General features: G+C 40.4%; 3 protein-coding genes across 5 annotated transcripts in view; 1 reads left to right on the top strand and 2 right to left on the bottom strand.

Annotated features, from left to right (window-relative positions):
* Positions 1-925, bottom strand: part of ZCCHC24 (zinc finger CCHC-type containing 24) — a 108,048-nt gene extending 107,123 nt beyond the window's left edge. Inside the window, exon 1 of the mRNA XM_084210907.1 lies at positions 392-925. Within this exon, the coding sequence (XP_084067033.1) occupies positions 392-631 (240 nt within the window). The 5' untranslated portion in view covers positions 632-925. The remainder of the gene's footprint in view (positions 1-391) is intronic.
* A 35,946-nt stretch (positions 926-36,871) lies between these two features.
* ANXA11 (annexin A11) lies at positions 36,872-57,434 on the top strand. 3 transcript variants are annotated; one of them, XM_084210325.1, is made up of 15 exons: positions 36,872-36,947; positions 45,644-45,704; positions 46,801-46,913; positions 48,040-48,414; positions 48,967-49,054; positions 49,410-49,504; positions 49,944-50,057; positions 50,276-50,366; positions 50,481-50,560; positions 50,738-50,794; positions 51,691-51,784; positions 52,485-52,580; positions 54,953-55,011; positions 55,554-55,676; positions 56,696-57,434. In XM_084210325.1, the coding sequence occupies exons 2-15, from the start codon at positions 45,653-45,655 to the stop codon at positions 56,753-56,755; spliced, it is 1,497 nt and encodes a 498-aa protein (XP_084066451.1). In that variant the 5' UTR covers positions 36,872-36,947; positions 45,644-45,652; the 3' UTR covers positions 56,756-57,434. The 3 variants fall into 3 exon arrangements, with proteins under 3 accessions (XP_084066451.1, XP_084066452.1, XP_084066453.1); XM_084210326.1 differs by lacking the exon at positions 36,872-36,947 and adding an exon at positions 44,234-44,335; XM_084210327.1 differs by lacking the exon at positions 36,872-36,947 and adding an exon at positions 44,633-44,782.
* A 933-nt stretch (positions 57,435-58,367) lies between these two features.
* On the bottom strand, positions 58,368-68,938 carry PLAC9 (placenta associated 9). Its single transcript, XM_084210149.1, has 4 exons — positions 68,835-68,938; positions 60,862-60,959; positions 59,779-59,899; positions 58,368-58,556 (listed from the first exon to the last, which is right to left on the bottom strand). The coding sequence occupies exons 1-4, from the start codon at positions 68,890-68,892 to the stop codon at positions 58,546-58,548; spliced, it is 288 nt and encodes a 95-aa protein (XP_084066275.1). The 5' UTR covers positions 68,893-68,938; the 3' UTR covers positions 58,368-58,545.
* Between the last annotated feature and the right edge of the window lie 2,130 nt (positions 68,939-71,068).

Genomic DNA, 71,068 nt, shown 5'->3' with positions numbered 1-71,068 from the left:
CTTTTTGCGTGTCCTGCCCCCCGTCCCTCCGGCTGCGCACGGGAAATCCGTGTAACCATTGACCAGACTGTCAACACGGGCGCCCCGCGCCGCTGGCGGGCGGCGGCGGCGGCCGCGCCAATGCCGCGGCGGCGGCGGCGCCTCGCCCCGGCCCGCTAGCGGGACGGGCAGCGAGGGAGCGCCGGGCGGGAAGAGGCCGGCCGGGCAGGAGGACAAGGAGCCTGCGCGGGTGGCCGAGCCGCCCCGGCGTGCGGGGCGGGGAGCGGGGCTGGCCCGCTTCGGGCGGGCTCGGTGCCGGCCCGGGGAAGGGGGCAGGAGGCTGCCGAGGCATCATGGCGGTTGTGGCCCGGGGGGGCCGGGGGCTCCGCGCCGGGCGGCGCGGCGGACTCACCTCGCTCCGCTGGAGCTGGAAGAAGCTGTTGAGATAGCTGGAGCTGAGTGAGGAGCCCAGCTCCGGGGTGCTCTTGGTGTAGCCGAGGTCGGGGTGCTGGGACGAGGAGGGCTCGGGTCTGAAGGCATCGAAGGCGCTGGCCTGGTGCGTGTCTTGCAGCGAGAGATAGACCCAGTTGAGGAGCTGGGCGGGCTGGTACACGGGCGCGGCGCTGGTGTCGATGGTTGACAACAAGCTCATCTTTCCCCCCGGCTCCGCCGGCGCGGCTGGCCCCGCGGTGCCGGTCCCCCTCCCCGCGCTCCGGCAGTGCCGCTCTCCCGTCCCTGCCCGGGGCGCTTCCTCCTGGCCGCCCGGAGGAGAGGACGGGCCGGGGGCTCGCTGCCGCGCCCCGCGCCGCTCTCGCTCCCCTAAGGCCGGCGGCGCCCGCGCAGCCCCAGCGCTCCGCGCAGCACGGGCATCGCTGCCGCCGCCCGCGGGCTCCGCAGGAAACTTTGTGCGCGCTCCGTCCCGCCCGCCCGGCCGGTGCCTGCCCCGCTATCTGTCTTTATTCCCACTCTCGCAGGCAGCGGCGGGGAGGGGCTGCCGGCGCTCCGGCGGCGGCGCCGCGCCCCCATAGGCCTCCCGGCCACCGCGGGGGTGCAGGGGCGTCCCGGCGCCGCTCCGCCCCCGCCCTGCCCGCCCGAGCGCGGCCGGAGGAGCGTGTGCGGCCGCGGTGTCCGCTCCGCCGGCCGCGGGTGTCCGCGGACCGCTGGCCCCTCGCCCGCCGGGATCTGACCGGCTCCCTCCCTCGCTCCCCGGCCTTCCTTTTCCTCCTTCCTGAAGATTTTTGCGCCAAACGCGCGCAAAGTCCTCCCGAGGGCTCCTCGCTGGGCCCTTTTGGGCTTGTTTTTAACTCGACAACTTTCGCTCGGCTCTTGTCAGCCCGCCCTCTCTTTTTATTCTCGTTTCTCTTTCTTGCTGGTGCTGAGAGTTCATTGCAATCTGAAGTTCCTTCTCGTTAAATCTCTGTCAGAGCTCCAGGTTTGCGAAGCCCTGCGCTGCCTCTGAGGCTGTGCCAAGCCGTGCAGTTCGGGTTTTCCAAATAAGGCAGGCGAGCGGCGCGATGTTCCCTTTGAAATCCATCTAGGTAGCCCGGCGTGGGCTCTTGGGGAGCCTGGCTGTGGTGGGATACCCGGGAGTTAAAGCTGAGTAGGCCTTTTAAGGAGTCGGTAGCACAAAAGAGGATGATGAATGATTCCTGCTTTAGGAAGGAGCCTGAGTGGGTAAGCTGGTAATTACAGTTCATAAACTCTTCCCTGCTGCCCTCCCTGCGATGAGTGGAAAAGGGCAGCTATTTCTTACTTTGGTACAAACACCGTAGTAATCAAACTAGGAGTTTTCAAAGGAGCTCCCAGGAGGTAACTTAAAAACTTCATCATGACTCCTTGTGCCCTTTGCCGAGTGACAAAAGGGTAAAAATTAATGTGTCTTCCCAATATGGTTTTGGGGGAAAAAAAGCCTTCTTTACTTAGATAACAGGAAAAAAAAATCTGACCTTTGAAACATCAAAGTTGGCATCTTGGTTTGCTGCAATAAGCCATATGTCTCTGCCAAGATAGAAGAAAAGTCACTCTTCTGTAAAGGCCTGGTTACAAGAACAGAAAATGAGGGTCAGTGTACACACAGTAAAAAATGCTGTTCAATTGTCAGCTGCAAACACCAAAGATGGATGCATTCAACTCTTGAGAGTTGCTAGTTAGGGCAGCAGAGCTATCTGCTTGCAGGAATTTAAATGCAGGTGAAGATCGACTTTCCAGAACTGCAAGGTCAAGCTTAGAACAGCTGAATCAAACGGAATTCCTTTAGTGAGGCTACTTTTTTTGGTTTTTTGGGTTTTTAAAAAATTTTTTTAGTGACAAAGTCCTTGCAGCACAAATGCAGTTCACTCTTTTGTACACTCTCTCGGTTTAGAAGCCCTTTGTGGCACATTTAAATATGTGTGCAGGAGCATGGGAAGGAACAATCTTTTACCAGTGTAAAGGGTCTTTATACTCTGTCTACAACAGAGATCATAACAGAAGAATTCAATCAAATTGCATCCCATACTCAAACAGTTGCATAGTGTTTTAAAGAAGGAAAAGGTGGATAAGGCTTCGTGACTTAAATTGTGGAGGATGATTTTCCTGATTTGCTGGTAAATGAAGAAAAACCCCAAGAAACAGATATCACATCTGAGAAACTTGCCTTTCTGGCAGATGGTATTTAAAAAGTCAGGATATGGTAGAAAGTCTAGAAGGGGGAACTAGCCTGAAGCTGCTTGTTTTGTTGTTGTGGAGTTGTTTGGATTTTTTCTTTTTGTAGGCATGCTAATTCCTTCCTTAAAGACAATTTCTATTCTTATCACTTCCCTCTTTTACTTGCTAAGTTAAATACATGTATTTGTATTTGGCAGCTCCACTGTGCACTCTGTTTAGTAAGATGCTGTGAAGGAAATAGGAATTCTGAACAGGCAGAAAAGATAGCACAACAGGGGTTTTGTAGCAATAGAAGTCAAAAGCAGAGGTCAAAATAGAGTAGTCAAGGTGATGCAATGTTTTGAATGAAGAGGTTTTGGTATATTTCAATACTTGTTCTCCCTAAATTGAATATAGCTCTTGTTGTAGGTGGTTGGATTGCTTTAGTTAGACAACACAGTAGGGATTGCTGCGGGGCAGGGGAAGGTGGAGTTAGGTGCCTTTACTGCAGCAGCTGCATTCATGAATGCAGCAACCCCTTATGATGTGAGGAGCACCGTGTGCTCCACCAGATGCATTTGAACACTAGGAGCTTTTGGCTGTCATTGCCCCTTGGCAGTAGCCCTGGTGGCTTCTAGTAACCATGCAGAGGAATGAGTAAATTGAATAGGTGCTTTGTTTGGCATATCAGGAAAGGGAAAGGCTGCAAATGCATGCATTATGAGGAGCTTAGCTGAAAAGCACCCACTCTTTGAGGTTCAGTTGTCATCCTGGTCTCCTGTGCAATTTCTTCTGGAACAGTTTCAGGCAGTTCCTTCTAATTTCTGTATTTAATACTGCTCTTAGCTTAGCAAAATGCTGGTGCCACACTTGTTTCAGTCCGCTTAGGTTCAAGATAGCAATTTTTTCATTGGAAGTCCACTCTTCACCTCTGGGAAGCGTAGATGAGTGAGGAGAAGATGGATACAAATGGTCTGTTTAGCAGAGATATGACAGTACAGAAAAAGGTGCTAAGGTCAATTGCATCTATTCTTCTCAGAAGTACTTGAGACAAAAGTGCCCAATAAGGTAGTGAGATGGCTTTGAAATATCTTCCAGACATGCACAATGTCTTCCTACTGATAATTTTGGGCTGGAGTATAAGTGACATTAACTATGGATTTTACATCAGCCTTATGTTGCCAAAACATCTGTGAATCCTCTTGGTTTTGTTCGAGTACTGCTAATGAAGTAAAAAACAACTGTAACTTTAACATCAAACTTTGAATAAATGGAATAGCTTTAGTGACTTGGGAAATAGAAGCCTTGAAACAAGTCAAAGGCAAACACAGGGACAGGATTCAGCTGCTTCAGTCCTATTGTTTAAGTGATCATGTATTTATCCAAAATCTCCTTTTAACTGCTCACTCAGCCTGTCCCCTTAGTGATCTGGACATCTTGTGGCTGTACCCTTCCTACAACACCTTTGCAAGAGTGAGGAACATAATTTTCCACTTCTGGCCAGGACTTGTTTCATAATCTAATGCATTTTTGTTCTTGCTTGCAATGTTCGTACCTTTGGATGATGTCAGCCTTTAAACTATCTATGTAATTTAAATTTTTTTTTAAAGAAAATTTTTATGCTCCTCCATATTTTAAAAATGAATGTACCCTACTACAAATATCCGGGATTCTTGTGCTTTTAAATTTGTCTTGGTATGAATTGCTGTCTTCTTAGTCATCTTCTAGATTAGATGGGGCTCCAGTAGGAAAACAGAATGAATACCCAAAACTGCCAGTAAGACTAGAGAACATGGGTAACTTGAGCCCACTGTATTCTCCAGTTTCTGTAATCAGGATATACATAATGCAATAGGCTGTTCATCTGCAGTGTAGCTGAAATATTCCAAACAAATGTTTTTCATCTGCTGCAGCAGAGATTCTTATCTTATTATGAAATAATTTTGCTATGCGGTTGAACTGTACGAGCACTCTTCAAATAATGAGAAGGCAATTCAGCAGAGTTGTAAACTGTGAAAGCACATCTGCATGGGGCATTTGTGAGTTATGGATGTTAGAACCACTTTTGTTTGCTGGGTAGGTACAACAGTTCCACTGCCAGCAATGAAACGTAGCATAAACCAAAGTTAGTCAGAGTGAGCCTGGGAAATGCTTGTGCTTGGGTATGGAACTCCATGGATTTTTGCACCCATCCAAAGGATCAGCTGCAACCCAGTGCTTAAGTACAAAAGTAAAAATTCCTGTTTTCTTCCTCCTATAGACATAGAAAATCCTGGAAATATATAGGTATAAAGGTCTAGTTCATCCATATGTAGAATGTTAGTAAATATATACCATATGCAGTAATGATTTGCTGTGGATAGTGTGTGAAGCACAATTCCTGCAAGGCTGTCTCAAGCCACCAAGTAGGTAATTGGTGTAACAGATCCTCTTGGAGCACACAGATTCTGCACCTGGCCAGTTTGCGGTTTCAAGTCCTGGGCCTTGCTTGCTCTCTGTTAAGATGTCAATGCATTGCTGAGTAATTGCATGAAATAAGCCCTGGATCTGAGTAGCTGTGTGAGAAATAGTGGTTTGATTTTTCTGTATTGTTTTATAAAGCTTCCTGTACCTTCTTCAGCTGCAGCACAGTCAGCGGAATTGTTCCATTATTTCAGTTTTGAAAGGCAGTATCTCCTTGTTTCTAGTACTGATCTAAAAGTTCAGCATCCGTGTCCAAAACAGTAGCTGAGGTATCTTGTTCCTTCTCCTTAGCCCATCCTAACCCCTTTCACTTGCTTGACCCAGGAATCCAAGAGAGGGAGTCCAAGGAAAAGAGCAGAGCAGATAAGAAGGGCAGCAGCAGTTAGGGAGAAGTGGGTGCAGGGGAGCCCATCTGCCTTACCTGGGATTGTCTGCATTGGAACAGCTGCTGATGGCTGCTTCTGCAACCAGAGAAATGGCAGGCAAGTGGGGAGGCCCAGGGATTTTGTGTCACCTGGGGATCCCTCTAATCTGCCTTAAGCTCTAGGAGACTCCTTACAGAGGGTTAAATGGCCTCAGTGCTTTGTAACTGGTTCCCAGCTGAAGAATAAGGTGCTATTTATGGAGCCCCTTAAAGACCTTGGTGTTAAAGAATGCAATAAAAATCCTCAAGCAACTACCCAAGGAGGGAAAGGAGGATTCTTTACTTGATCCTTTTGAAAATGCACGGAGGGTTTCATTTGCATTTTTCTGTGTGTCCCTTTACTGCACATAGTATCTCTGCCCATCTACTTCTCTCACCAATTCCATGGTACTGCAAGCTCCAGGAGACAGAGATAGTGCCTAATTGTTTGCCACTTCTCTGCTTTTCCCTAGGAGTTCCAGCAGATCTTTTTCTTCCACCCTGCTTGCTGTGGTAGAACAAGGCTTTAAGTTAGAGCAACTGCAGGAGACAAAAAAAGAGTGCCAGAGATAAAGGTACATGTAATGGTGATGAGTGGATGGTGCAGGCCATAGTGGTAAATAGGAGATGAAAATGACAAGAAGGAACTGTTGGGACCTGCAAACAGAGTGGCTGTGGTGGGATTGGAAGCTGGGATTGTATCTACAATTATCTTTTGATTAATGGAGTGTTTGACTGCTTTTTGGGATTGTCCTGAAGTCAGATCGGGTCTGGAAGCAGTATTTTATTCATGGTATGGCAATCTGCTGGCACCCCAGCCATCACCGAGCATACTGCTATGTGTCAGTGCTGCACTCTAATTTCTTCTTAATGCTTTCTTTAAATACCCAGGATTGTTGGTGGGTTTGCTTTTTCTGTTTTATCCCCCCTTTCTGTTAGTCTGGATAACAGAATGATTTATTTGTTTATGAGTGTAAATATTTATCCATGCCGAGCTGCCATGTTCATTCAAGAGCAGGCTAGAATTAGTTGCCAATCTTAATTGGCACTAACCCTGCTTCAGGGAAGTTTGTTTCCTAGGTACTTTGAGTCAGCACAATATTTATATCAGACTTGAAAACTCTCCAAGCAAGTTTCAGGCAATTCTTCAAATAAAAGGAATGAACTGCAGATGACTGAAGACACAAGGGTATTTTTTCTGAAACTTGGACCTCTGTCTCACACAAGGGCTCAGTCCTTGCCTCAGTCAGCACACCTCACACACCTACAGAGTTTGCCAGGGCCATCTGCTTTTGAGCTGGCTGGTGCAGGCAGTGGAATGGCAGTAAGTACTGATGCTTTCACAGCTCTGTGCAGGAAGAGGCTGCTCCCTGCTACCATCCCACCAAGGGCCTTGCTGACTTCTAAGTCACCAGCTTTTACAACACATATATGCTGTACAGGTTTTGGATTAGATTTGCTACATCAGTCCTGCTATATGGTTTTATGAGAGCAGTGATATTGGAGCAAACAAATGGCCTAAATTCTAGTTAAAAAAAATCCTTTCCATATATATACATCTGTAAATCCTAGATAAAAGTCACAGTGATATTGCATAAGTTAGCAGTGCTAATGGAACACTAGAACTACTTCAAAACATTAAAAGCTGTCCTCTTCCTTTTTAATCCAGGGGTTTTTTTTCACCTCAATTAATACAACTGACAGACATCATTCTCTCTCACATGTATGTCTTGTTTAGTAGAAGCACTACATTCCAGTCACTCACCAAGAAAAAGGAAATATTCACAAGGAAGAAAGTAGTCTTTTAAAGCCTGTGTAAAAACAATTCTTGGTATAAAACTGCTTGTCCCTACTCAAGTCCCTACTCATATTAGCCCAGTTTAATTCAGCTGAAGGCAAAATAGGAATTTCTATCAAGACATTTCCTTTGTTTCTTCAATGCAATCCTGAATAAGAAAAATGAAGTTATAGTGAAGATTACAGTAAATAAATGAACCAGAAGGGTATAGGCACACATGCCTTGGGGAAAAGTATACCACTCTTCTTGGTGTAAAACTGGAATATTTTGAATTCTTACGGTAATTTTTTCTTGCCTGCTAACCTGAAACTTTATTTTTACTCTCTGTGTCGGCCTAAACACTACTGCAGACCCTTACAATGAACCTCTTAAGTCAAGACTGGTGCCAGCCCGTGAGTACTGACCTGACCCTGTCCAATGCAGTGAGACAAGTAACTTCTTCTCCTATAAAGGGCTGAACAAGCCTACCAGTGTCTCTATCTGAAACACAGCTGTTAATTTGGAAGTGTTAACATGTACCACCTGGTCCTGTGAGGATGGGATTAGCCAAGGGTATCATTAACACTAATAACTTGTTGAATGAAAAACAAAAATGAAAGCTGAGGAAGTCTGCAAGGGTGTAATTGCTCCAAAATTAACTTTCCAATATTTCTACCTTATGGAATGTCATATTTGCTCAGAAATGTAGACAGACAAGGAAAAGATAATATGTTTACTGATGAACAAGTGAAAAAAGCATAGTGTTTCTTTTCCCACCTTCAATATTGATTGCCCCACTTGTCTCAGCCCAAGCTGCAGGCCAGGGCCAGCCACAGAGCGTGTATGTCACTGTGTAGCCACAGAAACACATTGTCCAGCTGATGTGTGTCCACCTCACTGTTTGTGCCACACATACCTGTCACTGAGTGAAAAACATTCATCCCAATCAGCACTGTCAGAGATATTCCTTAAAAATGTCAGAAGTGAATTGCTAGGTAAATGAGGACATGAAGGAAGGGGTGGATGTCCTAGTGTAATCTTAGTTCTCACCTTACAAACCATAGCAAAAGGGAAATATAAAAGGGAAGTATAGAAAATCATAGTTTAAATTTTTTTTTGATGCTTTCTCCTATGCTAGTTGCCTTTCATGCCTCCAGGTGAAACATCTTTCAGGAAAGGGGCCTCAGCTCACTCGCACAAACACCATTGCTTTCAAAGGTACTCTGTGTTCCTGCCATTGCCAAATTTCAGCTTTGCTAATGGCACAGTTATGTATTTCATTCACAAAAAAAAAAATTTCCCATCTCTGAATATTTTAATTAAAAAATGCTACAATAAAATTATAGTCAACAAGAATGTATCCAGTTCTCTGGGACACTACTTGAGCAAACTGAGCTGGTTTTGTTACATTGTTTCTGAGTTAGTGAAATTTCTACTTTAAAAAAACTGTTAATTGATAATATTTTCACAGAAGAACCTAAATTAAAATCATACATATTGAGTCTGTGGGTCCCCAAGCCAGCTATATTTTGCAAAAAACAAAAAAAAAAGTTGGAATTTTAGATAGTAATTATATATCTCTTATACATATGTGGAATATGCAGTTTGTTTGCTACCACTTCTAGTGGTACAGATTAAATTATTGAACATATGAAATTGTTGAACCATTTTTCTGACAGTCTGGCTTGGTTTTGCTTAGTTGCTGATGTCCTTTGAATCAAGGACATGACAGTGAGTAGGAATTCAGCTGCTAGTCTGTGTTCATCTTTGCTGTCTTAGGTTCAGAGGAAAGGAGAACTAATTTTAAAAACCCTTCAAATGTTAGAAATGGGTTATTATCTACCATTTTAAGAATGAGAACACTGTCATGTACAGATTACTTCCAAAGGAACAGATGCAAACTGGTTTTTATGGTCTGAAAGTTGGGGTGCAGTGTATTGCCCCTTCTTAATGAGAACCAGAGGGGTCCAGAGCACAACTGAAGGCTCTGCAGAAAAAAGTTCATGCTCTGCTTTACCACTGGTGTAATGTTATATGTGCTTGTCATTTTGCCCCTGGTGTAAGCACATGTGTTTTGACTGTATCTATATCAAAACAGCAAAGTGGGGATGACAAATAGTAACATCCCCAATGAGGCACAGCACAAGAAAGGATCACGGTTTTCAGCTGTTTCTTTCTAGGTTATGAATGACTTGCATGAAGATGTTGGTATCCTGCATCTGTTTCCCTATTTTGCCAGACATTTTGAGGTGAGATAAGAGGATTCATGCAGCTAGGAAAAAAACCCCACAACCACTTATCTGTATTGTGGTTTTTATTGTGTTAGCAGAAAAATATCAGGCATCCCTTGGCAAACTGAGTGTCAGCAAAATGTTTCACTTGTCTTAAGCTCACCTAAATTTAGTAGAGAATTCAACAAAATATTAGAAATAAAATCCTTTATTTCTTTTAAAACTTTTCTCTTGATGAACTGAAAATATGACTGCGCTGCAATTATTGCCAAAATTATGATTCTCTTTAAAAAGTCTTTTGAGAAGAACTGACAGTGACAACTAATATCCCCAGTAAAATGTTGTGGTTTGGCTTTGATTTGTGGTTAACTGTGGCTGGGGTGTCAGCTGGAGTAGCAATTTGCAGAAGTACTTCCAAAATCATAATTAATTTTCAGCTGTAGTTGGACAGTTTGAATGGGGTTCAGATTAAGTTCTATTCTCTGTTTTAAAATACCTTTATCTTCTACTGTTTGTACACTTCAAATATTCTCTTTTTCCTTCCACCATCATAGCTATGTGATTGTAATTCTTTCATAAAGATTGGCTCTAGAAGACCAATAAATAAATAGTTCATGGCATACCCCATAAAGATCTGCTTTCTGGATGGCTTGATGGCTGTATGGTAGCAGGAGACTTGGGTTACATTGGGACATTTTTAAATTAACAGTCACACTTTAAAATGAATAATTGGTTTTCCTCATAATAGCAACCAGTCTGCAAGGACTAATTCCAGTGAGTTACCAGAGATAGAGCTTAATCTCCTTGGGTTCTGTAACGCATTTTTAATCGGACTACTATGGCTCTGTGGTACTTGCATATTCCATTCAAAGCTTGAAAATCACTCAGTTAGAACTCAGTAGAAATTGAAAGAGTCATATATCCTGCCTCAGTGTCTTAAATTTTTGGCTTCTAGTAATTCTCAAAGTTTGGGGGAAAAGCCTTATTCTTTTCAATCTGCTTCTCTAATCATTCACATTTCCTTATTGAGATATTCTTTATCACTGAATTCTCTGTTCCTTTTCTTGGCCTGTAATAGTTTGGATGCTTATTGTTTTAAATGTCTGTTTGGAGAAGTAACAGTCCAGCCCAAGGGGTGGACAGCAAATAGGATTATATGTGTGTTAGTGATTTAGTTCTTTTTAAAAGGATCAATGGATCTGGTATCCCTATCCTACACATTTTTGTGGTTCTTTCTCCCTAAGGCTAGATGATAGTCTTGCCATATAGACCAGCAGTAAGAGCACATGCTATGGATGCTCTGAGATGTGAATAAAAACAAGCGAGAACAGCCCCAACAATATTTAAGATAGGAATGCTCCTGGTCTGGATTAAAACATTGGCATATTGTTCTCTAGGTGAGCCTACCTGAGATCAGAACATGAACTCCACTATTCCTCTGGCTTTCCTCCTTGCCCTTAAGAGAAGATGAAGTGTATTTGTGTTACTTCTGTGCCGGTCCTGGGGCTAAATGCAAATTCCTGCCTTCCCCCTTCCCATCCATTCAGGATGTATTATAGTAGTTCTCCCCCTTGTGTGGGTTTTTGTTGTTGTTGCTGCTGGGTTTCTTTGTCTTGGAGGTTTGTTTGTTTCTGAGGGTTTTGTTTGGGTTTTTTGTTGTTGATTTCCTCACCCAGTTATATAGCTTTTTATGCTTTCTCTTCTGTGGAGGCATGAAAGACAGCTCCCAACCAAGCATTTTTGTTAGCAAGGGTTTCAAAATGGTAAGATGACCCCCTCTGTGTTTTTGAAGAGCACAGAATATTACATGAAAACTTGCCATACTGGCATTTCTGGAATCACAAAATGTTTTCATGCTGTGATACCTTGAATTGTTTGTCTTTACTTGTACTATTTTTATGTTTCTTTCATTATGGAGGCTATTTGTCCTTTCTGTGAGGCTGAGTGGCCCAATTCAGTACTGATGTTTACTTATTTGCTTGGAATGGAATCAAAAGTATGTATTATTAGTCACAGGACACTAAACACCCATTAAGTCAGGATTTTATCAGTGGAGTGAGACAAGTTTCAGCCATCAAGGGAAAAAGAAAATGGCCTTGTATAATTATTTTCATGTTCTAAAATAATATTTTTCTTCAGTCACCTTCAACTCAATGGTACTCTTGAATTGCTAAGTCCTTTATCAATATTGAATAAGGGTTAGTGTATCCATTTGCTAGGTGTTATTAAAAAGCTCTGTAGGTATATAAACTTGGACCAAGGACCTGATTTGAATGTGGATAAATGTGAAACCTTAGTAGGAAGAGACAGCCAAAGCTCTGACCTCTAATTTCTAACTCCAATCACTAACCCACATAGCAGGGACTTGATGAGTGTGCTTTAACAGTGGGTATTCTTGAAATACATCCCCTTCCTTGAAAAAATGGTCTACACGTGGGATGCAAAGTCTCATCCTGCCTTTACCTCTAAAATGAGAAAAAAATTCAGTTAAAAAAAATCATAGCCAGTCTGCTTCCAGAATTTTTGTCCCACTGAATTCTAGTCCTCTTTAAAGGGCTGACTAGAATCTGGACACATAAAGAATATTTGTCTTTCATTTCATTTTAACCTTTGAACTAATTTTCTGCCTTTTCTAATGAGCTGACTTGACGACTAAAGCTGCTGGCATCCCCCAGGACCCGAGAGCAAGGAGGTCGTCTGAACCCTTGGCTTTAGGCTGCTTTGCCACATGAATTTCAGGGCAATGGTTTCCACTGTTTATTGGGACTGGGATTAAGAGTGGCTGTGTTTTGAGTGACAGAAGCTACTGGGGAGCTCTAAAAGCCTCCATTTAACTTACTCCTTTCTTTTCACAGCACTCAGACAGTGTTGTAAAGCTGCACCACTGTTAAGGCAAACACCCTCACCGCAAAGAAGTGAATTTAAAGCGCCCGTCTGCCTTTGGCTCCTCGGCGTTCGGGCTGGGAAAGGCTGTAAGCGTCAGCCCCACCCACTGCCTGTGGAATACTTGTGGGGAACAAATATAAGGTTTTTCTTGTTCTTCCCATGATCGATTATGTCTGTTACAGACACTTCACTGCACAATGTCAGCTAATTCTGATATCCCTTCAGGCTCAACAGATCGCCAAGAGAAGGCAGTGAAACCAAACCTTCAGCGATGGCTTTGGATCCCTGCAGCAGCCAGGGTTTGTTTGGCCACCTGTGTGTTTGTGGCTTTTAAGTGCCTGCCCAGACCCTGAAGTTTCAAGCCTAAGCTAAGAATTTATTATGAGCTTTGCACTATAAACATTTTTTTTTCATGTTTTTTTCTTCTATTACTGTTCAACTTCTGCTCATGCAGCAATATAGGTACAGACTAAACTGGGATATTGGTGGTTTTGGACGACATGGTTAGAATTAATACAAACCAAAACCCAACAAAAATCCCCTAGCCTGCAGTGAAAAAACCACTTTTACTGTACCTTAAGTGCAATATCTCCAGCTCCCTTTTTTTCCACTGGCTGGTTGTGACAGATTCCCAGAACTAATAAGCCACCCTCTTGTAAGAGGAGGAAGGCTCTGCATCTGCCATAATCACTCCTAGCATCCTGGCTCTATGGGGAATGCTCCCACATCCTGGGAGGAGTCCAGCATCTGCTCTGCAAACCACAGTACATAATTTTGAATGTTAGAAATACTTTCTCAGAGATTTACTTTCTCAAAAATACCTGTATAAGTGTTCATGACTTAACAGTTCCTACTGGCATATCAAACAAAGTTATTTCGTTTTGACTTTACACTTGATGCCCATTAACATTTTTCTTGAAAAATCGTATTTTAAAATCATTTATTTAATAGTACTAGGCTCTGCCTTCTTGTGTAATAAAATTTAAAGTATTGGTAATGTATTTCAATATAAGGCAACACAGAGTATACTTTTACTCTTGATCCCCCTTATTCCTCTAATTCTCTTTAAAAAAAGAGTTCCTTTGCCTATTTATTCAGAGCAGCCTCATTTCCTGACTCTCTTCTGCTTTCCAATCTCTAATAAATGTATCAATAATACAATTAATAGAGATTGGGTTGTTCCAGTATTATTTTTTCTTCCTCTATTGAAGAATAAATTTATATGATTTCTTCCCTTGCAGGAAGAGACATGGATGTCCCTGGTTACATGCATGTGTGCTCACATCTATTTATTTTCCTTGTTATTAGTTGTGAGACAGCTCTTCACAATGTGAAAAAAAGCACATAAAACCATATTATTGACTATTCTGTTAACTTATTTGTGTAGTCAAATTGTTGAAGGAGGGAAGAGATTTTCTTTAAAGGAACCACACTGCTTTGACTGAGCAGCTATTGCTTTTTATCTCAATGGTAGACTATGCTGTCTCCAATAATTTTTCACTAGTTTCCCAGTAAAATTTTTATGATTATTAAAAAGTATTTATTTATTATAGACTGTGGTTAGCTAGTACTTCTCAAGTATTGTACACTGTAAGGCTTTGAGTTGATTTAAGCTATAGCAGACTTCCCACCTCTAGCTTTTTTTATTTTTTTTTCCCCCCACACAGAGGGAGCACAAAGAAAGAAGAGTTTAATGTGGACTAAGTATTTCAATCACCCAGTGATAAAAAATGATTTTAGTTACTCTAAATTTAACAAAATGAACCATATAGGATGCCAGCATTTATCTCATGAAGCTTCATGAATAAAATTACAATTTAAAAATTTTAAGCAGCTACTAAATTTTAATGTGCATTGTTAGCATAGTTTTGTAGTTCTTTAAACTGTTATTTGCTTTTTTAAAAATCCTACAGAGTACCTTCTGCTTTGAAGAACTAGGTTTTGAAATACCTGAATTTGCTGCCTTCTAGCTGAGGCTGTACCTGGCTTAAGAATAAAGCAATAACCACACAGACTTTTTCCAGCAGCAGGTATTTTAATTATCAATTTATTTGTTGTCAGGTTTTAAAAGTAGCTATTGGAATGGTGCTTCCCAGTTGTTTATTTTAACCACTGGTTAGTCAAGACCCAGTGATTCTGTTGCTTGCTCTACATGGACTGTAAGTTCATTTTCTGGAAGGCTTTTGATGATCTGTTAGCAGATAACACAGCTATTCCTTTTCAGTTTTCACCCAAAAGAAAATGTGGAATAAGTGATATAAGGGCTGTGACTCTTTTTAGTCTTTTCAGCAACTTCTGATTACGTCAGATTCTGTGGGAAAATGATGTACAAATATGACTAGAAAAAATGTTTCTAATTTTTAAGAGAAAAATAGTATTATGCCAAGGACAAATTACTAAAATATTATTTTTCTTCTTTGACTATCCTGTCCAATGTTTGACACCTCTTATATTTTTGAGATTTAGCTTAAGCTAGATTTTCTTGCAGAATTTCAACACCCCTTGCATTAACTGTTAACCTGGGAGTGTTAGGGATGCATAAGGGAATTCATTATTCACATGACTGTGCATGAGCTAATTTTTTTTTTCTTTACAGGTCTTGGTCTACTGTCTTGAAAATAATCACTGGTTAAAGCTCCTCAGTGCTACACAAAAAATTTAGCTGAAATTTTAGCTATAGATTTGAGATGTTGCTAAATTGCATAGGTGTTTAGATGAAGTGGGTTAGTTTAGTTTAGCCTTTCAAGTGTACATGTCAATGGAGCCTATGTCTTGGCAGAATAGGAAATCATATATATTTATCCTTTGGCCAAGGGCTGGCCACAGTGCAGCTTATATAGACAGTGACACAGCAGATCTTTCCAATCAGAAAACCACAAACCTTAGTCCTACTCTGTAGGACCACACTTTTCCAGTCTAAAGAGAAAGTAATATAATTCTGACAGGGTTTGTCACACAGCATCTGTACAGCCTACAGTATGACTGAGCCAGTTGGATGCACAGGCACTTGTCTTTTGGAGTTCTGACCACTTTCCTCAAAAAAGCTGGTTTTAGCCTTAGCTGCAGTAGATAATAGTCAAGAAATTTCGACATTTAATTAGTTTGGCTGCATGTTATTCTATACACCTATTAAGCATACTGTAAAATATGTCTTGATGCAGTGTAACCTTCTTGTAATTACCTATTGTGACTTGCTGGTGTGTTCTTTATCTAAGAAAGAAGAAACTTTTCTTACTTTTTACTTTGCCATAGAAGTACAAATTGCTTACATTCATAAGCAGAACAGGGTGAGTAAAAATCAGTAGTTATATGTTGAGGACTGAATTTTGATGTCAGTACTACTACAGTGGGCCTCTGATAAAGGATTGTCAGTGTTTCCAAATGGCTGCAATAAAAAAATTAAAAAAAAAAAAAAAAAAAAAAAACAAAGAAACCCCACAAAAAACCAACACAAACCCTTTGCTCCTCTGCAGGGTGTTTAAGGCATTTTGTGTCAGTAAAGCCTGCTCTTTTGAATGAGTTTCATATCAGAAAATACGTGACCTGACTTTATTAGTTTTGCAGCAAGTCAGACTTTGGGAATGTTACTGTTATCTTCTTTGTGCCTTGGATAACTAATCTGCAGGGAAAAGGCTATCTTGACCTATTTCAGAAGATTGTTATAATTATAGATGTGTTACTGTCTGTAAATAAATTTGAGACCTTGTAGGAGCCTTTTTAGAAGTCTGAGTATTCACAACTGATGTTTTGACCATTTTTCCACTTATTATTCATTGCCAGAACTTCTCCTCTTCTTTGAGGAATTTATTTTCACTGCTGAATCTACCAATCTTTTCTTTCCCCCAGCCCCCTTAAAGAGTTTGACAAAGAGCTAAGAAATTTTAAACCTTTAGCTGCTGAAGTATCTTCTTGGAAATGAAACTTTGGAAAGTATGTCGCTGCTTGGATTAAGAAGGGCTGCATTGTTGGTTAGAGAGCTCCCTTAAATGCTGTGTGGAAGCATCTCATAGCAAACAATGGATGCTGGGAAGGAAATTAACAGTGATCCATTGATTTCTTACTACGCTTCTGAACTGTTTGTCTGTTTTCAGCCTCTAAACAGTGAATCAAGACACAGTCAAGTCTTGATCTCATAGAATAATCGCTGGTATGCAGCAGCACATCTTGTGGTTAGGGCAATAGAGGGAGCTTGGGAAGAGCTGTATTCCAATTACTTGTTCAGCCACTGAACTACTCTATGGCATTAGAAAAACCCCTTTCACTTCTTTCTGTTCAGTTCCTGTATATTTTTTTTTTTTTTTAGATTTTGTGGTCATTTTTCTAGGGATATTTTATCCCCTGTTCTCTTTTGCCAAGCTCAGCCCAAGGTCTGCTTGAATAGCAGCCACATCTACATAGCTCCATCCCATGTGTCCTTTACTGTAGGAAAAGCAGGCTAATAGGTTTATATTGTTATATTGGTTGTACTGTTGAGGAACAGGAGGCAAAAATTATACATTCTTTTAACAATTTTCAGGTTAATTCCTTGCCTTGACAGATGTTGCCAAGTAATTTCATGGTGTTTGAAAAACAAAATCTATGGTGAAGAGCACAAGAAAGTAAAAAATTCTCTTTGGAAAAAAAAAATCCCAAAACCAAATAAAAACCAATAACCCAGCCAAAAAATAGAAGAATCAAGGTCAGAAATAGTAACTAGAAAAATATGGTGAACAAAAGAAAAAGGGAATGTTATATATTGATCCCAGAAAACACAGATGTATGAATTTTGGTAGTCAAATGTAGGTGTTCAGGAGGTGGCCATCAGCAATATATGTCTTTCTTGTCTCTTACTTGACTCTTCAATTTCTTAGCAAAGAGCTTTTAAACCTATAAGGAGGCTTCACGATGGAACTCTGCCTGGCTCCAACCTCAAATACATACTCTTAATGATTTCTTTTATTTTGCTCTGTGTCTGCAGTAGTAGGTAGCTTTGTGCAAGCACAGCAAACCTGCTGATCAAGGTTTCAATAGTGAGTTTCCTCATGAGTGTCTTCTGGTGTGTTTTATCAATGTGTGATTTATTCCCATTCAATGTACTCAATTTTTCTTGGAATGGAAGAAAAATCCCTGTTATATCACTGCCAGCTGTTTACAAAAAGACTTACCTAATTAGTTGACTACTCAGCCCTACAGACACGGCTGGAACATGGCTCACTTCGCTTGAGCTTGCACTTTAGCACTGGGTTTAACAGCTTTGTTGTGTGTGCTCATATTTCTTGTCTTCTACTGCTGTGAAGTAGCAACCTCGTTAAAAATACAGTTGATGTTAAAAGATACCTTAGTGGACAGCAGGAGTTTGTGTAAAAAACTGAATAAGAGGCTTCGCCTCAAAATGTTTTGAAGAAGGTCTAACTCTTCACAGAGTTTAAAGCTGGGAAAGGCTATGGAAATATTTGCTCTGAACAACCCAGTAAGCAAGACAGTAAATTTTGCCAAGAATTGTATAATCTTTCTAGTATCATTGGCTAAAAATATCTTCTTGATCATCTTCTTGATCTGAAAAACACCCCTGCAACAGAAAGGGCATCAGTTCCAGTGGGTAACCACTCTCCAAATTAAAATTATCCTCAGCTGCTAGTTATCAGATTTTTGGGTGGGGTTTAGTTGTTTTCTGCAGATGCTCTCCAGGCCAATAGGCTTCAGTTTTTCTAATTACTTTATTTTTCCAAAAGTTCTTTTGTTCCATAATCATATTGCCTTTTCATTTTACTATATTAAATTGTTTGAGGCCTTTATTATCAAGTAAAAAATTAATTCTAGAATATATTTTAAAAATTTTTGAAGTGTTTCCTTCCTGCTACCCTGCTCTCCAAACTACATCTGGTCTTATTAAAATGTGGATGTCATCTGTACACAGTTTTCTAGTACTGATACCATATATAGAGATAAATCACTTTGCCACTAAAAATCAACACATCTGCTTTTGTTTGTATATCTAAGAAACTGGATTGCCTGGAGCACATGGAAGGATCATGCTGGTTCCAAACTCCTTTTAATATGAACTGCAACTGCATTACTTGCTTTTGGATATTATATTTTGTGTACCTTTTGGACTTGCAGGAATGTGGGATTTTTCTACAAGTAATCAAGGGATTTTTATCATTTGTCTTCTCAAAAAAAACCTCAAAACAGAACTTGAAGTTTAAGTCATCCTTTAATGACTTCTCTTTCCTGTTTCCCTGTACCTGTACTCCCAAAACTGAGGACAGACCTTCTCCATGCTACTAGTCTAAGGCTAGGTAATAATAAAGTGTTGAATTCTCCACTTGCAAGCAATGACTGGAACTCCAGGCAGGTGAATGATGCACTGCAGTACATGCAGTTGTTAACTTGTGACACTGTAATGTTTATAACAGTTGTTAGGTTTATAACATTGTCATGTTTATAAAAGTTGGAGTTTAAATGGACCAGAACCATGCATATGTGGGTTACAGGACTTGACTCAAGGCTCAAGCCAGCAGTTGCAAAGGAGCAGTGAAAGGCTCCCAGGGCAGAGGAGTGATATTCTACCCCCTAGGAGGAGATCCTATCAAACACTCTTCTCACTTTTCAAGATGCTTCCCCCTCACCCTACCTACTGCATTCCTCTCTTTGCTTTGGTGCATATTACTTTTCATGGCAATTTAGCTCATGAGCGGTATCATTAGTAGCTTAGTTCTTGCTCATGTTTGAGGTGGCCTCAGTTTCCCTGTTTCATCAATAAGACATTTTTACAGAAGTTTGAAAGAAGAAAATGGGCTAGACTTTTCCAAACCTGACTGTTGTTCTGTAGGTTTCCATTTGAAAAGTTCGTCTATGCAATACTTATGCTGCCAAAAAACATAAAAGAAAAGCAAGACTGCAGATATCTAGTGACTAATTTGAATGCTTAAATATAGAATAATGGAGACTGATTTTTTAATTCTTTTTTTAAAATTCAGTTTACTTGCTCCAGAAATTCCATTTTGATAGTTGAAAAAAGGAATATCTTTTCAAGCAATAAACTAGAAATTGCTGGCTCATAGGGCAGTGCAAGAGCAGTGCAGAAATATAGGCCTATACTCTCCAGAATTTGACAGAAGAGATGTTTTAGTCAGAGTAACATCTAGATGCTACAGAGCTTCCTTAAAGGAGAACTTAAGTTTTAAAGCTGCACTTTTTCAAGCCTTTTAATTCTTTTGTTATAATATATGATACCCCTTACACACAGAATGCAATTATTTGATGTATATGAAAAAACTCCAAAGCAGATGTCAGGAAGCATTCCTGCTGCAAGAGGAACTGCAGCCTGCAGCCATAGAGAAGCTCTGCAGGTCTCTCCTGAGGCACCTGAGTTACTGCTGTACATCCTAGAAGCCTGGGTGAGGTGGGTTTCAGGAAAAAACCCTAGTGAGAGATTAGCTCACATTTCTCTAAGATGAGAAGATATCCATAGAAATGGGACTTTGCCTAGCTCTTATAACTCTTGATTCTTAATGAATTATGAGAGGTAAATTGTTTGATATTTGTGGAGTATTTAACTGTGTGGGGCAGGAATACTGAAAAATGTAGTGCAAGGGGAAACCATGACACCACAGCTGTGCAAACAATGCTAAGATGTTCTTCATACCCTCTCCTCACTCACTGATTTGCATCTCTTTCCTCCCCTCACATGGTCAGAGAACACTAAGTTTGAGATACTCGAAGTGCAGAAAATAGATACACTCTCATGTGGTTTATTATGGGCATAAATTATTAATGATTGTTTAAAGAGCACAGTGAGACTCATTCTGTTACAGCCCCCGGGACATGAGCAGTAGTTTGAGTGTCCAAGAGGATTCTGAACTATGATCAACATGACACATACCAGTAGGTGTATCTTCAACAGAGGAATTGCCATGGGGCTATTTTTAGTGTAGCTATCAGATATCTTAGGGTGGAAAATTGTAGAGCTCTCTTCCAAAAGATTCTACAAAGCCAGACAGGATGGCCACAAAAATAAAAGTAGATTTTTAAGACTCTAGCAAGCATGAATATATTTTCAGAAAGATGAAGGGGAATTTTTTGCTAGTTGTGCAGGAGATGGAGGGACATGCCTTCCTAAAATTGTGGTAAATTATGAGTTCTTTAAATTTGTTTCACAGGTTGTTACTTTTTCTCATGCTTCACAGGGTCAAGTCCTAATATCTTCCTAATTTACACCTGCTGCATGTAATCCCCTGCCTATTTTAAGCCTTGGCTGTACAGACTGAGCTGGTACATTACTGCCACGTAGAGTTCAGTGCCAGCTACTGAATGCTTTTTATTGAAATTTATACAGCCTGTGGTAATCAAGAGATCCTTACACAGGACTGCTTTCACTAATCATGCAAATAAATCAGTGCAGTGTAAATCAATTTATTTGCAGCTTCCAAACAATAAAGAAGGATACCATTAGTCATGTGCAGCTAAAGTAGTAACTCAAATAGCAGGTATATATGGTAACAGCCACATTTGTTTGGAACACAGAATGCATATGCATATACAAATGCATAGGCACATACCCTGTAGCTGCACTGAATTGCATACTACTGAAGAAGTATCTGCTAAAGATTGTAATGAGAGAAGTAACTATGCTGCAAAGCATGACATGTGGCTCCACTATCTTAATTTTAGTAGTATCTAATCTCTCTGTGGCAGTAATGCAGCAGCTCAGTTTCCACAGTCAGGTGTAACTTCTTCTTAAAGTCAGGCCTGACTACATGAGAACAGAAACAACTCTGAAGATATTCCTTTAAAATTCCTTCCCAAACTCGTGTAGAAGTGTATGTGAGAATGCTTGCTTGAATGAAGAAAAATCAGTTTATTTGAAGACAGGACTTAAATAGTCTCTTGCTTCACCAGCACTATGTCACTGATCTTATTTTCTAGAAATATGCTGGTGGAGGTTTTCTGAAGTTTTTCTATTTATCTTAGATATGGAGAATTTCTGAGATCTTTCTACTTATTTTGGATATGGAGGAAAAAGTTTGGTTTACTTTTGAAGTGATAATCATGACAATTGGGTGGCTGCAAAATTGCAGTCCTCCATAGAAGTTTTAATTGCTTATCCTTATCATTTTTATGCAACAATTGATACAAATTTTATTCTAACCCAGGAAATGATTGAAAAAAGCTCAGATGTTGGTGAATATCAGTGAAATGTTACCTGAAAATGTCTGTAGACTGATGTGTCTGCATCCCACTTCAGCAAGTGAAGTGTGTGACTGTTTCCTGCTGTTTGCAGATGGTGATCCATAAGGGTTCTTGCAGGTTAGATGTTACATTTTTTACTATTCATAGTATTAAAAGGAGTTATAGGACTGGAACTGTTTTACTGTCTATCTGGGCCCTCTCCGAAAATCAGCATTTTGATGGTAATGTGATCTCCCCATTTCCTGTGCAAAATCTTTTACTGTGCTCCCCAGCTGGAATTTCTGCTCTTTCCTGCTTCAGAGTGTTCATGTACAGTGACTGTTGGTGTTTATAAGTTTGCCTTTCCCTACCCTAAAGATTTTTTTGATAAAATGTTAGCACTTCTCTGTTGCTTTATTTTCTTCCTTGTCCTTTGGCAGCTTTCCACAGCTTTTGGCAGTCCCAGCTCTTTGTCCAAGCTGTTCAACAGGAGATATTCTCATTCTGGGTACATTTCTCAGAAAGGACAACTTTTGTTGCTGCTCACAGAAGCCTCATAGAAATCCACACAATGTTTCCTTTTCAACCAACAACCTACTGTATCTCTAGGTTCTAAAGGAATCTTCCTGCTATCAAACTGTAGCAGAGGTGAAAGTCATCTCTTCCACCTTACCCTCGACCTTTCATTACACATCACATTAAGCAGTTAATTATCAGTTTAGTGCAATTACACTTAGTTCTGAATTTTATTTTTTTTTCTGCCAGAAGTGCTGTGCCCTAGTCTTGAACTGCAGACATTAGATGGCCTGTTGAATGGAAATCTCAGTGCTTGTGGAATTATTACATATAAAGTGGCTTTTGTACTTAAGCAGTAATAGGATCAGTAGTTGTGTCAATTTAAATGATAATTTATTAAGGACAGGATTAGTAAGAGCTCACTTGCCTTTAGGAGCAGAGTTAGAACCTTGCTCAAAATCCCATCTAAATCTTCTGTGCTTCTCTTTAGCCTGTCCTTGTTTCATTGTGTTCAGCTGATCATTCAGAACTTAAAATGAAACAGACAAAATTAGGCACTGAATTAGAGGTTTTATTTTTATTTTTCTTAAGTTAGTAATGCTTTCTAGTCCCTTGCAACTTCCAAGCTGTCCTGCAAGCAAACGTGCATTGCAGTCATAGTAGCAGCTGCTATTTTCTCTTGTTCTAAGCAGGGCATTCTCTGCCACTCTATTCTTATCCCTCTGCATATTCAGTTTCTAAGCAAGAGCCTGTTAAAGGGTTATCTTGAGGGGAGAGTTCCCCTATTTCAGTGGGCCTTTCCTGACTAGACATCCAAGTGTATTCTGAATGTAAACTTTCTTCAAACACATCAGGCACAGTTTTGTGGAATATTCTGAAGTTCTCTCACTCATGTAATTCAGCTTAGGCTTTATGTGGTTTACTCATGTCAATCTCTTAGACCCTGGTAGCTAATATGAATGTGTAGGCACAGTTTGTGGTGACTGGGACTGCGGCTGAGGGAGCCTCATCCCCAGTGGGCACAGCTGTGAGAGCAGGTGAGCAGCACTGACTGCAGTGAGCCGTGGAGTGCCCAGGGGCACTGACCAACACCAAAGGGAGCAGAGGGCACACAGGGGCACTGCATCAACATGAGGGGTGTGAAAGGCTGGGCTGAAGAACAAGAGGAGCAGGTGCCTGAGGCCTTTTGATGGGTTATGCTGTTACTCTGTAAGGCAGAATGCGTAAAGCCTTCTGATATTGTATGGTGATACTCCGTGTATTGTGGCCATATCAACTGTGATGTGTGTGTATATATATAAGAAAGTAAGTAATTCCTGTTAATAACTCATACCTGGTAAAGTGGCTGCACTATTAAAGCCTTCCCCCACCTTTCCTCAAATCCTAGAAAAAGGGTTTTAAAAATGAAGCAGCTCAGTTCTTCTATTCCTGGCCATAGAAGTGAGAGTCTAATTTGACACAGATGGTAAGTAAACTGTTTCTTAAGTTTCCACTATTAGGACTGTAGAGTTTCAATTGATAAGCTTCAAATAAATTTTAAAAGCCTAGAGTATAATAAATTTAGAATTGAACTCAGGATTAGAAGCCATAGATTGCAAATGCAAGGCATAGTGGGAGATAACACTGAACAAATGCTTAATCTTTTTTTTTTTATTCTCATGTACATAGATGAACTACTGATTTAAATACATTCATTGAAAGTATATCATGAGCCTATTGTAAAAGAAATAGGAGCAGCATATTAGTAAAATATTCATATTCTACTGGATTTTGAGAAACTGTAAATGTTAGAATGGGCTGAGAAATAACTGTGGAAGCGCAATCCCTGAATAAAAAAAATAAATTATTCAATGTTCTGGCAAGGAAATACATATGATGCAAGCTTGGTTGTAGGTGCAGAAGGTAGTGATCAAAACTGGCCATTTTATTGATAGTCAGGACCTAGTTATTATATTTGGAAAACATGGACAGACTAGAAAATATGTGCTGAGCTACCACATCATATAATACATTAGTAGAGGTATGAATAGAGAATGTCATTTTCTTCAAACGCTCAAAGAACTGAAGTCCCCCTACAGCGAATTCAAGGTAAATGTCAGAAAATACTCTGTGAATTCAAACATTGGAGAATGAAGTGAATTATTAAACAGGGACAAAACAGAGACTATCAGATTGTAGTCAGGAAAGGGAAATTCCTCCACTCTATTGATGGTGAACACTATGCAAAGAGGAAGGCAGTGGAATATTTTTTTCACATAGAGAGTAATTTGGCATAAATGCACAGTTGAGATCAGATTTGTTTAGGTATGGAATACAACTAGATGAATCAATGCTATGTGCTCCCCACTTTTAGCATCTGTAATCTCACTCCTTCAAAAGTGTTTCATTATAGGAAAATAGATAGCAATCTCTCCTTTGATAAACTTTTTCAGGGTACTCCATGGGTGAAAAGCCCCCATGCTGACCTGTCAGAATCCTGGATAAAACCCCTCCTTTAGTATGCATGGTGTGCAATGGCAGGCCATGACATGGGCTGCAATGGTAATTAGGTTTTATAGTGTGAGTATTTTTGCCTTTTTACAATCTATTGCCGGACTGTACTATTTTAAGAGGTGAGCATGTGCCTGTTGAGGCTTGATCTGAGCTCACTAGCTGGGGTCTTGCACGCTACCAACAGCTGACAGAACAGAGAATTTAGCTCCAGTCCTGTACTGAATTTCATGCAAGCAGCCCCTGAACACTGTTTATGGATCTGCCTCCACAGGTCTCACTGGGAGACTCAAGCAGTCATCAGATTGCTTTCTATACCTGTTTTTCACTGTGTGTGAAGTGAGGTTGTCCATCTTTGTGGCTGGAACAGGCTGCTGGCTTATTGAGGAAATACTATGTTGCCAGGATCCTTGGAAACACCAGAAAGGAATGATGATGCTTCTATGTATTTCTTAAATTCTTCCTTGGAAATGTTTTCCCAAATGTTAAGTTTAGATACCAGTATCCTGCAGTACAATGCACTCTTTCTGGCTCATCTTTGTCAATGCTTTCCGTTACTGATTGCAGGAGCAGGCAAGCCAGGCTCCTCCAAGGTAGAGCTTCCTTTGGGGTGATGATGCAGCAGAAATCACCAGAGGAGAGGGAGGACACAGCAGCCTCCATGTCAGTCCTGATATGCCTGAGATTCCCTGCTGCCTGAAGCTCCCAAAATTGAAGGCTGGCTTGATCCCCTCCTGCTGTTCTGTCTCTGTCCCACATACTGCAAGCATTTTCTCACAGGAAAAGTTGTGAATTATGAATAACAGTCCCAATTTTGGGGACTATCACATTCTATGAATTAGTCAAAAGTCCTCCTTTTTCTTTTTTTCTTTCTCTTTTTCTTTTTTTTTTCTTTTTTCCTGAATGGGGAATGGCATTATTCCAAGATCATGTCAGGACAAACCTGACCATTTCAGACAATTTCTTTCTTATCTTTGAGATGCTCCAAAGATGCTCTGTGGCTGGACAGCAATAGAAATGTGCCTGAGGGATGCAATGTTCTGGTTTGAACAGTGTTTACAGCAGTCTAGGAAAAAGTGAGATATATGTCAAATCTTCAGGTATAATTTCAGTGATACTTAGCTGATATAAACCATCTTAAAATTACAGCACCCTCCTCAGTTTTGTAGATCATCACCAGGACTTTCAAATGGGTGTCTACATTGCATCTCCACTTGAACTGATTAAGAAAACCCCAAAACTGTGTTTCTTGATAATAATTTCTTTTACATTTCCCTTTTTAATTTCCATGCTTTTATTGTTGCCATGTCTTCAAAAAGATCCTTTTACAATACAACATATTAACAGAAAGTTCTTGCAGATGTTAGTTCCTTTGAAAACACTAAATGTATCTTCAGTACAGTGTAGGTACTGTAAATCACTTGACGTGGTTCAACTTCTAAATAACTTGGAATTTTAAAAAATTTGTTTGGGATAAGGAGCTCTTTTAAGCACAGGTGAAGCAGTCTGTGAAAAAGGAATAGTGATGCCAGTTTTTATCAGCCGGTTCAGGAACTGCTGCCTGATTACCTCTGGGTTCATTAGAAAGGGTGTATCTGTTCTGAGTCTCAGGCAACTTTACCTTACCAGACCAGTCAGACAGAAGACTGACACAGTGAAAACTGACTTGCCTAAGCCATGGACAAAAGACAAAAACATAAATGCTATATTACACTCAGGGATTTGAAAACCCAGGTTAAAGCCTGAGGTGGTTGCTCTTTGAATTCAACTTGTTTGAGCAGTGGGCTTGAATTGAGGTTCTGAAAGACTCAATAGAAAGATGGGAAAAGTTTCAGTCAAGAGTTCTTTCCTTTGTACTGTCTTACTCTTGCAGTAGTACAGTAGTGACTCTGCTCAGAAGGCTTACACATACAGCTTGTGTCTTTGAAAAAGCTTACTGTGTTGTCATGTGCAAAACAGGAAACGTGTAATGGTATGATCCCCAGAGGAGCCGATCCAGGGCAAACTCTTCTGACCTTGTGGAAAACACATCCAGCCCAAACTCAGAGTCAAATGGAAACATACAAGTTAACCACAGAAGTTAAGAAATATCCTCATCATTGTGTTGTTTTAACGTGGAAAGTCTCTACATGAGCAGCTGAGCAATGAATAACACAGCCTGCAAGCTGATGCCACTGCAACTCTCTTCATCTTGTTTTCCTTTTTCTTAGAAGCAATATTGTGCCCCAGCTTGTTTTCATTTTGCAAGCAGAGTGGTATTTTGGAGTGAATTATATACTTTCCAATTTACACACTATTAGATATTGTTGCTTTCCCCAAAGAGTAAGAAAAATATAAATACCAAGAAGAGAGAGACATGATTCAAATTAATCTTAGCAGCAACAGTTAGATCGTTATTTAAAACTAAGACTTGATTGAGAACAGATATTTTGGTCCAGAAATCCTCTATTCTGGACCAGAGCAGTTCTCTGCTCTATGTAGTTTTGCATGTGTCAGGGTAAACTCTTGCCCTGCAAAGGTTCAATAATAGGATCCAAACCCTGTTCCGAACAATATCTGAGGCTGTGTTCCTTGAAATACATGACCAAGAATTTATTTAATATTAAACTAGAATTAGGGGAGGAACATACTATTTGAAAGCCAAAAAGCTACATTCTAGTTTTAGAAGCTAATGGCTACAATAATTGTTTTTGAAGGGTGTGGGAATAGTTTTAAAATTAGACACCCTGTGAACTGTAGCAGTTTTATATATTCCAACTATAAAGCCTACTACATAGAGATGTATTAAATATTTATGGACAGACTACTATTAACCAAAATTTTAAAGAAAGATATTATTTCAGTAGCATGTGTCTTCACCTACTGATTGAAACAATATTACTTTAGCAGTCTTTCTGTTAAATACAAAGCTGAAGTTATTCAGTGCAACATAAACATTTAGCTCTACAGTTTAGTCTGTAAACACTTAAAAGGTTGGAATGTTTATCTAAAATGGCCAGATGTCCAAAACTTGCAAAGCTGATCTGTTTGCAGTGTTAAAAGAAGTAGAAAACAAAGAACTTTACTCATCTGAAAATGAAGAAGAAAAAAATCTCAATTTTACTCCCATCAATAATTAGGCTCAATTAAGTAGCAGTTCTGAGTTTTCTTGGCATTGGTTTACCGATCCTGAACTAGTTTTAGAAGATAATTGGTTGAGGTTAGGACTGCTGCTGGAATCTCAGTGTAAATCCAGGTGCCAGTAAAAGGATAAAAGGGGATGGAACAGATGCAGGTAATACTGGTTGTGTATTTTTATTTTTCAAAAAGACTCACTGGGATATATCAGGCTGAGAAAACCCAGAGCTTTAGGAGTTGTTTCATGAGTACTTCAGTCTTGACTACCGTAAAAATGGCGATTTCTATGAGAAGGAAAGAGCTACTGTCACACAGATGTGATGGTAACCTTATATTTTTGTCCTTATGCTACTACTAGGAAATCACTATACCCAATTGCTGCTCAGTTCTTGGTTTGGTTACTTAATATTTCACAAAACTGTTAGCTCTGGCAATACATTGTAGACTTTACTTTGATGTAATAAGTATGATGCTGTTTCTTCTCTTTTAATTTTTTCCCTTAAATGCACGAAAATGCTGTGTCCAAGCTAATCTGGAACATTGTTGAAATCCTTTCATCAAGTCATATTGGAACTGGCCACTTCAAGTAAGGGGTAAGCAGCAGAAACCATAATGATCCAAACAGTGACTATAAAATACTGTATTAATGTTTTCATAGTTCACAAGAAAGTTTGGTTTATTCTGTGATGAGAAAGCAAATGAAGTTCTGAAGGTCTTACTGTATACAAGTTAGTTCAGTTGGGATTAAAATTATATGATCCTTTAAGGAAATCACAATGTAGAAGTAAGTGTTGGTTTTTGGTTTGGGTTGTTTTGGGTTTTTTTTTTGGGGGGGGGGGGGGGGGGGTTTTGGTTTTTTTAAATTATTTTGTTTCCTCCAAACCACAGCCTGAATAGTTGCTGTTTGACAAGCTATGACTATAGCAACAGGAAAGAACTCAAAGGAGTTTTACAGTTAAACATTGATTTGCAGACATAAGGGAACTATATGTTTATCTGGCATAATTCTTCTCAATGTATTTAAGAGCAATTACTCTCATAGATATTTCATAGCTCTGCCCATAGATATAATTGCTGTAATAACACAAACGACCACTTGAAACCTCCAGTGCACTTCTAGTGATTGGATGTCTGATATTACCCCATGTTTTGATTTGCTAAATACCCCGAGGTGACTCTGTTTTGCAAACCTTTTTCATCCTTGCTATTAGTGCGATGATAGCTGCTCAGCAGGGACACCGTCGCTCCAACAAAGCTTTGGTAGACAGTAAGAGGACTCCCTCTGTTGGCAAGTCTATGGGTAACTGAGAGATAATGAGAATTATTGTGCGCTTGTATCTTCCTGGGATTCTTGAATTTTGTGAAATTTCAGCAATTTGATTAATGATGTTGTGCTTCGACAAACAAAACTAACTAGCCACAATCTGCAGCTGAACTGTAAACCCAGACACTTTAATTCTGGTCTATTTACATCTGAGCATCATTGTTATATTTTTTCTCTTACCACATTTTTGCGTTCTCTGCTGTATAAGCAAATTAAAATTGAAGGAAGCAGGAATATCAGTGGCTCATATTTATGGTTGTTAAGTATTTTTCAGGTAAAATACCACAACTATTTTAAGAATAGAAAAATGCTTTTCCATATTTTTAGGAGAGGGCTCTGACTCATCATAGAATGTATTAAAATAGACTGAAACTCTGAATCTTAAATGTTAGCACTGAGCTGTCATTCCTTTGTGCTTTGAGCCAGCTCAATAATAGGCTTTGCTGACGGCATAATAGGCTTTGCTGACGGCAACTGCTTTGTAGAAAACAACAATTTCTTTTTTTTTTTTAATTGCTTCCAAATATGAAAAAGTCTAGTTCAGGATGCAATGAGGCTCCCTTCCTTAACACTTCAATCAAAGGCAGTTTGCAGTGTTCAAAATAAGGATAAGAGGTACTAAACAAAAAACCAAAAGCGGAACAAAAAGCATTTGAGGCCAGCTGTAATCACCTAGGACTGAGGGAGCAGAGAAAGAAAAGAGATTTCCTTGGCCAGGGTGGATGACCATTGCAGTGGAGCCTGTGTTTCGCAGAGCTGCAAGGAATGGAGGCTGTTGGGGTGCTGGCTGCAGGGGACTGTGCCCCGAGGCCACCCGAGGCTGCGCTGCTGTGCGCTCCCACACCACCAGGAGACTCTTGCTCCCTGCAATTGGAAGGCAAGCAAAGAACTATGCGGTGGTTCAAAGTATCAGCTGGGTGGGCAATACTTGTTGGAAAAATGCTTACTTAGCTCTAAATTTGTCTTCTTCCGTTTACACAAATGCTGCCTGGTTGCTGTCAATACCAAGGACACAAATCTGACTCTATTCAGTTTCAGTCAAATACTGTGTTGTCCAGGTCTCTCAGGGTCTGATCTAGTCTGTGGTTAGGGTGCTTCCCTGCCAGTAAGGCTGGGCTGAGATACCTATGAAAGGCAAACTTTCAGTGCTTGCTTTTCTCAATAGTTGCAAAATATTTTGAGCAATCTTACTTAAAAGGTCATCTGTGCTAAAGATGGCTTGAATGACATGGTTTTCCTTAAATGTGGAAAAGGCTCCTGGTGAGTCAGGGCTGAGTCATGGGAAGATTATGCTGCTTCTCTATATGAGACTTGGTGTATTGTGTTCCAAGAGTTATGTCCCAAAGAACTGTTTTGCCACAGCAGGACGCTGCTGCAGCTGGAGACATGGTTTGAGGAGGTGCTGACCCATATCACTAGTGAGGTGAAGAAGCCCCTCAGAGCTTGCTGTGTACAGATGACCCCCACAGGCACTAATTATCAGAACCTCTGAAAAGCTACACTTTTAACTACAGTTTGAACTATATTTCTTGTAGTCTTGAGAATTTTTTATTAAGCCTTTCAATTCTGACTAATAGTTACAAAGAAGTCTTGTACATGTAGGATATTTATCTTTATGTAGCCCTCTTAGTTTTTATCGTAACACTGAGGATAGATTAATGGTATTTATTTCCAGTGTTAAGGAAAGGAATTTGAAGAATGAACAGGCTAAAGTCACATACTAAGCCTATAGTAAGCTAAAATTACCCAGATCTTGATGTTTACTGAGTAGTTGTATTTTCAGCTCCATGACTGTTTTGATGTATTTAATATACATATAAGCTATAGGCACTCCTTTCTTCACAGAATTACCTCACAAATATAAAAGAGGGGTGTATAGTAGATAAAGGAAAAGAATAGCTCCATATGGTGTAGGATTTAAAAGTGAGGAGAGCAGAAGAGAAGATAGAGGGTTCAGTTCTAGTGAATAGGATAGTAAAGGTAAAAAGCTGTGGGTTCATGACCTGATGGGAGGAGCTAAAAGGTGTCAAAGTCAGAATCAAGGATAAATGGAGCTTTGTGAGTGACTCCAAATCCCACCTTTTTCTATTAGGAGTACAACAGAAGCATTGCTGTGAGACAGAAGTATGAATAGTTACATCAGAGGCAAACGTGTATAAGAATTGAGATCTTTCTTTCCCAAACCCTTTGTCAAACTTTATGGCATAATGGGCACACCTGCTCTGAGTCAGTGGTACACCATTTGTTGGCATCACCAACAAATAGGCTTGGCTGAAGCCAGCCCTCCTATGCAAACCTTGAGAAATTATGCTAAGCTGTAGCTCTTCACCTAAAGAATTTGGGTCTTACTCGGAGTTAACAGGAGTGAACTGAGACCAGACATATCTAAAATTTCTATGGCTGTCACCAGAGAAGAGTTAGCAAGCCAATCACTGTACACTACAGATAACTGCAGTCCCAGAGCCTGAGCTCTCCAGCATGGCAGTGGCTGCACAGTGGCGATGTCCCCTTGAGCAGGGGTGCCTCCCAAGGCCACTCCTCAAGACCAAGAGATCCCTTGCCTGGCATCTGGAATCTACAGCAAGCTAAGTGACACTTTATGTTAAATCTAAAGCATACTCGACACAAGCTAGCTTAATTATTAGAAGTGGGGTAATAGAGTGTTTGACCACCTTGTTGTCATTGTTTAGTAGCTGTTTAATCATCATCATTAAATCACTCTTTAATAGAACTTTTTGCTTAATCCTACCGTAATGACTTCTCTTAATAGCTTGAAAACTCTTTGATACTGCTGTATGCCTGAGTTTCTTTGCTCTTTACTTCCTGGAGGAGGAAAAAAATAGGTGTGTTTGCATCATATTAAGTTCCACCCAGAAACTTTGTGAGGCTGAAACGTCATTTACAGTACTGACACAATCAGCTCAGAATGGTATTACAAATTGCCACAGCTGACACACAGGGATGAATGACTCATCCAGAATGCATGCAGATGGGGTTCCCTGTCAACCAACTGCATTCAGGAGTACTTAAAATACTAGCAGATATTTATATATTTCCCCATACTGGGAGCTTAAACTGTGTAAGTGAAATGTGTGCTCAGTCTGTTTCTGTGAGTTCCTTTTCCTGTTGGCTAACTCTATTACTTAGAATTAAATGTTGATTGGAGTTCAGAATTCAATTTTACACAAGACACAATGCAAAACAGAAAATCTAAACAAATGGTAGAAAATATGATCTGTAAAGGTGTGAACTTGTGACTTCTATGAGTGTAGGTGGCAAAGTGTTAGCCCACCAAAGTCAGCCAGGCTATGCCCACCAAGCAGGAAAACACAGAGCTATCCAACTGTAACATTTCAAGAGCTTAATGAGAAGTTTCTGTTAATACAAAATGGAAATGCAAGTACTTCCATCTGTTACTCCTTGATGAAAATCTTTATTTCAAGGCTATATTCTGCTGCATGTGAAAGGTAATGGTTTACATACAAATGCATGCTCAACACTCCAATTCTTAACCTAATTTGAGTGCTTTTAGTAGCAATGGAAGATGCTCAGATGGACAGCCTCACAGATGAAAGGTCACAGCATGATGGTTTGGAGGAAAATGCAAGAAAATAATTTCACAAAAAATTTTTATGCTAGAGACCTACCCAGGTCTAAGGCAGATGGTTTGGTAACATAGTTTGTACAGTCCATCACAAGTTCCGGCCCAGTTACGAAATGGCTGTAGTGGTGCATTCCTCAGCATACAGCAAATCGAGCCCTAGGCTGTATTACCTTTATTCCACACTAGTGGCAGAGCAGACATTAAACACTGCAGTCTCCTGTTGCAACAAAAATGCACTGAGGAAACGAAGCTGGAGTGCAGAGGTCATTTCAGCTAAGCCTGCCTCCGAGCAATGGATCTTAAGCAGTAAAATTTTCTCAGGAGCATAACACAAATTGAGGATAATGCTGTTATCGTCAAATGCTTGTTATCTTTAAGTCTGATATGCTGGCATATACAAAGAACCTGTGGAGGAACAAGCAGGGGAGGCAAATTCAAATACATTATATTGTCTTGCACGGATCTGGTTTAACTGAAGACCCAGTTATGAAAAAGAAGAGGTGCATAGAAGAGTTGCAAGCTGATGGAGTTAGAAACCATGTGCAAAAAAGAAGTAAGTATAAAACCTAAAGAATGCTCAGGAGCAATAAAAAAGCAAGGAGGGAAGGTAAATGTCTTTTGTGGCTAAAGCACAGTGAAAGGATTCAGGCAAATGTCTTTCTAAAATCTCCATCAACCAATAGTACTGTAAAAAAGTGAGCTACACCCCAGCATGATTGTGAGAGAACACCCTTTCTCATAAGAGAGTGAATTGCAAATTATGTATATAGGTTCGTTAGGGCTCAAAATGAATGTAGGCTCTATGTATGTGCACTTTCAGAGATCTGAACCTGATCAAATTCATGCAGGAAACCTCTGGAGTCACCTGGACCATTTGGGTTCCAGGCTAGAACTCCCAAAACTGTACCTCACACTGGTACTCGAGGGTCCTAGACTGTCTGTATGTGTTATAATACTTGCAGATTTTATGTTTTCTTTAGTATTTTCTGCTGGCTTTTACTGTGTAAACACTCAAGATTTTTTTTTTTTGAGTTTTCAACAATGGAATATTTCAGTGATAGAAATGAAATGCTGTAAAATGAATATGGAAAAATAAAGATGACAGTACCTGTGAAATCAGGAGTGTGGATGTTTTGTTGTACTGGTGTCCACCACTCAGTTCTGGTCTGTGTATTATAATGGCACAAATCCACTTGGAAAACTACAAGGCTGGAGCTTGTAAGCTTGGAAGGATCACTAGGAAAATGCATTGCTTGCAGGAAATGCTGCTGTGATTTTTTGTGGGTTCTCCCACAAAGGCTTCTCTGTTTCGATTGGTGCTGGGTCAGTATTGCCACAGTGTCAGAAAGCAGTGGGACTGTGCTTGAGATGACAGGCAAACTCCCACTATCCCAACACCAAGGATTCTAAGCCTCATTTCTGCTTCATTTCTGCCGGTGACATCACTGTCTGTATGAATTTGGTTTGAAATGCCAATACCGAGTGACAGTTTTCTATATGAGTAAAAGTAAACCTCTGTTCAATTGCACAGCACACAGTGCTTTGTGGTTCTATCCTGGTTAAATACCAGCTTAAATATTGAAAGCCAAGGGGTTGGGAAATAAAAAGATATTGAAACTCCTGGAACTTTAAGTAGATGCTGACAAGTACATGTGCTGCCTGCAGCAGTTTTTCAGGAAAAAGGTTTTCCTCCAGCCAGAGGTCCCAAAAAGCATGGGCTCAGAGGTTATCATTCCTGTGGAAAAATTTCCAGAAATAAAGTATGTTAAGCAAATGTCTCAGTCCCTGACTGTCTGAAAATGGCAGGTAGTAGGTTTCCATACAATGACTTCTTTGTCAGAAGAATATTCCATATGCTGCCACAGCTAGTCCAGTTTTCTGTTTATGAATGGAGCATCAAAGGTGTGAGACTTCCAGTTACTGAGCCTGGATTAATAGAGGGATTCATAGAAGTAAGCTAAATCTAGACCTTGGTTAAACCCATGGAGGACTGCAATTGACTTCAAAGTGAGCACAACCTGGTCTGGAATGAATACCAGGCTGGTTGCAGCAGTACAAGCTTCCCCATACACCCCCTCCAGCCTAGGCATTGATACTCAAAGGGCTTTTCTACATGGAAAAAATAGCAGCACTGAAGTTGTAGAAATATGAGTTTGGGGTTTTTTCAAACGCTGCTGGAAGAAATAATGCTTTGTAGAAGTTGCTATGTCCTCATCTGATGGGAGCAGCAGCTCTTCTGAATGGCTCCTAACCTGTTTCAATGTTACTCTGGTTAACAGAACTCTTGTGTTAGAGCTAATGTGACTCTTTTGGCTGACACGGGTGAGAGGAGTTTAACTCCCAAGAGAAGCAATACCAGCAGACTTAGAGGACAAAATCCCTGGCCTTCTTTCCACCTGAGCTACTCTGGGCATATCATTTCTCCATCTGCCTGCAGAGTGAGCATCAGGATACACTCTGCATCAGAACCTGTGTTGATGTTTAGCTTTGCCTATTAATGAGAAATGTCTTTATCAGTGAAGCTTAAGATATCTTAAGATAATTCATAATTTGTGCTAGACCACAATAAGCTAATGTGCTGGTTTTGACTGAGAGGCAGTTTATCTTCTTCACAGTGGCTAGTGGGGGGCTATGTTTTGGATTTGTGCTGAAGACAGTGGTGATAGTACAGAGATGCTTTTGTTATTGCTGAGCAGGGCTTGCACAGAGCCGAGGCCTTCCTGCTTCTCACCTCACCAGTGAGGAGTCTGGGGGTGCACAAAAAGCTGGGCAGGGACACAGTTGACCCCAACTGACCCCAAGGGACATTCCAGACCATAGGACATTGTGCTCAGTCTATGAAAGCAGGGGGACATTTGGAGTGATGGTATTTGTCTTTCCAAGTAACTGTTATGTGTGGTGGAGTCTTGTTGTCCTGGAGATGACTGAATACCTGCCTGCCCATGGGAAGTGGAGAATTAATTCCTTTTTCTTTGCCTGTGTGCATGGCTTTTGCTTTTCCTATTAGACTGTATCTCAACACACCAGTTTTCTGGCTTTTTCCTCTCATTCTCTTCCTGATCTTACTGGCCAGGGAGGAAGAGAGAGGCTGTGTGGGGCTTGGCTGCTGGCTGGGGTTAAACCGCCACCATTATTCTTATATTCAAATATAGCTATTCACCTGCTTTAGACTACTTTAAATATCGGTTTCCCCCGAGTGCAGCCTTGGCCTCTAGAGTACCATTTAAAATTTTGATGAGGGAGAGGGAAAAATGGCAGTTTCTTTTCTTTAGTTCAATCATAGCTGTTGTATTTCAATGACTGGCCATTTTGGTAGGTGGAATTGTATGGAGGAGAAAAAGCCCAGGTCCTCCACTGAAAGCTATTGGTCGTTGAACAGGATGCTTTAGGAAGTGTGAACACATCTATCCAAATTAGTTTCATTCTAAATGAAATTGCCTGTTACAAAGCATACATATTAGAGAAGCAAGTGTTGGAAAAGAGGTTCTGGACCCTGGTCACAAAATTCCCAGCTGCAAAGTCAAGTTCATTCCCCACCCAAGTTGTATAATGCTGTGATTCAGTTAGATAATGCTGTGTTCGCTATTTTGATTAGTGTCTTGGCAAAAGAAATATAATTGGAAAATGCTAGCCCTTTTTATTTTTTGTTTTTATTATCTTGGTTTTCTCTCTCTAAATGCTTCCATGTGAGCAACTTCACTCATCTTTAAAAAATGCATTTAGGGGGAAAAAAAGACATTTATTGAAGCCTTTAGCTATTACTGCTTGTGCTAGAAAAGGTCGACACGAACAATCTCCTTCCTCTTGATTTTCTTGTGGAATTTTACTTAAGGAAAAGTATGTTTTATATAAAATGCGGGCTTTCTGTACCACCGTGTTTGGAAAGCATGTTTTCTGAAATTTCCTGGTGAGAACAGTCAGGGGCGGTTTTGGGTTTAACTCCGATGTTATGCTGAACGTTTAGAACCTTGACCTGAACCAGGATTTGGCTTTGCCCTGTCCAGGTCACCCCCAGGCGACGCTGCACTCCTGGGGAATGCCCAGGCTGCCCCCGTGACGGGCGGAGTTACCTTTCTTACCCTGTGTTTTGTTTTCTATACAATGGGCCTCTCGCTGAAGCCGCCTCTTGGTCAAACCTCTTGTGCGGTTTCCACCCGCGGCCGGTGCGGGGCTGTCCCCCCCGGTGCCGGTGCCGCGGCCGATGCGGGGCTTTCCCCCCCAGGGGCTCACCGGCCCCGGCCCTGCCCCGCACGGAGGCCGCGGCGGCGGGCGGAGTGAGCCACGGCCGCAGCGGCTCCTCCTCCTGCCGCTCCCGGCACCGCCCTGCAGCGCCGGCAGCACCTGGGACGGGCGGTGGGAGCTGCGGCTCCTCAGGACCTTCGGTAGGCGCGACCCCGCGGCGGGACGGGACGGGACGGGGGCGAGGGGCCGGTGCCCCCGGTGCGGCGGGGCCGGGCGGGCCCGCGGGGCTGTGGGCCGGGCCCGTGTCCCCGCCGGGACGGGATCCTGGGGCGGCCGGAGCCCGCGGGGTGACAGGCAGCGGCTCAAGGGCTGGCGGGGCGAGCTCGGGGCTTGCGGCAGCTCCGCCGCTGGGAGGAAGCAAAGCCTGCTTCCTGGGGAAATGTGGTTTCAGAGGAGAGGGCATGTTTTGGTGTTGTAGCTGTAGTTCGGTTCTTTGCCTGTGTCCGTGGTTTATCTGGAGTTAATGATGTTGATGTGGACAGTTGTCAGGAGAAAGCAGCCTAAGATGGTAGGCTGGCCATTACGCAGTGCTTCCCCCGCCACCCCGAGGGCCCCTTTCTCTAAACTGCTCGTAGTATACTTTACCTTTTCTTATACCATATGTACTTCTAATGTCTTTAAGACACTTAAGTGTCTTTATCTTAAAACCACTTTAGTTGTCTTAAAACGAAAACTCTTCAAACTCTTGCTATGCTGTAGCTATATTTGTGACAAAACACAACACAAATATCTCCATATTCAGAAAAGCAGTTCCTTCTTGTCCCCATCCTGTTTCTGTAAGGGAGTTGTTCTGTGGAATATATTTTTCTTTTAAAATATATTTGTAGTAGTTCCTGGAAGCTTCTTCCTGTTAAGGAGGAACTGTCGAGAAATAACGTTCTGAAGGGAGTGGCAGAAGCGTGGAAGACCTCGCAGCCTAGAATGGGGACAGATGGCACTGGGGCAGAGGGTGTGGAGAGAAAGCAGACTGACGAGAGAGAGAAGTGCTGCTGCGGTGTGTTTTGATGAAGGAGCTGATTATGAGGGTTATGCACCTGAAAGCCCAGCTGCTATCGGAGGTGGGAGGTTCATTCCCTGATACCTCCCCCAGCATACAGTTATTTTCTGCGGAGTGAGTCAGAACTCCCAGGGTAGCGTCAGAAACGATACAAACACAGTGCAAGTGTATGGTTGCTGTAAAGCCTGAGTGTGTGAATGCTTTCCCCATAGCTTGGCTATTTCTATAATTTCCTGTATTTTGAGTTGCTGTAAGAGTCATGTGGCCCACTCTCCTCCCACTGATGCAGCAGATAACTTGAACTGAGTATTGCTTATGTGTTTGCCTGTAACCCTGTCCCCAGTACATTTCAGCTGAAAGCTTAATGATTTTATGTCAACAATATTTTGATATTTTTGTTCCTTTCTCTTGCCTGACCTTAGTATAAGGTATGGGGCCAAAATGTCTGTCTGTACCTAAAATTTCTGGAGTAGCCATCACATTCTTTCATATGATTTGTCACTTCTTTAGCTTATTCTTTGTAGTCCCCAAAAGTTTTGAATTGTTAGACTGAGAACTCTGTGAAATGTCAAAAGTCACTAAAAATATAACAAAACCAGCAGTGGGATGTAGCTATCTCATGGGGGTGTGTATGTAGTCAGAATTGTAAAGACATAGTGCCAGATAGCAACTTAAAATACAAAACCTGATCTATAAAAAAAACAAGCCAAGAAGTTTGTCGGATTTGAAGATTACAGGAGATGCTGTTTGCTCGACCTCTAGCAAGTTTTGGAAGATGGAGCTTCCAAAGGGTCTGTTCAATAGCACTGCATTAATCAGGGCCAAGATAGAGCCAACCTAACTCTAGTTCTGTGAGAGCAATGGAGGTATGTAAAAAAAAACAAACCCTGAAGCAGTGATATAATTGAAAACAGCAGATAGTTTAATTGTGACTACAGAAATAGTAGGGCTTTTGAACAAACTGAAAGTTGAATTTACTTTTAGCTAAGCCTCTATATAATAATTTGTAGAAACATCTCTGTCAGTTTCAAATTGTGGTTGGAGGTTTCCATTACATTAAATATTCAACTGAGTAATGGCACCAATGTTATTTCTTTTGTTTATTTCATACATTAATGTTTACTACCTTGAACCATGTTTCTTATTGTATATATTTTTAAAGTGTTTTATGTAAACTGTTGGAAATAAGGACAGGGACTTGTTAGCTGTATGCAGTGTGTTTTGTTTTGAGTTTCTTTTGAAGGTAGCAAACGACTTTTTAAAGGAGAGGAAAAGGGTGTATGTTTACCCTTCAGTGAGCAGCACTTTCACCTATTTGAAACTTGAGTTGTCCCTTTACTTTTGCCAGTTTATTTGAAAGTGGGTGTGGTTGATAAAAATGCTGAATTTCCTTCTCAGGTCACCAGGCTGGGAAGAATGTAAAGTAGATAAGCAAACCTAAGAGCAGCAATAGGTATTTACTGTGCATTGCTTCTATTGTGCTTGTTCCAGATTTTATCAGCGCTCACTAGACAATCTTCATAAGAGGTTAGTTCCTGAATGGGATAAACCTGGAAATCAGTTATGGGACAGAGCTGGGACTCAGTGGTGTCCTTCTAAGAGACAATTCTGTCACATTCTTGTGTGATTCTTGCTTGGCAGCTAGTTTTTTGTTTGTGTGTGTGCAGTTGTATCCATACTGTTCAGCTGTCACAGATGCTGAATGTGGACCAGTGCCAGTCGTTTGATTGTGGTAACTGAATGAAACAACCACAGCCCCACCCAACTCCACTACCTGGCTGTTCCCTGTGCAGTGCACTGTCACTGTGCCCTCTGGTCAGTAGCAATGGTCTTGTGTAAGATCTCCAAAGAAAGGGAAACAAGTTCTTCCCAGGTGTGGCCTCCTTTTTTCCCTTATGTGCTGTCTGTTTGAGAGAGAATATGCTGTCTTACTTGGTAAGGGAAGGTTAAAAGTCTTCTGGAATTCTTGTTTTGGATGTTTGTTTTTTTTTCTTTTACTGCAAAGTGTGGGTGGTGAGAGTTTTTTTGAAGGCACTGGAAATTCTTCTGCAGTAGGAGAGGTGGGCTTCCAGTTCAGGCTTTTAGATCTTAACTTCTGGTGAGCTTAAGAACTGTCAATTGCATCAGTTCCATATTAAAGATCCAGATGAGTTTTAATGCTTCTGAGGGTCTCTTGTTTGTGCTAAACTCTACTATAGTCAATATGTATGTGAAGTGATACTTGCTATAATTAATTCCTGCACCCCAAAGACCTCTGGCTTGCCTAGAAAAACATGTCTGATTTTGGACTTTGGCCTAGTTAGTTGCTCTGAATTAAATGTTTAAGTTGCCTAAAGCAGACAGGGTGAATGTTTCTTATATTATTGCTAGAGATAACAACCTTAAGCTTGGGAATTTGCACTTATTCAGTAAACAGTGTACTTATCTATAGTCAAAATAACTGGTTGTTTGCTATGCTTGGCAGTGTTTTAAAAATACTTGGTTTTCTATTAGCTAGGAGAATAAATGCATCTTACAAATGTTAGGATTCAGGGGGAAAAACACTTCTCAGTAGTAAGCTTTGAGGACGAAAGCTTGCTGATCTCAAGTGCAGTCTAGATTTGAATGCCATAGTCTTGCTTTCTTTTCACATTCCTTGTTTATGGTTGCTCTGAAATACCCGTCTCTCTATCTTACTACTCTAAATTGGTTCTTGAATAATTCCCTTCCTGGAAAGAATTAATCACCTGAAAATGAATAATTCCGGAGTGAATGAAGGTTTGTCCATTTGCTCACTGAGGGGTAGTAACCATCCCAATGTTGCTGAACAGCTGAATGTGTAAGCCTTCCCTGTCCTGAAATGTGAAAGTCCTCACTGTTAAGAAAATGCTGATGACTTAGTACCTCTTGTCCATTGGGAAGTCCCAGGCTGTCAGCAGAGAGGCTTTGTCGCAGGTAGGGTATGTCTGTCCGTGCAGCTCCTGCCCATGTGCCCGACTGTGGGAGCTGTCACTTGGTACAGCCTGGTCTCAGTCTGGCCCTCTCTGCAGCCCAAACAGCTGTGGACCTCATGGAAACCTTGTGCTGTCCTTCTGTTCCTGGTGCCTCTGCCTTTGCGGTGGGGCCACGCCCTGGCTCTGCGCTTCAGGCTCGGGCGCAGCAACTAATTAAAAACTGCTGCTGTGAAATGAGCAATCAGATCTTTTTTAGTAATTATTTTAGGGTGCTGAATACTGCACTATTATTGTTGATGGAGTAATTGGTATTTACATATTCTGACTTGCACTAATGGTGTAAAAATTTATTCTTTCATGGTGGAATTTAAAATAGAGGAGTATAAATCCCTAAGGCATTAGTCAGTTGCGAACATAGCTCAGACTATTTATAGTTTTGGTGGTTTTTTTGCAACAAATGATTTTCTGTGACAAGTTATGAGTTTGAAATAGAACAACCTCATTCCATTACTTCTTCAAAATCTGTTAACCTTAATGTGGTTTTTTTCTTGCTTGTTTTGTTGTTTGGAAGGTGTCTATCTGTATTGTCATAAATGTTTTGACCGTGTATTTTAAATATTTGAAAGAGAATGTTGAAGTGTGCTACAAACGGAAGCACTTGCATCAGGGCGGAGTAGGGATCCAAATGAAACTGATGTCTTGGAATTAACTCATGTTTTTGCTGCATATAGATCTTGAAAGTCCATGCAGCTCAACTAAGTTCTTTGGATTTTGAAGCCCTTAGTATATATGTAGGGCTTCTGTCACTGGAAAGGCTGCAGCAATGTTCTTAGTAATATTTTTACAGCTCAGTTGTAGTTTATGCGTGTGTCTTCCCATTCAGCTTTTCTTTGTTGGACATGGCATCTCTTTTCAGTTCTGTTTTATTTTGACTAAAGCTTGCAAGTGCTACCTTTCTCATCCCCTTGCCCCAGCAGGTCAAAGTGCTAGATTATTTACTGTAATAAAATAGATTGTGATATTGAATTAGAAGGATCAGTAAAACTGGCAGAGCTCCTGAGTCATAATACTAGCAAGCAATTCAAATTGATAGTTTTTAGAAAAACCTCATATATGAGTTTGGTTTTGTTCCACAATCTATACATAGCTGTGAGTTGGTTTGGGCTTTTTGTTAAGGAAGCTTTTTTTGGTAGGAAGTAGATGATGTGTTAATATTCCTTAAATATACATTGTTGGATGAAGTCCAGTAAAAGTTTGAAAAGGTGAACAGTGAGTGATAAGGTCTGTGTAAAAGAGATTTCCTGAGTGTTGGCTGGCATGAACTCAGCCTTGTTGGAAGATAAACCTATTCTAGTAAATTAGTTTCTTTTTATAGTGAAAGGAAGGCTAGACAGTCACATACACAGACAGAAGACTTAATGATAAAACAAAATTGCCAGACTATTTATCCATCAGGATGAAAAATATTACAACTGATACAGGAGACAAGAACTTGTATTCTCCAGTGCATGAGTCAAAGATAAATCTTGCTCATGCTGGTAAATAGCTGTTAGCTGGTTCAGTGCTGACTGTGGTTTGTCCTTGTCTTGGAAAAGCACAGTGTTGGATGCCTGAGCTCATATCTGATGAAAAACGACAGCATATTGTAAGGTGGTAAATTCTGTTCTGCTGGTTTCACAATCAGGGATCAGTCTCGGAGCAGGTACTGTAATTTATAGCTTCAGGCTGCTTTGTCTACTATATCCTGGTAATTAACCTTGTGGAGGAGTCAAGGCCAAGGGTTTAACTATACTTGGTGATCCCTGTGAAATGGGCATAATTAAACAAATAACTTTGAACTAATAAATGTTATGGTTTTTCATCCTTTTTTGTTCTGAAGTTATTGTACCGTGGCATAGCTGGAGCCTGAACAGCAGCCACTAAATAAATTCCAGGAATGGGTGTGAATGCGGTGGCTGAGCTTATTGCCAATGCACCTTGAAACAGAACTTTTCTGGCAGCCTTGAAGTTTTCCTCCTTATTTCTGCCATTATGGAATTTGTAGTTTTGTTATAAATTTTTGAAGTTGTAGTCCTTTCCTTCTGTACTGTATATTACAGAAGCGTATTTTCAAGATTCCTGTTGAAAGTCTGTCACAGATTTAATCTTTTATGAACAGGTCTGTTCCCTCTTAGCTTTGCTAAGAAGCAGGAAAATGCTCAAGGGCCCGAATGGTTTATAGCTTGCAGTATGAAGCATGATAGCAATGTTCACTGTGAGTAAAACCTCAGGTCTTTAAAATACAGTTCTGAGGTGGACCTCTGGGATTGAATACTGGGAATGGGGAGAGGACCTTGGCAGTAGTTGTTCTTTATGTTCGTCAAGGCACTCCCTCTTTCCGTGTGTGGTTTGGTTGTTTGGATTTTTCCCTTGTCTTATGCACTACATTTTTTTTTGACTGAGCAAACAGAGACCTTTCTGTTCCTGTGTCCTCCCACACAATGTTTGTACAGCAGGGTGGGTTTCCATATCTTGTTCCCTCGCCTGTGTCACCCCTTTGTTGCCAGCAGGGAAGTGCTGCTCATCGCAAAGAATTTAGTAAATTGTTGTGGATGTAGCAGGAGAATGTGTGGAAGATGAGAGTAGAAGATGAAATGGAGGCTAGGTGAGGGAATAGTCAGGAAAGGTAACTTTCTATGTTAATATTTCTAAATTTAGAGTATTGGCCAACAGAGGCTCAAATGAACTGTGGAAAAGGTAGCGATCAGGGAAGTTGGTGTGTTTGCAGCTCTAGTTTGCCTGGAATCAAACCAGTCTGGGAAAATTTCCCCTTGGAAAAGCCCTGGATAAATACAGTGTTCAAAAGAAGCAAGTGGAACATTTTTTATAGAAACTAGCATTTTTTTTCAGGTTGCTGAAGTTGGCTGGTTTTTTTCTCAACCTCAGCTTTCATAGCCAAAAGGCTCTTTTAATCTTGGCGGTTTTTCCAATTTGAAATGAGTGTTCTATATGGGATTAAAAGCAATCAAACAGACTTGCTAAGGAAAACAAAACCTAACCCATTGCTTCTCACCCTCTACCACAGAAAAGGGTTTTTTGCCTTAAATTTGTATCTAAAGCTTTATTGAAAAAGGCATCTTACAATTTTTTTGAGTACCCTGTCTTTATTGTATTTACATGTAAAGCTAAAAAATAAGTAAAAATATAATTATGGTTTATACCTGAAGAAATAACACTAATTTTGGTGTTGTAATTATTTGTATATAAAAATGTATATATTAATACTATGCATGCTAAGAATCTAGATTGTGGGGGTTCTTTGGTTGGTTTTTGAGTGATGTGGTAATAATTGCTCTTTTTTATTTTTCCGTGCTTTATTATGCAAATTGTACTTTTCATTATTCCGTGCATTTCTGAATTAGAGAGGCTCTGAAGTGTGTCAGGCTGCCTTCTGTTGAGTTTTTATAATGTTATTTCTATTCTGCTGGCCTCTCTGCCCTTCCGTGTTCAGATACCTGCTCCAGCCTCTAGCAATTGAGGGGCCCAGTGCCAGGAGGGAGGAAACTGCCTGCTCGTTTTCCAGCAGCAGCTTTTTGTTTCTCGGCCTCGTGAGTTTGGGGTCAGTCTTTGCATGGCTAACAGCAGGCATTGCTTTTCTGATGCTGAGAATCTGCATCCACGTATTTATTGATTCTGTTAGGTGCTACATACTGGAGCAAAAGTAAAGTAGGTTTATAACTTCTGATGTGCTCTGTGCATTGCAGTTTCTGGTAGTTCATTTCTCGCTCTTTAAATTTAAATGAGTATTGCAGCATGAAGTCCAAACAGTTATCAAGTAAATTGCAGATTTCCTAATTTTATTTCCTTATTAAAAAAGAAAACCACAAAAAAAAAAAATGTTTCTCCATTTCAGTGTTGCCATACAAACCAGAAAGGGAACTTAATGTGATCATACAAAATGAAAACAATTTCACAAGAACAGCACCCCCTGCCAACTCAAACCAAATCTAAAACAAAATTCCACAGCTGAAACCCAAAACACAGCAAAACATGCCAGATACAAAAGGTAGTGCTTTAGGGGAAAAGGGGGGGGGGTGGGGGTGGAATGGGATAATTCACACAGCAATTCTAAAAATAGAATGTGGCTTGTCATTAAAAATAACCTTCAAACAGTTAACACTCATTGTAGGTATTTTTCTTCATAGTTACTTTTACCATTCTTCCTGGTAGCTGTTCTGTTTAAAATAAGGCCCTTGTATTCTGGAAGCCAGTTTTCATTTTGTCCTTCATTTAGCTGTTCTTCCTTTTTGACCTCCACTTCTATTTTGGACAGCTAATGACTTTGTGCACTTCTGTGCTGACAGAGGCACTATCCATTTTGAGAGACTCAATTTGTTCTAGTGATCTTATCCTATCAGTAAACCCTTCATATTTTATGGCAGTGCTGTAAGCATGAAAGTGTATACCTTCTGCTTCTTACTCTGACCTTGCACTTCTGCCGATGTTTGCATTTAGGTGCCTTCTAACAACTTCTTTTAGTTACTCACTTGAAGATGTAGCTTCTTTGTCAGATGATTTTCTATTCTTCATTGATAAGACAGTTCTGTATAGGCTGGAAACTTCTGGAGGTTTTAATAGCACAGTAAAGGAAGCAAGTTCAAGTAATACATCCCTAACAACATAATACACCAAGCAATAAGTAGCAACTGCAACAAATGAGAAAAATAGTGTGAGGAGTGACTCTGCAACTGCTTAGCTATCTGTTTATTAGTCAGGAAATGGGAAGAGGTTTCTAAGGGAAAAGCCGGGATAAAGTGTGCAGGTAATGTCTGCATTTTAGTAACTGGCTACTGTATTGCCTCTTAGTGCTATGTGGTGTAATGAGTGAAGCATTACAGGAAATAACTGTATCACACTTACTTTGCAGATCTTTGCAATGAGTTACCCGGGCTATCCCCCTGCAGGTGGATACCCACCAGCTGCCCCAGGTAAGTTGTTCAGATGAAGTAAACATTAAATTCAGTGGTGTGGAAACATGGCATAGATGAAGAACAAGAATGTGGAGGGTTTCCTTGACTCCCCAGAGCTTCCTATACTTGCTTGTTAAATCCTGTTTTATCTGGGCTGGGGATTCTGATTTGTGTAATATGTGTGTTCTGCAATGTGCTCATATATTAATGTCCAGTTTCATTCTCAAATAAAGCACAGAGCATTGGGAAATGGTCTTAACTTGACCAAATCCAATAGATTACAAGGATCAATGTCTGGTTGATACTGAGTCTTCAAGGTGGGTAGTGAGACAAATGAATATGGGGAGAAATCATTCATAGAGCTTAAAACCATATCCCCTAAAGAAATAGGGAATTATCTTTAATTCACTATTCTTAGGCAGCTGGTTAGGTACAAAATGGAGAGGGCTGTTAAAAAAGGTAGCAATTAATAATACCATAAAGCTGATGAAATACTCAACCACTGCTTGGTTATCAAGCTGAACTTTACAGTTGTTAGTGTTGTAAGCTAGAAGGAAAGGACTGGAGTCATGCAGGTATGGTGAAATGTGGCGTTAGGCATGCTAGCTCAGGAAGGGAAAGCAGTGTACCGTGAGAAGCCCAACTACCCAGGAGGATAAAGCCTATTTCTCAGCAGAGTATTCTGTCTTAAGACTATACTGCTGTGTGCAAGCAGGTTTTATGACTTTGGTGCTTGGAAATGTACTGCTGTGCTCTGTGGACACCTCTCATATTAGCCAAGTAAGTGGAATCAATAATATCTTCCTACTGGAATACCCAGACAAGTATGTACTTTAGGTGATCTCAAGTCAAAATATGGTGTTAACAGTCTTGACTGTTAACCTTCAAATACGTTTAGAGTTGTTTTAAGTGAGAACTTACAGATTCAGTGCTAACTAACCTTATTAGAAATACCCAGCGAGACTTCTCTTTTTATAATAATTGCACTGCTCCCCTACACCTCTTCAGTTGATTTCCCTGGTAGTGTTGAAAATACATTACATTAGAAATTTAAGCAGTAAGAACTTTAAAAAGACATCGTTTCTTGTTTCAGCACATCTGTGTTTGATTTCAGGTAGCAGTCCTTGGGGTGGTGCTGCCTATCCACCTTCAAATCCACCTCCAATTGGTCTGGAAAATGTGGCTGGCTATGCCAACCAGTTCAATCCCAGCCACATGGCTGGAATGGTGAGTTTGCTTTCATTTAATATGTTCTGCTGTGATGTCCTTAAGGGCAAAGTTGTGCTTCTGGAATTGTCACTGAGCGGTTCATCACTTGAATTCTGTGCCTTTTGTCTAATCTGTTTATGTGTTGAGCATTCAGTATTGCCTATTGAGAAAAATGGTTACTGCAAGCTATTTCTTATTTTAGGAAAACAGAGCACTAGTTAAATGTTGTTAATAGTCTAACTTCAAAAGTTGTGGACATAAAACTAATATAACTTGGCATTTGCTGCATAGAGGAATTTACATGGGCAAACGGAGTCTGGATTTTGCCTATTTACCTGGATTTTGACCAGTCAGAGTAAGGAAAAAAGCTGTATAATTAGAGGTATCAATGATTCGTCCTTGAAAAGAATACAGGATCAACAGTCTCTTACAAACTCTGATGTTTAACAGACGGAAGTAAAAACCTTTTACCTTGGAAATGTCTACATTTTCCTCAGTCAATGTGATTTTTTTTTTTCATAGAGCAGAAGTGAGTGACACTTCTGACAACTTTAGTCTTCAGAAATCTGTTATGCTGCATAAGGAATGCAGTTTGTAGGAAGATATTTGCATCATAGATGTTTTTCTGAGGCAGTGATTAAATTAAGTGATTTGGCAGCCAGCAGGCAAATTGAACAACAAGCTGTCTAGGATTCATGAGCCTATATCCACAGCTACTACTTTCTGACAGTGCTGCAGTCATCCAATGTCACTTGTGGTTTCTCTCTCGAAGAGGGGTTTCAGTGATAAGATTTTGATGTGGAGTGGAATATCTTAATTTTAGTTTTTGCAGAAGTCTTTCCAAATGTAGTCCAGGAACTCCTGCTAGTTGTAAACTACTAACACATCATAAAGCAGCCAAAGGTTGCTTAAAGTCCTTGCATCCAGGTGCAGCCTTGTGGTCACACAAGGCAGCCATGGGCAAAGGAAGGATTATTTGGTGTAAAGTTTTAGGCAGATTTTCCCATCCTGCTTGCCTTCTTTTGCAGATAAAGAGCTATCTGTCTGTGTTGGTGGGGAGGGAAGTTATATTGTATTAAGCATGTTGCTGAAACTCAGCTGTTGGTGCTCCTTCTTATCTCTTGTTTTATTGCTGTCATTGCAGGCATCCAACCTGGCAGGAACCTTTGGAGGGACAAATGTACCACAAAGCATGTATCCTTCCACACCTGGGGGTTATCCACCAGTTCCTCCAGGTGGCTTTGGGCAGCCCCCACCAGGTCAGCAGCCCTCGTACGGAGGGTACCCTCCTCCTGGAGGAAATCCCCCATCCGGAATGCCATCTTACCCAGGATACGCGGGCGGCCCTGTGCCAGGCCAGCCCACACCACCGCCTGGGCAGCAGCCTATGAGCTATCCAGGACTTCCAGCAACTCACCCAGGGCAGCAGCCCATGCCAAGTTATCCAGCAGGTCCAGCTGTGAACCCGTCTATGCCCTCTTACTCAGGAGCTACAGGGCCTGCAGTCACTCCTGTAACAGTAAGAGCATTCACTGCTTTTCTTTTGAGGTGTGACTGTATATATGTTCCTCTGCATTTTCTTTGTGTGTATTAGTGTAAACTAATCACAAAATGGAAAAGAAAGTTATGAAAATAAGTTTGAGTAAAGAGAGAGATGGAACCTTTCCAAATGCAGGCACTATAGGCTTATAGTCTTGAAAAAAATTATGTTTTACCATGGTATTCAAGAAAAAAGGTTTTATATTAATTCAAGTTAATTAATCTTGCCTTTCCTAACTTTAACAAGTATTGCTGGTTGTATATACAGTATCATCAAACCTTAATTTCCAATTAATTGGAAAGCAGATTTGATGTCAGCAAACCTTGATCTTGCATTTTCTTGTAATTTGTGTCTAGAAATTAAAAAAATCGCATAAGGCAGGGTTGGTTTGAGTTTTTTCTATTACTTTTCTCACAAAAAGAAAACTGATAAGTGATCATCTTTCTTAAGTAGTAAACCACAGTGTTTCACTATTTGACACTGATGTGCTGTTAACACTACTGTTGTTTAACACGGTTGATCTCGTTTCAGCACAGAAACCGAGGCACGATCACTGATGCGCCAGGCTTTGACCCTCTGAAGGATGCAGAAGTCTTAAGGAAGGCCATGAAAGGATTTGGTGAGCAGTCTGAGGATTTACATTTCAGTTAAAAGCAGAATTGCATCTCCATTGAGCACTGATAGTTTTCTACTGCTATGTGTGTACTGGGTGGGAATAGTTTACATGTGATTGTCCTTGGTTATCAGAAATATTGCTGGAAGTTCATGTGGGCATAAAAAATATAATGAATTTGGTCCAGGTTTTCTTTGTATTCTTACTGTGTTTATGAGCCCTAAGTTCTGTGGTTGTACACAAGAGTAGATAATGTAGATGAATTCATGGCATTCATGTCCTTCTGCTGGGTTTAGAACAGGATGAAATAGAGACAGAAAGCTGAATCCTCACTCATTCTGTGGTGTCTGTGCGTGTACAGGAACTGATGAGCAGGCAATCATCGATTGTCTTGGAAGTCGTTCAAACAAGCAACGGCAGCAGATAATCCTGTCCTTCAAAACAGCTTATGGGAAGGTAAGGACATTGTGAGAACAGAAGGAAAAAATTAGTGCCTACTTCCCTTCAGTGGCAGTCAGAAGACTTAGTGGTGGGAAAAAAAAGATTAGAAGGTGCGTTAGGGGAAGATGGTTCTTAAGTAATAGCCAGTTCAGAGTTGTACTTTTTACCCTCACTTGACTTCATGCAGTGTTGCAGATGAAAGATGTAAAACAGTTTCTGTGCTAAATGGTTACTTTGACTCTTGGATCTGTGCAGTCTATTTAATTGGACCTTGATGGCCTCAATGTACATGTACCATTATGCTGGTTTTAGTGTTAAGTGGAATAGCTTTACTTTGAACATACATTACTGGTGCTTACACATAAAGAATTCTTAGTAAAATATGTATTTTTGGTGGTTGCTTTTGTCAAGTTTGGTCTTTATGCATTTTCTCCTTGTTTTTCCTTCTCATTAGGATTTGATCAAGGATCTCAAGTCTGAGCTTTCAGGTAACTTTGAGAGGACAATCTTGGCAATGATGAAGACACCTGTCATGTTTGATGCTTATGAAATCAAGGAAGCTATAAAGGTTTGTGTAGGAGATACAAATTTTTAATATAGAGGAAATAGTTGAACTGATAAAATACTTGGTTGCCATTTAAAAGTTTGGATTTATTTGGGATTACTTGCTTTACTTCCTATACAAGGTTATATTCTGAATTTTTTCCTATATAATTTTGTTACATTTCTTTTGTACTAGGTGGTAGAAATCACGAATCTGAAGTGTTTCTCCTTTGCTTGTTTTAGGGTGTTGGCACAGATGAAAATTGTCTCATTGAAATCCTAGCTTCCCGCAGTAATGAGCATATTCAGGAACTCAACAGGGTCTATAAAGCAGGTTTGATCTCTTGCATCAAAATTTTCTTCCTTTTCTTACTCAGTCTCTGACTGCTGGTAAGAATTTAGGAAATGAGCAGAGTTGTATGAGGATTCATGACTATCTCTTTTCCAGAATATAAGAAAACTCTGGAGGAAGCAATAAAAAGTGACACGTCTGGACACTTTCAGAGGCTTTTAATTTCACTTGCTCAGGTACTTGCCTGCTGGGATTTTGGAATTTATTTGTTGTGTGTTTGTAGGTGGTGTAGATTTTGTTTGGTTTGGTATTGGTTGGTTTTTTTTTTTTTTTTTTTTTTTTTTTTTAAATTTAAAAAAAGGTAGTCCATCAAAGCCCACCAGTAACACTTCTGGATCTTCTAATTCTTTCAGGGAAACAGAGATGAAAGTACAAATGTTGACATGTCTGTTGTCCAAAGAGATGTACAGGTCAGTAGAAATGCTTCGTTGTTTCTTAGTCAACTCAATATGCTGAAATTTGGCTGTGTGGATTCTGCTTACTGTTAGTTTTGAACACCTTGTGATGACTTCTGATGCAGAACTAATCTTTGAGTGGATGGAAGAGCTTTAAAAGGCTGTGACAGAGCATTAGAGCAATGTAGGTGTAATACAGAGATGAAGCTCTTGGGAGTACAGTCCATAGGATATTTTACCTTTCATTCTGTCAGGTCTTGGCTTTTCCAAGTGTTGGATTGTGCTGCTTTCTAGGGAAATTGTCCAAAGAGATTTGAGGTGATAGTTGTGTGGGTTAAATTTTGAGCTATTCAACACCTGCATTAGCCTTCATGTGTTGTTTAAGGAAGTCTGGAGTTCTGCAGCAAATAAGGCACTTGGACTTTGTAATGCTTGCCCCATTTCTTTTTCTGTATGTTCCACTTCACTACATAGCAAAGGGAAAACCCTGGATTGTTTTAGCCATAGTAGTGTCATTTAAATAGTAATGTCATTAGCTTTCTACATAGTGTGCCTTAGCCAAAACACGAGAATGTCCTAGAACACACCTAGAATTGTAGAAGAAAAGCTAGATGTAAGGACTGTTAGGAAGAACAATTTGCAGGTATTTCTTGAACAATGTCCCCTCCTTTAGTAAGCTGGAGCTCTTGTGTTGGAGCACTTCTGCATCAGCGAGCTAGGAAGACTGCAAGCATAGCACAGGAAGGTTAGAACTAGTTGCTATCTATTGCTTGATCCTGTTTTGCAGTAGTATATAGACTAAGAAATCAGTATAATAGGAGGAGAGGCTGCAAGGAAACAAATCTGTAACTCAGCTGTTCAGCCTGACTACTTTTCTGACTAATGAAGTGTGAATTCCCTTCTGTGCTCAGGAGTTGTATGCAGCTGGAGAGAACCGTCTAGGAACTGATGAATCCAAGTTCAATGCCATTCTGTGTGCAAGAAGCAGGGCCCACCTTAGAGCAGGTAATGATGTCCTATGTAAACTGTAACTTGATTCTGTTGTGTGTAATGATAAAAATGTACAGCACTGCTCTCTGCCTGAATTTCCTCCATCTGTAAAGTGAGCAAAACAAGATACCAATGAAAAGCAGGGTGTATTCTGCTGAGGAAAAGCAAGAGTCACCTTTCTTAGATATCAGAGCAGGTAGAGGTCATACTTGTTCAAATGATCCTCTGATGAAAGAATTGAAAAACTAGAATTGCTTCAGTCTTGCATATCTGTGTGTGCAAGACACTTAAATCCTTCCCCTTTTACTTGCTAATGTAAAGTGCTGCATCAGTCTGTCAGTGGTGGAAATGTTTTAGTAACTCCATAGAACCTTCACATTGTGCTATTGGGGTGCGAGGTATTTATCTGAAGGAAAGGGGTGTGTATGAGAACCTGAGTATTTTCTTCTTAACTTTATTGAGACCCAAAGCTCTCCTAAAAAATTGCTGTGCTTTCTTGGTCCAGCCCTTTAATGAAAAGGACACATCTAGCCAAGCTAGAAGGAGCATGATAACATGTAAACAGTTGATAACGCAGTATTAATCCTTGAGATGTTCAAACTAGTGTGAGTACAGTGTAGTATCCAGCTGAGAAGTGCCACTGAAATGAAGCCATCCAGCACATTGCAGTGCCACCTCTTGTTGTGGAGCTGGAATCTTTCTTTTCCATTTGCAGTCTTCAGCGAGTACCAGAGGATGTGCAACCGGGACATCGAAAGCAGCATATGCCGTGAGATGTCTGGAGACCTGGAGATGGGCATGCTGGCAGTGGGTATGTGCCACCTTAGCAAGTTCCTTCCTGCTGTTCCATTACAGCTGGCTCAGGTGGGGCCTCTGACTTCACCTAAGGGTGTTCTTCTTAGTAGTAATTCCAATTTTCTGCTTTTGATGTTGAACTTTCTGAGAAGTCATTTGTGATTAGTAAAGTGGGGAACTTAATTTACCTCAAAATGACAGATGAAACTTTTTTAGTTCAGGCAACTGCAGAGTTTAAATTTCACATGTTAAAATGGGGAAAGAATTATTAACTATAATAGACACTGTTTTAAGAAGTGAATTTTACCAACTCCTGGGTTAGTGAGAATGGAGTATTTGGGACAATATTGGAAGTCATTACTTAAAATACAGGCATTAACCCTCTAATCAGTTACTTCTACCTCTATTTAGTAGAAAGAAACCTTAAATTTCATTGCAAAGGGTTTTTTTTCTCACATTTACTGTGCCTACAGTTTTATTAAATCTTTGTTTTTAATTGCTCCCAGTACTTCTGAGGAGTGCAAACGCTTACCTCAGGTCTCCTGTTGTCTCTTCAGAGGCAGTAATTTGTATCCATTAGGTTGGGACAAGGCCTCAAGTTACTGTGTAGTAGTTTTATTTAAAATGCTTTATTGTACATATAACTCCCAAAAACTCCTACCGAAATAGGAAAAATGGACTTCGCATCACTTGGAAGTGAGATAGAAGATATTTGGTTCAACCACAACAGATTTTTTTCACTGAAGTTTGTAACAAAATCTTGGCAAAATGAAAATCAATTTTAAAAGCCTCCTTTTTTCACTTCTGTCTTGTGCATGTGTGAGCTATGTAACTACTGTTCTTATTCTGCTTGGCCACATTGTCGTTGTACTGATCTTTTAATGACACAAACTGGATCTAGCTCATTGTGTCTGATTGTTTTGCAAACCTTTTGGATTCAAACTTTGTCACCTCAGAAGCTATTGTTAGAAAACCAAGCTTAGGGAGACGATATTTCTCTGTTTGTAGAAAAATATTGCCCTGGTAAAGAAACTGCTTAGTGTTTAGAAGGCATTTGACTTCCTGGAGCTTCATAGTGACTTGACAGGTCTCCATGTAGATCCAGATTCAAAACTGAGACTGTAGCTGGTAGACAAGTCAATAGCCTTTTGAGCAAGGCTTGTCATTAATATTCGCTGGATAACTTCCTTTATTAAATAGATTCTGTGGGGTTTTAAATTTATATGTATTACACATGTATCTATATCAGTAAATTATATTAATGTCATTTGTTCTGTGGACCTTACTTGCAGGAAAAAAGGGTTTCTAATTGAAAATATTTAATTTTGCTTTCTTTAAAGCTTTCTGGATTGTACAACTGGTAACTTACAACAGTATCTTTAAACATCTTAGAATGCAGGTGTGTTGTGTTAGCTAAATAGAGTGATACAGAAACATGCATTTCATTTTGTCATTCATTTTTGAATAGTGTTGTACATATCATTGACAGTTTTGTGGTGAACTGCTATCTCTCATCTACATTTCCTACTGAGAAAAGTACTTCTTATAGACAATGTGTGTTCTATGAAAAACATGTCTGGGTTTATACCTTAGTTCTGTATTGATTCTGTGTGATTGATTTTGATACCTTATTGTGCTATTAAATGTCAGGTGTGGTCTGTTTCCTCTGTAGTTTGCCACAGTTTGCATGACTGTTTACTTGTAACAATGTTGTATCAATATATAGATTTTAATTCTGATCAGTGAGGAGGATTCTTTCATTATCCTAGTTAACATGACAGTAATTTGACTTAGATTTTGCTCTTTCAGATTTCTGATGAACTATGCCAATTAAATATACCATCCAGTCATTACTAAATGAGCATGTTAAAAATTTTTCAGGAGTCCTGATGAACTTTGTGGCTAAAATAAGACTTTAAAATAAGAGTTGTGATGACTCGCCCTTAAGGAGAAGCAATTACCTAAGATTCTCTGCTATTGTATATGGTTTCCTAATTCGTACTAGGGCAGGACTTGAATTTGTCACACCTTGCAGATGTGTATTACTTCAAGTCTTCTGCCCCCTCCTCATCCTCTCTTTTCCCTTCATAGACAAGAGTCTGGTCATTAGAATTCAAAGGTTTATTATGGCTGCTTCACACTAGATGGTTTCTAGTGACAGAAATGTTGGCTTTGAGCCATGCAGTGTAGGTTTCTTAACTGTATTGCAGCTACTGTTTGCATTAAAAATAATTTCAGTGACTAATGGAAGGAGTGGAAGCTGCATTGTATCAAATGTATGTTTATGTAAAATACAAGCATGTGACTATGTCAGATAAACTCAAAAAATTACTGACTTCTAAATGAGGAGGAATTTCTGTAATACTGTTCCTCTGTTCCTTTTTGCAGTTAAGTGTCTCAAGAACACGCCAGCTTTTTTTGCAGAGAGATTACATAAAGCAATGAAGGTAGGTGTCTGTGACAAGTTACATAAACTTAGAGTGTGGAATTTTTTTAAGTGCTTGTACAGCTCTTGGGAAGGAACTGTGCAGCGGAAGGGCTTACATTTTTCAGTGGGCAGATGACTAACAGTCATGATGCAGTCATGATTATGAAAGGCTGGAAAAATCTAGCTAATTTGATCCAACTTAACAGAGCAATGACTACAACTGTGCATTAAACAATAATCTTCACTTGGTGAAATACAAATATGCTTAAAACTCATTGAAATTGATACTTTTAAAGTAGGGAATTCTAGCAGAAATAAATAAGTAGGCCATTTAACTCACCAAATTTTCCAGACCCCCTGTATCTCTGTCAATCTCCCCTCTTTTTTTTGAGCAGAGAAATGAGTGTCCTACCACTAAATTTAATTTATTTTAGCATGATAGGCTAAATTCTGTTTAACAGCTTATTAAGTCAGTGGGGTTTTGCTAGTAAACAGGCAATTTTTCCTGATGCTATATCATACACTTTCCAGTACATTATACTGCTGCTTTGTTTGTTTCAGGGAGCAGGAACCAAGGACAGGACGCTGATCCGGATCATGGTATCGCGCAGCGAGGTTGACCTGCTGGACATACGTGCAGAGTACAAGCGGATGTATGGCAGATCCCTCTACACAGACATCACTGTAAGCCCTGGAGACCTTTCCTGCCCTGCCATGACACCCCTTATGCTGGCAGAGCACTGTTCCTTGTGCTGACAGCTGTTACCTGCACTGAGTGTGACTGGCTTTGTTGGGTTGCTGCATTTGCCAGGAGCATGGAGGCTGAGGGCCAGATGATGGGAGAGCACTTGGGTTTGCATGGAGGCTTGATGAACTAGAGATGGGGAGGAAGCTAACAGGCAAGGAAGGAAAGAGAAATTGGTCCAGAGGGGCCCCTCTGTCCTTCTATGTCCATCTATGATCATGGGAGAACCACTCAGTCCTCCAGTTTAGTAACAGTGGCACTCTACTTCATTTCTTTCTTGGAAGAATATAAAGCTTCTAAAAATCTCAAGGATTGCCTCCTCTTTCTCTTGAAAGTACAAGACTTTGTAAATAGACTAAACTTGAGATTCTTTAGCAGTTGATCCACCTTGCTATTGCTATTAAGAGCTGTACCAACAGCGCAGAGGATGCCTGGCCAGTGGTAGGGTAATAAGAGCTGGAGGAGAGTGAGTGGTGCCACTTTTATTTACCTTGTAACGTGGGTGCCAAACCTTTTAAGCCCCTGTTTATTCCTTCTGCTGTGGACGCTGAGGGACTGTAACTTGGTAGTGTTGGGAAAGAATCCTGTAGAGATTCTGGGGGATGGCATGTTCCAAGTGTTTCTTCTACAGTAGTTGCAGTCCCTGTATGAGTAAAAAGCAGTGAGACATTGGTGAAAAAGCTCTGTATTGCTTCTTCCCCCTGATCCTCTTTTGATCTGGCATTATAATTTATTATTCAGAAGCAGAACAGGCCATATCTATTTAATGGACTGAATTTGGTCAAAACTTGGCTTCAGTAAATACAGAGTGTGCATATCCACATATGTAAGCTCTGCTGCTTATTTCTGTAAAAGTAGAGCCAAAAATGTCCCTGCAAAGAAAGTTCTTCGTTTTTCAGCTGCAGCTTCACCTCTTTTGGTTGTTCTTCAACTTTTCTTTTTCTGGGTTCCTTTTCAGGGTGATACTTCAGGAGACTACCGGAAAATCCTACTCAAGCTGTGTGGTGGAAATGACTAAAAAGCATTGAGCTTTTCTTAAAAAGGCAACTCTTTTCACGTACTTGCTGCAGAGCATCTTTTTTTCTCCATAAGTAAATATGTAACAACCTGTTTCTTCTAAAGCATTTGCATCTTTAAAGATAATGCTGCTTCAGTTCAAAAGTAGTATGTAATAAATGCCAAACCCCCCCCAAATACCAAGCTTATGTGCCATCTGCTCAGAATTCTGTATAGTACCCTCAGCAATCCATGAAAGGTCATTATTTCTTTTCTGCTTATATTATGTTGAAATAATGTTTGTTTAATGAAAAAAAAATCACAGTTGTATGATTTTAAGGGTGTTCTTTTGTATAAACATTGAGTGCCATTTTAATGCAAGTTTTATATCTGTTGTATGCAGAGTTGGTTTTGGGCTAGCCCACTTCCTGATATGTGGAGGTAACAGCCTCAAGGTTTTGTGTCTAGTTAAGACTGCTTTAAAGAAGTTTTGTCAAGTTCTGTTTTTTTACCTTGATTCTTTTCAAGGAAGATATGTTCTACATTTCATTCTTGCTAAGGCAGACTGTCACAAGGCAGGAGTAATGTTGACAGTAGTAAAGATTTTGTCATTAATGTTTAAAGGTTTTGGATCGTGCCTTAAATATATATATATATGTATATGTAAGAAGAGATTATGAAATTAAAGCTAAGTCTTTGCAGACTGTGCCTTTTGGTGTCATATTGATGTATGTGAGTGATGACTCAGTTTATGTAACTTAGCTTTTCCATAGAAATTCTCTTCCACAGGATTATTCAGAAATTATTGTTTCGGTAAGAGTTAGGGAGTTGTGTGCTGTTGATGAGCAATTGTCTGTAAGTGAGACATGTAATCTGTGGTTATTGCTCAGTATTTTCATTTTGCATGTTGTAATTTTTCTTACTCTTGGAACTCTGAGATTTTATTCCCTGCTGGCATGGATGACATCTCTTCAGCTTGTTGTTCTCAAAATAAAAACATGTAAAGGTAAAAAGTATAAAGCGGGGGAAAAGTTTTCAAACTAGGTCAGTGAAAATAGATTGCTTGTTAATCAAGAACATGCAACGTCCCCTTACTGAATGCATACATGTAAGTGTTCTTCCTCTGTTCTGTAAGGGTCAGGCGGGTCTTTTTTCCTAGAAGTTGTATTGCTATTTGTCTTGAAAGAAAAAGGCCATGTTGTGGATTTAATTCTGGATTGCATTTGTCACCATGGCAAGGGAGGGGAATGTGAAGATTAGAGAATATGGTAGCCATGTGTCCAAATGATGGATTCTGACTGGGACTTGCTAACAGGACTCCCAGTTCGGTCAATGGCAGCACTGTGTCCTGTGTCCGAAGGCAGACCATATACTCATTTCTGTCAGACAATCTGAGCATGTCTTGAGAGGAATTTGCAGCTGGAAGTGTATCTTTGTTGGCTGAAACCAATAGCAAGGGTTCACTTCTTTGCAAGGAAAGGAGGAAGCTTTTGATTTAAGGGATTTTGATTTTGTTAGCTGTGCTTTAGTCCTGAACACCACCTGATCTTGTTTTCTTACTGACAATGCTGTATTTGAAAGGCAGTTTTGATAAAGTAGGTCTCCTGAAAGATTTAGAATGCCAAGTTTAAAACTGTGTCTGAAAGCAAATACCTTTTTATTATAAAGCACAGCAACACAGAAGACAAACTACAGCTGAGGATTGTTCACCCTGCATGAGTTCTGGAAACACAAGCTTATTAAATGATCAGAAGTGCAACTGTTTATGACAACCGCACTGTTACATTCAGCTCTCTTCTGTCTTCACAGTGCTCAGCTGGTATCTGTATAGAGAAGAGTTAATATGATTATATTTGGTTATGAGATCAGGATCAATCTTTATGGATAAATCTTTTTTAAAACGTGAGTCTTGCTACTCTAAAGTAGGAAATTGTCACTTTCATTCACAAAATTATAGAAGGAAATTATAGAAGGAAGGTCCAATCTGTAATTCTTGAGCAATTTGGCAGTTGTTGCAAGATCCATCTGAATAGTACTTGCTATAGATTTGCTGCAAATCTATTGCTGTAGATTTGCTGCAAATCTATTGCTGTAGATTTGCTGCAAATCTGCAAATGTGCGGATTTCTGTTTTAAATTCACTGCAATGCTTTACTGGAATATTTTTCACTTTTATAGAATACCCCCTTCCATGGCAGGGGAGTAACTTAGTTGTTAACCTGTTAACTGCCTCTCACAGAAAACTGTTAACCTCAATGGATAACAGAGTTGGTGAGGATAGTATCAGTCATGGTTACCAGATCCATACAGCCAACTGCAAGAACCAAAAACCAGCATAAACTCTACTGATGACTACTTCAAGCCCACTTCCATCATGTAAGTGCACTGTAGTGTGCCCAGGTATGGCTACCTTAAATGAACAAACAGCCAGCACTGACAAAACTGACTTCATAAACATATCTGTGTTTTATCTGTCCAGAAGTGGTTTATTTTCCACCAAGAGTATCTCACCTTGTTAAATGCACTGTTGATATTTAGGCAGAGGATGAAGAGCATAGGACATTATAAGAAAGTGAGTAGAATAGGTGGCCTCATCCAATTAATTTCTGTTGTGGTTTAATTTATTCCAAAACCATTTATCCAGGAGCATGTTTTGTGTGAGGGGCTTACATGTCAAAGTTGGATTTAGGCTATCAAAATGGCAATACCTCCAATTTTGTAAAATTTTGATGCTGTCCCTTATTTTGTCACACATGAAGCTAAAGAATCACAGGAGCTTAAATCTGGAAAGGACCATGAGATTACTTAGTCTGTCCTGCTGTTCTAAGGTGAGTTGCTTCCTTTTCTCCCAGCCCTCTCTTTAGTGGTTGTTGAAATCTGATTTTCCAAACTGGACCCGCAGTTGGGGTTCTGAGGCCACCAGTTCTGAGGCCTTAGCTACCCTGAGCTGAATTACTTCACATCTTGAGAGAGAAAATATGGCATACTTAATAATAACATATGTAACCCTTTTTTCAATTTAGGTTATACCTGACGAGATACTGACCATCAAAAACATCTATAAGTGGAGTTCCTGGAACGGTGGGGATATTCACTGTTGTCTCACTGATAATGTTGAGGAGTGATTTGACTTCTGATTCTAGGTGCTCCACTGTTTTTATTACCTTCTAATGGAAACAAGGGAGACAAATGGAGAAAGGAGGTAGTCAGAGAGCCAAGTGGAAGGAATTGCACCAGATGTGTTTGCAGAAGTGCAAACCTCATGTTCTGTAATGCCAACAGCTAATTTAATCTGTAATGCGCATTGCAGGTTTAAACATTGCTTGTGTTCTGCTGGCCCCTAGTGGCACCAAGTATTAGCACTTGGTTTTGCAAGAGTTCTGTTACAGCACCCCTGAATAAAGAAGATTTTGACTTCTTGGGGCTTTGCATTAGTTTGTTTATAATTCTTTCTAATTTCTTAGTGAAATGCAATTTATTAAATACAATAAAAGAATCTGCGTGGACCATGAGAGGAGCTGATGGGGTGAAAAGACGGGGGCTGGTACTGGAACAGAAGAGAGCTAATGTTCCCATTTGAGAACCACAACATAAAGTTTGGGAACTACGCAGCTGAGAATAGTTAAGAGGTATCTTGTGAGTGCTTAAGACACCAGCGGGGGAAAAAAAAATCAAACTTTGCAGCTTTCCTGGAATCCCCATCACAAAGCTCATTTAGCTCTTAAGTGTCAGCTGGGGCAAGCAGAAATTCCTCTATCAGTCTTGGAGTCACCTGCAGAACTCACACCTCCCCGTAAGTCAATGTGAAACGTTACAAATACAGATTCTGAGATTTTTAGATTAAAGGCACAGATTAGAATGTTTAAATTATAAACATTCTAGAAAAGGTTGATATAAAAAATTGTTAATCAGGTTTTTTGAAGTCGTCAAGATTATATATTTCTGGTGATAATGGCTTTACAGATAGTTATAAACTATGACATCTGAAAAAAATCCAACCTTTCTTCTAGTTGAACCATGACTAGAATAAAGTCAATAAGGGACACTGTCTAGAAACATCCTTTTTCTTGGGTCAAAAGGATAGAGCCGAGATCTGGTAAGGTTCAGGAGCCAGTACAATCCTTCTTACCTCTTCAATAGTATCTAAGCGTTCATGGAGCATGTGTTCATTACACCAGGTTCCTCTTTCCAAACTTCCAGGTACCATACTGACAGGATCAGCAGTAGCTGGAAATAGAGACACAGTTAATTGAGGGTTAATAGTTAATGCAGTTAATGCAGAGGGTTAATAGCAATCCTTGGCTTTCTGATTTCTGATGTGGTATTTTGCATGCTACACAGCATTGTTGATGAACCAAATGTAGGAATTGAACTTCTTTTTCAATAACTACAGCTGTGCCCCAGTACTTGCCTGCACACATCATGTTGGTTGGAACAAGATGTTTTCTCTTGCCACGGGTGTTTGTTTTGTTTTGTCTATGTGTGTTTGTTTTACATAATCTATTTTTTCCTACACGTGTAGGATAAGTTTATGTGACTCTGTCTCTCTTAAGTGTAAAATCTAACTTTTGGGAAGATCTGCCTAACACAACAGTTCCTTGTAGACTTTCTTCAGAAGGAGCTGGTGCTGTAGATTTTTGGAGACTAGCTAAGCTTGTCCACTTTCCAAATGAATGCTCATGATTCCTCTGTGCCAGATAGTTGTCCCAATCAGTCTGACTTTGCAATGGGAAGGGAAACAATAAAGATTTTTTTACTGCTGAGTGCATTTGCTGACTTTGCTATATGCAGAGTCACATTATCTGTCAGTTATCTGTGTTTACCTCTCAGTACTCATGAGCTCTTGCTCTTTGAACTTTTCATTCTGCTGGCTGTGCTCCATGAAAGGTCAGTAGCTGCTGGTATCCATGCTTTAGTGGAGTGTATTTGCTTTTCACAACTTCTGTGCAGCCTTCAGTAACATTTAAATTTTCAAATGTGTGCAGAGGACTGTAGTGGAATATTAAACTCTGCTAAAGTGATAACATATCTTCCTGCATGTAAAGTCAGGTTTTTCTCTTGTTTGATGCTTGAAGCAGCTATGATAATGAGGAAGCAGCAGTAACTCATTCTGTAATTGTTCGTAACAAAGACAAAACTGAGCTTGTGTTACAGTAAGACACACAAGAGCAGTAAGTAATTCTGTCTTCAGTGCTGCTGTGCCAGAGCAGTGGTTTGGAACTGCTGCATGCTTCATCTCAAGCCTGTGCCAAGATTTCTGGAGTGTAGGTGTCAGGTGATGGCAAACATGTGTCAGTAAGTATCACTGCAGTTTGGAGGCAATGAGAGATGTACTCTGAGTTGGAATGGCATCCTTGGAATTGGTGGGTGGAGGATGGAGAGGAGGAGGGATTACCAAGTGACCTGGCTTACTGGGCATTATTTAGAAATCAGTTTGGCAGAGATCTGGTTGGGGTTTTTTTTAGTGCAGTACCAGAAGATGGTGCTGTTAGGACAGAATCTCGAAGACTTTGTCTACCGTTAACAGAGGAGTGCTGAAATACAGCAGGTATTTCAACACCAGCTGCTTTGCAATTGCCCTTTTTTTCCCTCTTTGCTGCTAGTGGTGGTGGTTTATGAGTCTTGTTACTGTCTTAGTGGTCAAGTGAACCATGCTGTTTCTCAAAATTTTTGCTTTTTTACATGTCTTTTTTTCATCATGACTGGAACAGAGTGGAGATACTGAAATTGTGGTGGCTGATTCTCTAGGCAGGTGTTTGTAGGTGGGCAGGTTAGATATGATGGATGACTGACAGTTACTCAAAGCAGATGTATACATACCGTGATAGGTATGTACAGCCAATATAAGGTTGTTGCGTCTTACTGTGAGCTTTGCAAAGCACTGCACAGCTTTGTGTGTAGACACACAGCTTTGTGTGTACCTAGAGAAGGAGGTAGAGGGGCTGCTATGAGACACAGGACTCAGTAGCTCCTGGTTCCTTGGGGTGGTGGGTCCCTCTCCTGACCCGGAGGGAGATGGCTTTCCATCGCTCACAGCACTTTTACTGTGTTACCAGCTGTAATGGCCATATTGAAGGAGGACCAAGTCCTAATTTGACAGGGCTGTAAAATGTCACTCAGAGCCACTGAATTAGTGCAGTGCCTAAAAATTTGACAAACAGGGCAAGTCTAAGTGTCTCAGGAAGCACCTGACAGCTGATGTTAGCAAGGCTAAGGGTTACTGTAAGCAAAAGCTAGTGTCTAGTTGTAGATTAGTTGTAGACCGCACAGTATGGAGCTGTGAGCTGTGAGAGGGCTGAGCAAGGAGAAACCCTCTCAGGACTTGTATGTCCATGTCTTTTTAGTGACTTCCATGCCAGAACAGAGCTGCTCAGGCTCTTGGAATTGCACCACTATGCCAGAACAGGCTATTTCAGCTGCTGCTGGCTGGGCAGTCAGTGTAGATTTCTTTTTTCTGAGTCCTGGTTTGAGGCTTTGGCTTCCAAAAGCACTCATTGTTATTCTGTTGTTTCGCTTTATCTTTTAAGCCACAGCTTTATCTCTGGGATGGGCTGTTCACAGGACACATCCGGTCCCTTGTTAATATGGCACATATCTGGGTCACTATGGTCAGGCAATTCAACCAAAGCAGTAATTTCCATGTGCTCAAAGAGAGCACGTGGAATGTTGCTTAGGAGCACTGCCCTTCTCTATTGCAGTTGGTGAAAGAAAGGGACACAGTCTGCCTTTGGCACTGACCTTACTCCAGCAGCATCTCTACTTCATGTAATAATAACAGTCACCATGTAAAGGAAGTGAAAAGCAGGAGACTGAAAACTATGTAAGCAAAAGGCTAATGACTTAGGATAATTCCAGGTACTTGCTTTCTGAAGTTACTGAAGAAACGTTTTTTAAAATGTAAATTGGAATTTTTACTTGTCTCTGTTTCAAAGCATGTGCATAGAGACAACTTTCGTAGTAAGTTTTGAAGCTAACCACTTTTAAAAGTTGTGTTCTTTGTATTCCAAACAAGGAAACCTGAAAACACGTGATAGAGCAAGGGGAATAAAGAAGATGATGAGTGACTCTTCAAGAAAACATGCTGTGCTCTGTGGTTCTGTTTGCACTGCCGTAGTATTATCGTTTTATTCCTAAAGCATGGACATAAGGTGGCCAGACAGCCTTTGACGAGAAAAGGAATGGCAGTAGTAATGATTTATGTTCCAACAGGAAAAAGGTCATGAACTGAAGGATCAAGTTTAAGTGATTAATCCACTATCCAGTTTGGGAGGAATGCAACAGACTTCTGAATGGATTTGCTGACTCTTGCTTAAATTATTTTTTCTCTAAATATATGCTGGATTCCACTTTGAAATTTGCATTTAATTTTGAAATGCTAGCTCAAGAAATCACATGGTTTTCAAAAGTGATTGGTGAAGATAACTTGCAGCTGAATTCAGAAGATATTCAACTGCTTTGAACCTGAACTGATACTAATAACTATCAGTACTACTGCTTTCAGACCATAGACTATGTTAAGCTAAAACTGTTAGTCATATTTAATTTTGGGGGCTGTTCTTTAAGACATCAAAGTTAGTTTCCAGTAATGTCAGCTCTTAATTAATTACATTGGCATCCTTGGCTATGGAAGTACTGAATTAACTTTCTGTGTCACTACCAGTTTCATTATCACCAGTATATCCAAATTTATTTTAAGCTGTGATACATAACTCAAGCCATATCAAATTTTATTGTTAGGACATCAAAAATAATTGATTTGGATAGCAAGGGTTGTATTGAAAATACTTTTTAGGGCACAGATTCTCTTCAAGTTCTTAGCCACTCAGAAGCTAAGAACATCTTTAAGTGGACATAGACCATCTTTCTGGCTGTAATCCATAAAACACTAAGGCTTAGCTGTGATTTTTGCACCTCTGGGTAGTTCTAACCAGGTAGTTCTACCTCTTTTTAGAGTTTAGTCTCTATTTTCTTAAAGATTAGGGAGTTCTTACCTCTAGTGATTGCAATAAAGACTGCAGGAATTGCAATAAATATATAAAACTCCTTAGCAACTTAAACACGACCATATGCTTCACACTGGAGGCAACTGCATGGGTTTGCTTATATTTACATGCAAATATATACATATACATGTAAATATATACACACACATGAAAATATTTAAATGTACACACCCCTTTTCTAGGCTCTAGCTTTTATGGCAGAAGGACAAGGCAAATTTCATACAGGGTAAATATGATCTATCAGGCATAGTATATTAGACAGTAAACTGACAATATAGGAGGATCTGAAATTTAGGAGTTGTGAGAAGATTGGGTTTTTTTGGATTTCCCAGCCCATGCGTTCTCACATCTTTGCCTAGTGTGTCCCTTTCACCTAGGTGTGGGACTTGGTGTCACAGTGTGTTCTGGTCTGACCACACATCACTTGTCCCTGTGAAATGTGCAAAACCAGAAATGGGACCTCATAGCAATTGTTCCTGACTAGATAGCGTATATTTCTGTGTAAAACCACTTCATTTACAGGCAGCTTTTGCTATTGTGACCCATGTAATTCTCATTTCATAAGGGGATCCATCTCTCACCCAGCAGTGGAGACTAAGAGGGAGTGCACAAGACCAGGGATAGTTCATTCTTCCAGTGAGTGGATTTTTTTTAAGGCACAGAAGAATCTGGGCCCTTGCCATGGCTATGTGCCAGAAGCAAAATTGCTACTTGAAAAACTACTTTCCTTTTTCTGCCATTTGACCATATCTGTGATTGTAAGAAGCACTTAAGTTTCATGTATTTTCATTCAAAGGAAGGATAGTAATTAAATGTTCCTGTGAGGGAACTATTGGCTTGGAGAGTGTTTTCAGCATGCTGGTCTTTTGAACAAGCAGCCAGAGAATATCCTCTTGCACTCGCTTCTGCAGTGGAAAATGACTACAGGGAATTGGACTGATAAGAGACACAAGCTATGTAATCAGCAGGTACATTTCTGTAATTCATGCTGTATCTTACAATGTGCTTTGGGCTCCAGAAAAGTTTGCCTTTATTATGGTTTTATTTTCGAGTGAATGTGTCTTTGTTATGGAAACCAAGGCTGAATGTAAGGAGGGTTATAGCTAGAAGCTGTATAGGACATACTCGTGTGTAGAGAAGGGAAAGCTGTTTAGGAAGAAGAGGAGCTGTGTCTTAGTATCCATAAGGAAACCAAGTTGTGCAGAATTAGTGAGCTTAAGGCTGGCTTAAAAGTGGAGGATGTGAGAGGCATAAATAATGGATGCCACACCATCAATTTGAGGATAACCATTGGTATCAGGGGATGAAGAGTTTCTCAGTTTTCTGAGGACACGGCTTTTGGTCTATGTTTAGTACTAGAAATGATGGTCATGGGGAGTGGGTGAAGTGAGTCTGTGACTTATTAGTCAGCTCTGTGACTGTGTAGTTTTGATATGTCTGAGTCATGGCAGTAGAAAGAAGTAAGTAAAATGAAAGAATATAATTTTAGGTTTTTTCCTAAAATCTAAACAAATCTTGAAGATCTATTTTCTCTTGGTAGACAGTTCATGCAGTCTGCAGCAACTCAGGAAGTAGAATAGTGAGACAAGGGCAGATACACACATACCTACATAGTAGATCCTGACATTCAGGCCCAGGGCTTACATCTGCTTCAGCCAGAGCAGATCAGCTGTGTTTATGAATACAGCCTCATCCTGCAGGTGAACAACAGGAGTCCTATATTTCTAAACTCCTGATTTTTTGGGGGAGTTTGATACAAACTTTTGCTTTACACATGGAGATTATGTTGTCCACAGAATTGAAATTCCTTTTAACTAAACATAAGGAAACATAGGCCTTTACAGATATATAAAATATCTTTATAAAAGGCTCACTTCTGTACTGAACCCTGATTTCCAGATACCTCACAATCTTAAAACCCACAGTTATTTTGGGGTACACTTTGTTGTCACAAACTTTATTTCTCCTTCCTTGTTAGAGTTCACAGGTGGGTTCTGCAAGGACCGCAATCCTTGCATTGGAGACACTAATGCTGGTAGGTTTCTATAAGGACAGAAAATGCCTGTAACATGGAGGATAGGTTAAATCATGATTAATTTGTTAGTAGAGAAATATGAGTCCAAGTCAAGCCTAAAATAGGATATCTATCGTACATTTTTACTGTGGCTTTATTACTACAATGCAGTGTTTTAATCTCCTATAGAAAAAAATGCTTCTCTGTGATAATGCAAATGGTCAGTTTGGGGCAGAATCTGGGTCTTCTGAAGGATTTTTTTTTTCCAGTTTCTAGATAATGGTCTAGGTTATAGATCTTCCCAGCTTTGATATTGCATCAGAGGATTCAAAACATCTTGGAGAATTCAAAAAATGTTAGGTGAATGAAGAGAAGCATTCATACACTTGATTTACTTTAACTTGTAGTAAAACCGAATGAAACTTGTGCCGTTTGGCAGCAAATCCCGCCGCAGTGTGGAGCAGCAGCGCCTCAGCTGGAAGCCGTCTCTGGTGGAGCGCTCGGAGGGTGTTCGGTGCGCTCCGCTATGGCCCGCGTCGCGGGGGCAGGTGCTTGTTTACCCGAGAACTCCAGCTCACCTCTCTGCCACGCATAAACACGGAGCACAGTCTTTGCTGTTGGGGTGTCTCGCCCCTCAGAACGATTTGCCTGGAAACACGTTTAAATGGGGCAGGTATTGTGCTCCAGGCTACATGGTGCGCTACATTTGAGCAGCACCCCGCAAATTAACCCAGCACGGGCAGCAAAGCACTGGAAACTGTGGCAGGAGCACATGGATGCCTCCAGAAGGGCTCCCGTGCCAGCCTCTCCTCCTGAATGGTTTGGAGGCTGAGTTCTTTGAATATGAGATTGTTTATATTAATGGCTGAATTAAAACACACATTCTACTTTGGCGGATTAATTTTTAAGGGGAACCCGTGCTAGTCTCCTCTGCAGTTATTATTGAAGTGCTATTCTAATTAACTAAATTTTATCTGAGTTTGCAAATTATTTTAGGTTGAAACCCTACTTTTGTGGGAATAGACAAAGCCATTTTTTATTTTCTTTAATTTGACATTTATTTCAGTGAAGCTCGCAAAACTCACAAGAGGATAGTGAATTCTTGTGGAGTGAAAACAAGTTAGAGTGCTCTTGCTGTTGCATTGATATTTCAGTTCATCACTGAGATAAACATCACAAAGGCAGTTAAGTAGGAGGGAGTCAGGCCAAGGAAGAGTGACTAGAACTTGGGGGCAGAAGGGTTTAACAATTTTTTAGGAAATGTTTTGAATGTAAGAGGATCTTACTACCCTGTCATGAAATACAGCTATTGTCTTGTCAAGAAAGTAGGACCAGAGGGAAAATAAATCTGAGCCTCAGCTAGCAGAAAAGATGTAGAACAAACAGGCTGGGAAGCCAAGTTTGTGGTTACACAGGGACTGTAAACCCTTGAACTTGCCAAACTGAATAGCTTTGTCACACTACAATGTGATTACAGGTTATTCAGTGCTAATCTCTTGTTAATGAAAGTAGAATTCAGATGCAGGTTTATCAGATGTTCTCTGTTTATATTTTGTTCTCCCAAGCCTTTTGGAGAAGTCATTATGTACTTCAAAATCTCAGGAATAAGCAATCCAAAGCAGAAGAAACAAAGTGGTGATGCTTTTACCAGGAAATTTAAAAAGAAGGCTTTGAATAAAGGAGAATATTTCTCTAATCACCTTGAACTTCAATCTCATTTCCAAGTGGATTAGTGTGATATTAGTATGGCTGCCAGTACAGTAATTATGGAAATTCAGAGCACCTCTGCAGCACCTCAATGTGGTTCTAAATTTCTGAAGGTAGAGTGATTATATCTCCTGTAAGAAGTAAAAAAATCTCAAAATCTACCAAAGCAATATGCCTACAGGACAGACTTTAATGTCACAAAAATGGAGTCTTGCCTCTCAAAAATCAGAGACTTTTGACACATACCTGTGTCACCTTCACATAAAGTCCATAGAGAAATTAAGCAATTATTTGCCTCCCCCTCCCACCCCATGCAAAGGCTTTGACCGTACTAAGATTAAGCTACACTTTCTGCTTTGCCAGTTCAGAGTCACTTACCTAAAGGATCTTGCTCCTGCAGGACTAGAACAAACACCAGTGCCCAGAGGAAAAGCATGGTTCCAGCCTGCCCGGGCTCTGCCGTGGCTGTGCTGGAGAGCCCCGCAGCCTCCCTCCCTCCCTCCCTCCCTGGCTTCCTATCGACTCCTTGTCCAGCCCTTCGTGCTGAGGTTTAGCCAGAGTTAGGCGGAAATATGCCCAGCCTGAGCCAAGATTCTTAAGCTGTTCTCTTCTGCTTCCCTCCTTTTAAAAACACCCTTCCAGCTCCATGCACAGCCCAGCTATCCAGGCAAGCTGGAAGTGGCCCAGGCTCCCCCCAGTTGGTTTTTTTTTTCGTTTGTATTTATTTACACAGATTACAATGGAGTTCTATGAAAAGCTTTGGATGCTGTAAATATAGCAAGTGGGACAAGGCAAGGAAGGGAGAAAGGAGGAGGAAGTTGCTTTCCCTTCGGAATTTCATCTGGGGCAGGCAAAGCACTGGAAAACACGGTATCTTTAGATCTTGTGAGCTTATAGGGCTTTTACCATTATATGCTCTTCTTGAAGAGCGCAGAAACATCTTCCTTGGGCAGTACAATGTGTGGCAGTCTTGTGGGAGGTTATAACTGTCTGTGGTGCTTTATGTTTGGACATTATCATAGGACGTCCTGAGGAGCCATCTGAGCTCTTCTCAGTTTGGCAGGGTTTTAAAATTGGTTGGGCTTGGTAACATCACACGCAAAAACAGCACTACTCACGGTAGGCTGGCAATGTGTGTGATTTTTAGCAGGATCTTGGTTAAACATTGTGTTGCAGGCTCCTGGGTGTTGACTGGATAAGCATCAGTCTATGACCCCTCTAGGCTGGTGTTAAAACACTTAAGGCTGTCTCCTTCCTGGGATTATTCATCATAATCATTTGAGTTATCTTTTTTCAAACTACTGCAAGAAAAAATGAGAGGCCAGTAAGGCATCCTACGTAATCCCAAAGGCCGTTGTTCAGAATAGACAGTGTTTTAACCACAGAAAATAAACCCCTGCAAACTAGAACAGATTTCCTTGGTCTTTACCACCCCCCTAGCAGTCAAAAAATCAAGTTCTTTGAATATCTGAAAATGATCCTGTAGAGATGCTATCTTAGAGTTCAAAGCAAAAACATCCTCAGTGACTTCCGTAACAAGTTAGGTTGTAAGCTCAGTTGCAAGGCAAAATAGTAACAGAGATTCTGTGACTGGAATTTATCTGATAACTTTGATGAGGCATAGAACAACCTCAATGTTTATTAAGCCCTCAGGGTTGGTTTGAATGTGTTAACGTTTTTATGAAATAAAAGTTGAAATTAGCCATGAAAATTGGAGTGGCGGTGTTTTTCTGGGTGTTTTGGCTTGAATCACTATGTAGCGTACTGGAGTTCTTACGAGTTCTTGTTTTGAGAATAAATTTGATTATACCTGCTGAAAACTTAGATAAATCTTGATTTCTTATTAACAGGTCCTGAGAGGGGAACTGCAAAAGCTAACAGTGAGTCCAGCCTCAGTTGTACCCTGTGTTTCAATATGAGAGGCTGTTGTGGTAGGCTGTGATTTTTGAAGTGAAACGTTATCTGTGTGTTGTCTGTGCTTTAAAGAGAGGGGACTGGGGAACACAAGAAGAATATTTATGAATAGTTGGCTGCTGTTTGCTGAATGTGTTTGTCCTTTGGCTCTGTCCTTTTTTTTAAGCACCATCACCCAATGCAATCTCTGTGTTGCAAAGGGGGCCCGTTCATGGAGGATTTCTGCAGGCTCTCTCTGCCATCCTCTATGCCACACATTAAAAAGCAATGAACATTCATTGAAACAGTATTCCCTTCAACACCCTGTAAAAAATATAGCAATTTCCATTCCAGACCACCTTTGCTGAGGCCACTCACCCCCTTTAGAGCACATTTCCTTGAGGTTTCTCCTGAATTGCTCTCCTGGAACAGTTCAGTCCCTCTAAGGCACTTGCTGCATATTTTTGCATACTGTGTTATGTTTGACTATAGTGAGGTGCTGGTCTGATAGCCATGGAGAACTAAACAAAATAGTGTGGGTTTTCTCTAGTATTATCCTCCAGGGGTTGTTTCTGTAATCAGAGAGTAGTTTTTTCCACTGCAGGGAAATGCAGCCAGAAAGAATATTTCTGCCAAGTGGGATTCTGCTTTGCAGTAGGACTACCTGTCCTGAGATTTTTGGTCATCTTGGTTAATTACCAGATTGCTTTTGTAATTTA

The sequence above is a fragment of the Fringilla coelebs genome (assembly GCF_963513975.1).
Source record: "Fringilla coelebs genome assembly, chromosome: 8".
NCBI classification, from domain to species: Eukaryota; Metazoa; Chordata; class Aves; order Passeriformes; family Fringillidae; genus Fringilla; species Fringilla coelebs.
This window is presented reverse-complemented; position numbering and strand designations above follow the sequence as displayed.

Excerpts from the sequence above, each read along its gene's own strand:
- ANXA11 (XM_084210325.1), top strand. The coding sequence starts at position 45,653 with ATGAGTTACCCGGGCTATCCCCCTGCAGGTGGATACCCACCAGCTGCC. Across the intron at positions 48,415-48,966 it reads CTGCAGTCACTCCTGTAACA|CACAGAAACCGAGGCACGAT; the intron begins GTAAGAGCATTC and ends ATCTCGTTTCAG. Across the intron at positions 55,677-56,695 it reads CCCTCTACACAGACATCACT|GGTGATACTTCAGGAGACTA; the intron begins GTAAGCCCTGGA and ends GTTCCTTTTCAG.
- PLAC9 (XM_084210149.1), bottom strand. The coding sequence starts at position 68,892 with ATGCTTTTCCTCTGGGCACTGGTGTTTGTTCTAGTCCTGCAGGAGCAA. Across the intron at positions 60,960-68,834 it reads GCAGGAGCAAGATCCTTTAG|CTACTGCTGATCCTGTCAGT; the intron begins GTAAGTGACTCT and ends CTCTATTTCCAG. Across the intron at positions 59,900-60,861 it reads GCTTAGATACTATTGAAGAG|AAGGTAATAAAAACAGTGGA; the intron begins GTAAGAAGGATT and ends TGTTTCCATTAG.